This window comes from Pimephales promelas, chromosome 2 (genome assembly GCF_988280905.1).
Source record: "Pimephales promelas chromosome 2, fPimPro1.hap1.1, whole genome shotgun sequence".
NCBI classification, from domain to species: Eukaryota; Metazoa; Chordata; class Actinopteri; order Cypriniformes; family Leuciscidae; genus Pimephales; species Pimephales promelas.
The window spans coordinates 35316767-35388855 of record NC_142770.1 but is presented as its reverse complement, the minus strand read 5'-3'; the positions used below and the strand labels follow the sequence as shown (position 1 = coordinate 35388855).

The 72089-nt window shown below is 41.6% G+C and overlaps 3 protein-coding genes across 3 annotated transcripts; 2 read left to right on the top strand and 1 right to left on the bottom strand.

Annotated features, from left to right (window-relative positions):
* The first annotated feature begins 17086 nt into the window (after positions 1–17086).
* LOC120486123 (protein NLRC3-like) lies at positions 17087–70144 on the top strand. Its single transcript, XM_089122205.1, has 5 exons — positions 17087–17170; positions 17322–19049; positions 33570–33641; positions 64579–64752; positions 69321–70144. The coding sequence occupies exons 1-5, from the start codon at positions 17103–17105 to the stop codon at positions 69337–69339; spliced, it is 2061 nt and encodes a 686-aa protein (XP_088978331.1). The 5' UTR covers positions 17087–17102; the 3' UTR covers positions 69340–70144.
* On the top strand, positions 58791–62837 carry LOC148997264 (uncharacterized). Its single transcript, XM_089122217.1, has 2 exons — positions 58791–59661; positions 62586–62837. Exons 1-2 carry the CDS (start codon positions 58857–58859, stop codon positions 62735–62737), a joined length of 957 nt encoding a protein of 318 aa, XP_088978343.1. The 5' UTR covers positions 58791–58856; the 3' UTR covers positions 62738–62837.
* Positions 66776–68529, bottom strand: LOC148997263 (uncharacterized). Its single transcript, XM_089132960.1, has 2 exons — positions 66909–68529; positions 66776–66807 (listed from the first exon to the last, which is right to left on the bottom strand). Exons 1-2 carry the CDS (start codon positions 68527–68529, stop codon positions 66776–66778), a joined length of 1653 nt encoding a protein of 550 aa, XP_088989086.1.
* Positions 70145–72089: the final 1945 nt, after the last annotated feature.

Sequence of the window (72089 nt, the reverse complement as noted above, 5' to 3'; positions counted from 1 at the left end):
ATTCGCGTTCACTACCGCGAAGATGCTTTGCGTCATCAATGCAATCTTTATCTTTGCAGCAACTGACAGAACACATGTTGGGTCAGTCAGACATGATTATGACCACTTATTACGTTTTGTTTTGTACGAAGCCTTTTTTTAAAACGAATTTCGTTTCGAATAAATTGCATCTTCATTTATTTATTCGTTTTTCATCAAGGAATTGCCTGGATTAATAAATAAAAAGCAAAGATAGTAATCAGGACACGCGCCGACGCGTGACTGGAGCGCGATTCATACATGAACTGAAACTCGGCATATAAGATACATACATGTCTTAATGATCTGAGAAGTGTATATATATAGTAAGCTTGAAATGTCTATACTTTTAAACAAAACAATTACAAGCTAAAAGAAATGGGCTGCTCTCTGCTATATGCTTATTCATATGAAGTGTGCATTAGGCTACTCTTTATTCGTGTTTTCATACCATGAAGATGCCAGTTTGCATCGTCAATGCAATCTTTATCTTTGCAGCAACTGACATAGAAAACACTAGTTTATTAATAAATAATTTTATCTCGGCTCCACTCGGATCGCGGCGCTGAGTGGACAGAGCTCGCAGCGCCGAGTGGACAGAGCTCGTGGCGCGTGATCTCCATAAATGCGCTCCCCTCTCTTGAGGAAATATCACCACTCTGCTCACATTCTCTGGTGTGAGACAATGTGCATCTCCTGTTTTCTAATAGTTGATTGACAGCTTTTAGATGCATTATTGGAACCGACACTCTCTGGTTGAACGTGTCATCATGTGTGATGCCATCTGAGCCTTATCTCGTAATTTTTAATTAGTCACGCGGTAATACCGTATACCGCGGTAAAATAGGGAGGAGGTTTGACGGTGTGAAAATTTGGATACCGCCCATGCCTACTGCGTAACTCCGCCTCACCTCGTGAGTATGTAAGGAGGACGCTGGCCGCAATGCAGACATGTTTTCGCTTTGGAGCCAAGTTTGATCTTTGTTCCACAAGTCTCCATGAATTGTCAGCTTTTTTACAATGAACAGATTCTCAGTGTTGGTGTGACGGCGATCTCCCCGTGAGTGCACACTTCCTGCTTATCTGTGCAGTGGTTCGCTAGTGAGTGTGTTTCTCCCCAGGCGCTTCAGCATCCGAGTTTTCTCTCTCTAAAAGAGCTTGCACGCGGCTCGTCTTTTTAAAGATGCCTCGCCCGTGCACTTCTGGTTGCGAACGACTTATATAAGACTCTGATGGGCACGAGTGCTGTCTAGTGTGTTTGGGCATTGATCACGCTAGAGCAGCGCTCATGGATGACTCATGTTCTCTATGTGGGAACATGACCATCGTGTCATTACGGTCGAGACTCAGAGATCTCGCAAGAGTGAGAGTCCCCTCATCCACACCCCAATCTACTGACTCTAGAAATAGAGCCAGTTCTTCGGCTGGTGGCCAGGGTGACCTGAGGGTGACGGTGAGCCCACCTACCCCTCCCGTGACTAGCATCCGGAGGATCCAGAGGGTTTCTTTTGGCGGTACAGAGGATGATGCAATGTCTGTCGCTGCATCACAAGGTGGGCAGGATTCGTCAGGGGGGACTGCAATACTTTCCCTGGCAGCCGCGAGCATCTGGTTAGAGTGGACTCATCCACCCTGTCCCGAGTGCTCATGGTTGGACGAATGGCTTTTGGGCACGGCCACCGATTCACGTTCGTGGCCAATACCCAATACCGTGCATGATGAAATCTCGAAGTCCTGGAAGACCCTGTAAGAAATTATGGTCTGTTCCAGTCCAACTTCCACTCTGATATATAATTGAAAATTTTCTGCTTATTTATCATAGAGACACTTTATTCCAATCTCAGTAATATGCACAGTCACGTTATCATCTATAGCATGGGAGTGACAGCAGGCTATCAAGAACCATCTTTATTAAAAGGACTTCAAATAAATGTTATCCCCTCAACATTTGACCATTCTATATTGAAGTGAGTTACATTGTGTTTTGTACTTTGGAGTTGTGATGATGATGATGATGATGTCACCTGTTAAGCATGAGAGTTTTGTCAGTCCTGTTCTCTCTATTGTAAGTTAAACTAATCAGTTGGGCTGATTGGATTATCATCAATATGTGAATGAGACCGTTACTGAGGAAATGGACTGACTCCTGCACTTATGCGCGTCATTCACACCCTCAAAGCTCTCCCATCTTTTAAATGAGAGGGCAACATGTATAGCTAGCCAGAATTGTGTATAGGTTTCTTTATGTTTCCTTAGGTTTATGTTGTTATTTATTCTGTTTGCTGATTTGTACTTCTTGGAATTGTATTATTATTGGTATTTTTGAGGTTTGTTTGGTATTTTGTGTTTCTTCAAGCATTACTAAATCCTCTAACTCAAGGAGATCTCACTCAATCTTATCCTGTATTATCCAGCGTATATGTATGACTTGATTTGAGAACATGAATAATAACTTCCAGCAGGATTGATGTGATTTTCAGGGACTGATGCTGTTCTGTGGTTTATTCTCTCTCTCCAGTCAGAGTTGGTCATGTACCGAATCCAGAAAAACCTGTTCGACTACACACTCTTTTCTTAACACAAAGTTCAGTTCAACTGGAAGTGTTTTTCAGGCTGTGTCGTGAAGGAGAAAACATGATATATTAACGGAGAACAAACGTCAAGACAGTAAGTGCTTTCATGAAATAATTCAGTGCACTGGGACACATGGATCATATTTGCTTTCAAGGTGAAGAGAATGAGTGAAATTAAATGATTTTTCTTATTGATTATTACATGATATATTTAGCATAGACTTAACATTATTCTCTGTGAGTGTTTACGATTTGTTAACTTAACATTCTGATCAATGTTGGGATTTTGAGAAGATAAAATATCCGTGTTAAAATGTGAATGCAAAATAATAATGGACATACTAATACAGATAATAAAATCCATTTACACTTGACTTCATCAGTGTAATGCAGTGTATCAAAAATAAAAATAAATTATATGAAGAAACAAACAAAAAGTGCAACAACAAAAATAAACAAACTATCTTGCGGGGTTCTCAAAGTCTTGATCAAACGTTCAACGACATTATCTACTCCATTAAGCCATCATGCAGGAAAGCTCTTAAAAGTGCTTCAGGAAAGTTAACTGGTTTAAAGTTTTAATTTACCCCCCAAAAAACTGTAAGACATTCATTTCGTTTATCTTCGTAAAACAAATAAATATATTTTAATTTAAAGGTATTACTATTGTAACGTTTGGCGCTCTAGCGGTTAACTAACAAACTGCTGTGTCTTGCGGAAGAACATTGTAGTCGGATATACTTCTCTCTGTTTATGTCGAGTCACACATGTACTGTGCTGCTGAACCCACTAAAACCTGTTAGACTGCATTCTCTTTTCTGAACACAAACTTCAGCTAAACTGAAAGTGATTCTCAGGCTCTGCCGTGAAGGAGAAAACATGTAATAGTAATTTCAAAGCAGTTCTTTAAAAAAAAAAAAAGGCCTATATAAATATATCCTTTTTATTCATTTATTTATTTTTTTATTTTTTGGTGGGGGCTGTAGCGGAGATAGCGTGGGTGCATGGGTGCGGCCGCCCCAGGGCCACGTGCCAATTAGGGGCCCCTCAAACGCCGCCGATCTTGCGTCACAGGCGCGTTTTCATTACAGATTTGCGCAAAACTTTTGCGATATTTTCCAAATGTCGATAAAAAACTATTGCGAAATGACGGTGTTTCCATTAACCGTTATGCGACTAAAATGATTTGTTTTTCCTCTCGCGATAAGTCATTCCAAAAATCATGGCAACGGACTTTGGTAGGTTTATTTCACAGCCATGCACCGCACTAGACAGTATTATTATTGATGGAAGGAGACGTGGTGTGTTATCCAAGCATTAATGGCAGGGAAGGACACAGAGTTCGTTTATTCTCCCTTATTTCTGCTTCGATACCTTGGCATTTCTTTGAGATTTAGAGAGGCTATTTCTGTAATTATTGTTTATTTTTTTAATGAATAACTCTATCTCGTATTATGTCCAAACGGTCGTTCCAAAACAAAAAATGAACGGTTGTTGTATTTTTAAAACACAAAGTTGAACACCAACATTTTAGTTTGACCACATGCTGCGCTAACGAATTTTCAGATATTTGTTTATGACTTTTTACCCCCTTTAGACATGTAAAATATTCAAAAAATAATATGGGGAAAAAATGTAGATTTTACTGGTTACCTGGATATTTATTATATTTTCCCCGCAGTGCTGTATAGGTGAGTTATTATAAATGCGTCTGAAAAAATAACGAGCTAAAAACATAATCTCCGGATGCACCTTCAGAGAGAACTGCACCTTTCATACGGATTATATAGGCCTAATCAAGGTATTAGCTTACGATTCGAATTTGTTCTTTTTAAAGTGGACATTTAAAGCTTTAGTCTATAAAGGCTATTGTTTCAGTTCTTGCGCTCCAGTTCACGAAGATCATAAAGCGCGCCTGAATGTTTTATTTTACAAAAGCACAACGTTTTCTTGTTATTGTGACATTACGTAAACAAAAGTAGTTGCGAATAATGTATTATTACTTTCTGTATAACCAGAAATGATAGAGTATTTTAAGTTGTTTCCACTGTTGATGGGAAAATGAAAGTGTTCACGGCGCGCCCGAGCCTGTCTGCCATCCAGTGCGTGCTCCAAACTCCGCACACACTTTTGGATATTGGTCAAAATCGAGTGTTTATTTGTGATAATCTAGCCCTAATATTATTATTGTCCAACCTACTGTGAATGAGATGTGACGAATTGCTTTGTTCCAGCGTCTTCTACATGTAGCCTAATAAATGTTATAATAGGCTAATTATGATAAGTATTATTATTATTTGCGGACACGGACCCAGTGTTGTATAAACTAGAAGTAGAAAGTAGAAATTCTGCCATGTCTTACTTTCAGCCATGAACGGATTGACAGTTGATTAGGGCTGATTTCTGTCTCCAGACTGAAAAACTGCTAATAAGCAAATCCAGGTGATTGGAACAAAATACTGAGGCGGACTTTTACTTTCTGAACCTGGACTTTACTCTTCTGAAGAGAATAAAAAAAGAGACGACACAGATGAAATCACTGTTGTGGCAAAAACAGTTTAACAAACAAACAGCATCATAGTAAGAGACATTAGATTCAAATTGTACTTCAAAAGATGTTTATTCTTTTGAAGGAGGCTTGTTCACAAAAATACCGCGACAGCTACCTCGCGATAGGAACACAGACCTAAATGACATATAGAACAGACAGCTTTTATACACCTTTCCCCCCGCCCCATGGTGTTTTACTGCCCTTACTCCTGTGAGAGCAAAAGTCAATGACCTGCCCCTCGCCCCATGGTGTTTTTACTGCCCTTACTCCTGTGAGATCAAAAGTTGATGAGATCAAAAGGCTTTATAATGCGGTGGTTCCCTTGTCTATAAACAAAAGCCTTTAGCATATCTTTGGCTGTGTGTGTGAGAGAGTTCCTGCTATGTAAATACAGTGTAAAAGGGGAGAAACACGTTTTAACTGAAAGAAAAGACAAAGAAACAAAGAAAAGAATATTAAAAACATTGAAATTTTCTATAACATCACCTGAAGAGAAGACATTAAATCTGAAGATCTCAGCAGAGGAGGATTAAACAACTCCACAAACAGCATTACCAGCTTCACTTATTACTAACCAGACTGACTTTATTTCTGTCAGACGTCTACAGAAGTTCTTATTGAGAATTAACAGAGGTTTAACTCAGTTTCATTTGAAGTCACCATAACAGTGATTAGTGTTTCCATTAGCCAGGCTCTTTACTCTTATAATATATTTAATCTATTCTGTCTGCTGTGACAGTGTGTTTGTCAAACACATTTGCAGTAACAAAAGTTCAACGAAATCAGGTGACGAAGATTACCTGGTGATGGTTTTATAATCATCATGGAAAAGCCTGATTCACTGTGGTATTTGAATATAATAATTATTTTGACAAATTATTTTCAAAAAACAAAACCTGTGACTAGGGCTGGGCGATGTATAGCACAATATTGTTATGCGCGTCTAATCAGTGAAGCCGGTTCCTTGATTAGTAGTAAATCACCTTCACCTGCTTTCAAATGGACGATACGCGTGTTAATTAACACTAAAAACTATTAAAGTTAATGAGATAGTTAAGTGATTAATTTAGTGATGATTGAGCATTATTGAAGACACCTGATGATCACGAGCAGAATCACTGAAGGAGAAAATCACAAATTGTAAGTCACCGTTATGGAGATCAGTGTTTGCTTTAGTTGGGCTCTTGACACTTTTGCTTTCACTTTAAACTTTGTTTGATTGCTGTTATTGATTTATAACAGTCAAATGAACAAAGACAGCTGTGATATGGTAGTGTAGGTTGTTTTGGCATTATCATGCTGTGATCTGTAAAATGAAACTTTTCATATGATTTGGTTTAACTTGATAGCAACATTTTAGTGGTTATAAAGCATATGATTATCAATATTTTTCTAATATTCCAAAATATTTAATATAAATTATTCTGATCAAATCACTTTCAAATGCAATTATTTAGAAACACAGACATCAATAATCAGCCTGTGAATCTCAACCGTGGTGACCACATAATCCTTGCTGCCACCAATCACAACTCATTAATGGCTCCCATCATGCATTGCGGTATAAATAAATTATTATCTGAATTGTCTATGTAAATTACTTTTCCTACTTGAATATTCTGCTCGTCACCATTGTTGAGAAGCATTGACTGAATCTTGAGGTCTGTGCGTGCCTTTACTAAATTTTTTTTTTTTTTTTTTTTACAACTTTTAAGAAATCCTTTACATTATAAATTCTGGATATTTATGCAGAATCTCAGTTATGCTGTAACCAACAAAATAAATCACAAATAATAAATTCAAATGACGATTGTCACAACATAACCAAAACTATTAGTTTGTATGTTTTTTCTTTGTTCATCTGACTGTTTTAACTCAGATACAACAGTCAAACAAAACCTAAAGTTAATGTAAGGCTCAAGAGCCCAACTAAAGACTGATCTCTGATCTCTACACTGATCTCTATAATGGTAACCAATTACGATTTTCTCCTTCAGAGATTCTGATGGTATGGTGACTTCAAATGAAACACAGAGTAAACCTCTGTTAATTCTCAATGAAATCTTCTGTAGAAGTCTGACAGAAATAAAGTCAGTCTGGTTAGTAATAAGTGAAGCTGGTAATGCTGTTTGTGGAGTTGTTTAATCCTCCTCTGCTGAGATCTTCAGGTGATTTCATTTAAGACTGTGTCATCTCCTTTTCAATTCTCTTCAGAAGAGTAAAGTCCAGGTTCAGAAAGTAAAAGTCCGCCTCAGTATTTTGTTCCAATCACCTGGATTTGCTTATTAGCAGTTTTTCAGCCAGGAGACAGAAATCAGCCCTAATCAACTGTCAATCAGTTCATGGCTGGAATAAACACATGGCAGGACTTCTACTTTTTTTCTACTTCTACTTCTACTTTATACAACACTGCCTAAAACACACTCAGTCTTCTAAGTCAGGTGACTGTAAATGCGCAAAATTCGTTTCCATTGCAGTTTTGCGAAAAACCTCCTCATGCGAGCGTAAAACATATGCTCCATTGAGCGTATTTTTATTTCGCAATTTCAATTTGAAGGGTAATGGAAACAGGAAAGGGGCCCAGCCCAGGCAAAGTACACCCAGCAAACACTTACGTTGCGGTAATGTCTGTGGCACGTTGCATTTCTGCTATGACAACGTCGCTGTCTACGTGCTACGAGCACCATCGCTGTCAATGAGATATCGCTGTTTGTGGTGCTGAAACATTTTTACTTGACTGGCAAACTGTTTTCTTTGTTCGTCAATACAAACTTGTAAAAAAAAAATGTGGCTTTTCTTTGTGTTTTATTTAACATATAAGATTACTTGGCTCAACAAGTGACACATTCTTATATGCATTCATCTACTTTTTTTAACGGTTTTAATTTTAAAATGACTTGGTAGCAGAGGGCCCCATGATGAAGCTCCGCCCCCACTGTACTGAGAGTCTAGCTCCGCCCCTGGGTGGGGGGATACCCTTATGAAAGAAAAATATATTTACCAATATATTACTTGAAATGTATTGTAATATATTTTAATATATTATTTTCCTTTCCATTTTCCAATATATTATATATTGGAAATACATGGAGTAATATATTGATGATGCATATATTATACAATATTAAATATATTGTAATATATGGCAAAATATACAAATGATTGCCACTTTCAATATATTTACATATATGGTAAATGAATATATAATATATGTAATTATTTTATATCCGAAAATATGCAATTTCATATTTATTAATATCCACCATAATGTATTACAATTTGTATGGGATAATGTATTGGTTATATATGTAAAGATATCATGTCCCATGTATATTCAATATAATGGTAGAATACATTTCAATATATATATGAAATTATATGGAAATATATAAATAAAATATATGTATAGATAAGTGTTCCATATATTGTGGAATATATTTCAAATATATTTAAAATTGTATGGAAATATATGCATACATATATGTATAGATATGTGTTCAATATATTGTGGAATATATTTTAAATATATTTACATTTTTATGGAAATATGCATACATATATGTATAGATATGTGGTCAATATATTGTGGAATATATTATAAATATATGTACAATTATATGAAAATATATAAATAAAATATAGACCATTTCACAAGATGTAAACAACACTGGTCCAGAAGCACTTCCTGTTTCAGTTTGTAACTGTTTTCTTTATTTCACATGTAAAGAAAACATCTTAAAGATGTTTGTTTAACTTTTTGATTCATAGTTATATGTTTTGTTGGTTGTATTTTATCCCAGCTTTTATGTAGTGTTAAAAAACTGAAACAGGAAGTGCTTCTGGACCAGTGTTTTTTACATCTTGTGAAATGGTCTATATGTATAGATATGTGTTCCATATATTGTGGAATATATTTTAAATATATATAAATATATATTGAGAACATGCACATTCTGTAACGATGCAGGCAGGAATGAAGCAGAGATTGAGTCCAATCGCAAGCACTTCAATAAACAAACAAACAAACAGGTAAACCAGGGTACACGACAGAACACTCAAAACAGGAGCAGGGAACTCAGGACGGGAACAATGAGACAACAAACATTAAGAACTCACAAGGACTGAACTAAAACACAGGGCTTAAACACAAGTGAACACAAGCTAAACAAGATAACAAGGGCTCCCGGACGAAGGCTTGAATGCTGAAAACTGTGGGAGTGTTTTTATAGTGTTGATATGATATGACCAAGCCATAGAAATAAAGGCTTTTCAACTTTTCTAAAGAGCGTGCCTTGGGTGTTCCTGTTGATTTATAAGATAACAAGGGGGTGTGGTTAAACTGAAACACTTGGGAAGACTAATCAACATAATGGGGAACAGCTGAACATGGGACGAGACACATGGCAGGATCACATGACAAACAGGGAATCACATGACAGACAAGAACAAGGAACAAGACAAACCCCACACCATGACACATACAGTGCAATGTATACAGTGATATAGTATTCAGTATAAGTTCATGTAACATCTAAAATATATGAATACTTAATAAATATTCAACCTGCAATATATATGCAAACCTTTATACCACATATTAACACAGACTAATGGGTAATCTATCAAAAGCCACCTTTATTTTTTTAAATCAGACACATATACTAAACCCAATTTGAGCTAAAACCACAAAACTCCTTGCATATGGTCAGACAAAGGAAATGTGATTGACTACATTTATTAACAGTGCAACATTTTTAAAGAGTACCATTGAACAGAAAATATACAAATTACACAATATAAATTAAAGGAATTTCAATGACCAATGGCAATGTCTATTTCAAACTTTCAGCAGTGCTGTTATGAAATATAAATAAAATATCTGTAAACAAAATGCACAAATAATTAGGAATAAATAAACTTTCAAGGACCTTAGGGAACTGTGGAAAAGCATGTTTCAATAAAACATATTAGTGTAATGGAGTTGAAGTAATTATTTGTAAATTATTAAAGATATTTTAATTGAGCTAAATAGCTATGCCATGCATGTCATATCATATATAGCCCATGTATATATATATATATATATATATATATATATATATATATATATATATATATATATATATATACTACCGGTCAAAAGTTTTAGATCGGTAATATTTTTTATGCTTTTAAAAGAAGTCTCTTCTGCTCACCAAGGCTGCAATTATTTGATAAAAAAGACAAAAAAACAAACAAACAAAACTGTAATATTGTGAAATATTATTACAATTTAAAACACCGGTTTTCTATGTGAAGATATAGTGAAGTGTAATTTACAGCATCATTACTCCAGTCTTCAATGTCACATGATCCTACAAAAAATTATTATAATATGATGCTAGAGAAACATTTCTGATTATTATCCATGTTGAAAACAGTTTTTTACATTTTTTATTTCAGGATTCTTTGATGAATAGAAAGTTCAAAAGAACAGAATTGATTTGAAATGGAAAGCTTTTGTAACATTAATCACTACCATTCAAAAGTTTGGGGTCAGTAAGAATTTATTTTTTTCATCAATGATGAGTTAAATTGATCAAAAGTTACAGTAAAGACATTTATAATGTTAGAAAATATTATATTTTAAATAAATGCTGTTCTTTTGAACTTTCTATTCATCATAGAATTTTGGGGGGGGAAATGGTACACGACTGTTTTCAACATTGAAAATAATAATTGATGTTTTTTGAGCATAAAATCAGCATATTAGAATGATTTCTGAAGGATCATGTGACACTGAAAACTGATGTGTAATCAGCAACAGTAGTGTTGTTGAAAATTCAGCTTTCAAATTACATTTTAAAATATATTAAAATAGACATTTTTAATAGTCTTTTCTTCTTTTAAAATAGTCATTTTAAATTGTCATAATATTTCACAATATTACTGTTTGTCATTTTTTTTTCTCCATCAAATAAAGCAGCCTTGGTGAGCAGAAGAGACATCATTTTTTAAAACATAAAAAAAATCTTACTGATCTAAAAATTCTGACCGGTATAGTGTATATACAAATCTCTGAGATTGTCTGCAATATATTGTCTTCTATATTGTATTTATATATTTCCACAATTATACATATATTTAAAATATATTCCACAATGTCATGGAACTGCACATGGAACAGGCAGGGACAGAGGTGATCCAAATGCAGGCTTTATTGAGAGGAAGATCCAGGAACAGGTACGAGAGAACAGGCAGAAGTCAAAACCAGGTTAGCAGTCCAGATCAGCAAACATACCATGCAGGGATAAGGCAAACGGGAAAACCAGATACAGGCAGGGAGTCCAGGAACTGTGAAACTGACACTAAGAAACAAGAAACTAGGAACTAGGAAAACGCTCAGCATACAGTATGACACTTACAAAACTCAGCAAAGGACAAAAGGCCACTCAGGCTTAAGACATGTGCAGTCAACAAGATAATCAAACACCAGAGGCACAAGTGGGCACTCCAGCCGCAGATCGTCACACACAATATATTGAACACATATTATCTATACATATATTTTATTTATATATTTCCATAGGCTACTATTGTAAATATAGGTATACATTCCACAACATATGGAACATATATCTATACATATATTTTATTTATATATTTCCATATAATTATATGTATATTTAAAATATATTCCACAATGTATTGAACACATATCTATACATATATTTTATTCGTATATTTCCATACAATTTTAAATATATTTAAAATATATTCCACAACATATGTGTCATGATGTGGTTTTGTGTGTTTTCGTTATTAGTGATTCCCCGTCGATTATTTGTCCCAGGTGTTTCGTATTTCTCACGCCCCCTTGTTATCTTGTCTAGCTTGTTTGTCCTTGATTATTTAAGCCCTGTGTTTCTGCCCTGTCTTGGTTGGTTGTTGAATTTATGTATGTGAACGTTGGTGTTTTTGTATTCTCGAGTCTTGCTTCTTGTCTTGTTTCCTGTTTCAAGTTTGTGATTAAAGCTACACTGCGTTTGGATCCAGTAGTGATGGCCAAATGAAGCTTTTGTGAAGCACTGAACCACTTGAGCCAATTGGTTCAAAAATGGGTTCATTACTCGAAGCTTCAGTTGCAGCGACCTCTCCTGACGAAAAGCAAGGCTGCAATTAATCAGTCAAATTAATCAGTGAGCAGTATTGGAGAAACTACTTTAGTTCTGAAGCATCTTTGCTAAGATCACCCTTGGATTTTTAACTATATTTCCTTTGAAAACTCTTTGATGCACACGCTAATGCTGAGCATAATGTTCTATTTACAAATTAAAATTGATAAATGTATGTGTTATTTAGGAGAGAGTGCTGGGAAAATATGGCATAGGTTGGGTGTGCTTGTGTAAATGGCAGGGGGTGATTTTTGGGATGGGGAACACTCAAAGATTTTTATTGAGGTACATTATTTTTTCAACAGTTTTTGGACTGAGTCGGTTTCTTTTTTTGCTCACAACCTCTCCAGACTTGGAAAACACTCGCTCACAAGGAACAGATGATGCTGGCGAGACGCGCCGTTCCAGTGAATCACCTGATTGGACCGCAAACCAGTCAAATGATTCATTCAGGCAATGAAGCACTTGCTGCTTCGGACGTCATATGTCACATGATTTTTTTCGCACCAAAGCAAGCTTTGAAGCAGTGGTTCTCTAGGTTTGTAGTTCAGGGTTTCGAAGCACGTATCGAAGCTTCAGCGTCACACTGCCATCACTAGGATCCAGCCTCAGCTCTATTTCTCCGCACAACGTCACAGAACAACAAACCTCAAAATGGGTCCAGCAGTCGTCAGCAACCGGGCTCTGATAGAATACCTGTCGTCATTCTTGCAAAAGGGCCAGTCTGTCCAAAGGTACGCGAAGGATTTCCTGACCATTTGCCATCTGGGAGCGCTAGATTATATCCAGCTCATGGGCCTGTTTCGGAATGGGCTGGATTATGAGATCGCTCGATGGATGCCGCGGGACCTTACCAACTGGACTCTTGACAGGTATATCGCTCAGGCTTGTTCCTTGGAAGACTTCTTCTCTACTGCGCGCTTATTCTACTCGACACCTGCCGAGTGTACTTTACCCGCGAAGCCCTCGTCGTCTTCACCGCTGGTTCACGTCAGCCACGACGAGCCCGCGCTTCACGTGCGCATTAACGAGCCCGCGACTCACGTCAGTCCAGCCGAGCCCGCGACTCATGTCAGCCCAGCCGAGCCCGCGCTTCACGTCAATCCAGCCGAACCCGCGATTCACGTGAGGGTATCTCCTGTTCAAGTGAGTGAATCTTCAGTTCAAGTGAGTGAATCTCCAGTTCAAGTGAGTGCTGAGTCTCCTGTTCAAGTGAGAGCTGAGTCTCCTGTTCAAGTGAGCGCTGAATCTCCTGTTCAAGTGAGCGCTGAATCTCCTGTTCAAGTGAGCGCTGAATCTCCTGTTCAAGTGAGTGCTGAATCTCCAGTTCAAGTGAGCGCTGAATCTCCAGTTCAAGTGAGCGCTGAATCTCCTGTTCAAGTGAGTGCTAAATCTCCTGTTCAAGTGAGCGCTGAATCTCCTGTTCAAGTGAGTGCTGAATCTCCAGTTTAAGTGAGCGCTGAATCTCCAGTTCAAGTGAGCGCTGAATCTCCAGTTCAAGTGAGCGCTGAATCTCCAGTTCAAGTGAGCGCTGCATCTCCAGTTCAAGTGAGCGTTGCATCTCCAGTTCAAGTGAGCGGTGAATCTCCAGTTCAAGTGAGCGAGTTGTCCAGCCCAGCGAGTGTGTCTAGCCCTGTGACGCGCCGCCGCAGGAGGAGGAGCCTTGGTCTCCGGCCCAGTCTAGTATGCCCACGCTCTGCAGCCCAGGCCCGCCTTGGCTACCTCCTGGTCCTGTTCCCCTGCACGGGCCTGGCCCTCCGTCCCTCCCCCAAGACTGTCTCCGCTTCACCGCCCTCCTGAACTTTTTGTTGTTTGTATGGGCGTCGGGAGCCGCCCATAGGGGGTTATGATGTATGAGGGTTACGCTATGTCATGATGTGGTTTTGTGTGTTTTCGTTATTAGTGATTCCCCGTCGATTATTTGTCCCAGGTGTTTCGTATTTCTCACGCCCCCTTGTTATCTTGTCTAGCTTGTTTGTCCTTGATTATTTAAGCCCTGTGTTTCTGCCCTGTCTTGGTTGGTTGTTGAATTTATGTATGTGAACGTTGGTGTTTTTGTATTCTCGAGTCTTGCTTCTTGTCTTGTTTCCTGTTTCAAGTTTGTGATTAAAGCTACACTGCGTTTGGATCCAGCCTCAGCTCTATTTCTCCGCACAACGTCACAATATGGAACACATATCTATACATAAATTTTATTTATATATTTTTTCATATAATTTCATATATATATATATATATATATATATATATGTGTGTGTGTGTGTGTGTGTCTAGCACATATATTGCAGTATATTAAAGCCTATAAAGCCAAACTTTAAAAAGACAAACTATATGTAAAAAATATAGTGACTATTTTGGTCTTGATTGCAATATATGTATCAATATATATAAATATATGGACTATATTGCAATATATTGGACAATATAAATATTAAATCATATATATATATATATATATATATATATATATATATATATATTGCCTAATATATCACATGGTATATTCCAACATACTGCAATATATTTTTGTTCCATAAAGGAAAGTTTGATCAAGGTGTGTTCATGTGTTTGACTTCCTCATATTAATATTAATCTCTGGAGGACATTTTAAGTGATTATTTTATATGAATTTTTAATAAAGGGTTTCTGTCACGTCAATGTTTCTTTTGTGTTTGGGGATGTTCCTGATTTTTCAGGAGTTTAAAGGGTTAGTTCAACCAAAATTGAAAATTCTGTCAGTATTTACTCACCCTCATGTTGTTCAAACCCGTAAGACCTTCGCTCATCTTCGGGACACAAATTAAGATATTTTTGATGAAATCTGAGAGCTGGATCGCTCCTGTATACTAGTCCATAGGCTTCTTGAGGGATTGAAACTTGCTGGCCTTGAAAAGTCATTAAAGACATCGTTAAAATAGTCCAAGTGACTACAGTGGCTCAATCTTAAGTTTATCAAACGACGAGAACACTTTTTGTGCGCAAAAAACAACAAAAATAACGACTTTATTTCAACTATTCATTTACTTCTTTCTCTGCCTCGAGTCAGGTTACTAGTTTAATAGCGTAAGCTTCTGTTATTGTACGTCACACGCATCGCACACATGACCAGCGTCGGCCAATAGTGAGCCTACGTGTGACGTAGCTTTACGCAATCACACTACGTTAACAGACTACAGGCCCATAGAGAAGGAAGTGAATAGTTGAAATAAAGTCGTTATTTTTGTTTGTTTTTGCGTACAAAAAGTATTCTCGTTGCTTGATAAAGTTAAAATTTAGCCACTGTAGTCACTTGGACTATTTTAACGATGTCTTATATAACTTTTCGAGGCCAGCAAGTTTCAATCCCTCAAGAAGCCTATGGACTAGTATACAGGAGTGATCCAGCTCTCAGATTTCATCAAAAATATCTTAATTTGTGTTCCGAAGATGAGCGAAGGTCTTACGGGGGTTGTACAACATGGAGGTGAGTAAATACTGACAGAATTTTCATTTTTGGGTGAACTAACCCTTTAACAGCATATGTGTGAAGTCACATGATCCTACTCACACACTTCAGATATGATCAGATAAATTATGAAGGTTGGTTAATTTAATCATTTAATATTGTGTGTGAATGTTTCTTCATCAGAGTCAGTGGAGGAGATCAAACTCATCAGATTCTCCTGATCTTCATCATGGCTGATTCACAAGCATCCAGAGATGGAGATTTCTCTCCAGGACGCAGGTACTTTCAACTAAAAATAATATGGAAAAAAATAATGAAAGATAAATGTTTAAATATTAATATGGTTCCTCCCATAAAGAATGAACATAGTAATGTAGAGGATTAAACTGAATCTGTTCTCTGTCCCAGTTCAGTCCAGCAGAAGAGCTCAAACCCAGAGTCCAGCTGTGTGTCTGTGAAGAGTGACCGCTCTATGGATCAGCCAATAGAGTTTAAGTGTGGAGACAAATGGCCTAATCTCAGGTATATCACTTCTATGTTGTGCTTATAGTATTTTATATTTGATGAAATTATTATTAATATACAGCGTCCATTATTTTATATTAAAAAGTTAATAATTGTATTTTATTGACAAAATATTTTAGTATATTTTTTTGGATTTGACATGTCTATATGATAGATTAACATTTTAATCTATCATAATCTATCATATATACAAATCTGAGAGATCATGTTACGATGTGCCTCACCTATGGGGCATGTTGTCACGTTCCACTTTCATTCTTTCAGTGAAAATAAAGAAAAAGTATACACTGAATTAATGAAATAAAACCACATAAGTGTACCAGGTGTGTGTAAATTAATGGGAAAAAATAAATACTCTGAACCCCAACTGGATTTGCACAAACCGAAAAAATAAAATAAAATAAAATCTAAAAGTGTTAGTTTGTGCCCGCTCTCCCCTATCATTTCTAAGAAACAAGTTATAATTATTAGCAACATTTATCAGTCCATCAGTCTGTTACATTAAGTAAATGTAAGCTGAGATGTTTTCCACCTTTATATCATATGTAGTAGGTGGAAAATTGAGCAGATTTTTCTAACTGCTGGTTCAGAAAGTGTATTTGTTTGGTTTGTTGAAATCTACAATTGTTTCACATCAAGACAAAACATCTGCAAAACCCCACTGAGATACAGGTGTTAAAGCAAATGTGTTACAACACTCCCTGGTCTTTCCTAAGACCGAAGATTCCAGTAAAAGTGCACAACATTTATAAGTCTGCATGTTTTTTATTTTACTTAGTTTTGAAACCAGTTCAGTCCAGCAGAAGAGCTCAAACCCAGAGTCCAGCTGTGTGTCTATGAAGAGTGACTGGTCTATGGAGAAACCACAAGTGTTTAAGAGTGGAGAAACACAGTCTGATCTCAGGTATATTATTTCTATAACTCAAACACATGATTAATGATAGAAATATTTCAGAAACCTATTGATGTGTCCCATAATACAGATAATCAATTTTGTAATTCATGGTTATTTACTCATCTGACGTGTGTAATAATGTGTTATTGTAATCTTCCAGCCATGACTCTAAAGCTGCTGAAGTCCTCAACACACTGAGATCAAATCTGAGACAGAAGTTTGAGTGTGTGTGTGAGGGAATATCAAAGCAGGGAAAGCCAACACTCCTGAATGAGATCTACACAGAGCTCTACATCACAGAGAGTGGAAGTGGAGAGATCAATAATGAGCATGAGGTGAGACAGATTGAGACACAGTCCAGGAGAGCAGAAACAGAGGACACACCGATCAAATGCAGTGACATCTTTAGACCTTTACCTGGACAAGACAAACCCATCAGAACTGTGCTGACAAAGGGAGTCGCTGGCATTGGAAAAACAGTCTCTGTGCAGAAGCTCATCCTGGACTGGGCTGAAGGGAAAGAGAATCAGGACGTCCAGCTCATATTTCCACTGGCTTTCAGAGAGCTCAACTTGATGAAGGACAAAACACTCAGTCTTTCAGATCTTCTTCATCGCTTCTTCCCTGAAAGCAGAGAAATGGCCATATCCAGTGATGAGTATAAAGTGCTGTTCATCTTTGATGGTCTGGATGAGTGTCGTCTGTCTCTGGATTTTCAGAGCGATGTGAGGTTGTGTGATGTGACTGAATCCGCCTCAGTGGACGAGTTGCTGACGAACCTCATTGTGGGGAATCTGCTTCCCTCGTCTCTCATCTGGATCACCTCCAGACCAGCAGCAGCGGATCTCGTCCCCTCTGAGTGTGTCCATCGAGTGACAGAGGTACGAGGCTTCAGTGACACACAGAAGCAGGAATACTTCAGGAAGAGGATCAGTGATCAGAGTCTGGCCCACAGGATCATCTCACACCTGAAGTCCTCAAGGAGCCTCTTTATTATGTGCCACATCCCAGTGTTCTGCTGGATCTCAGCCACTGTTCTAGAGGAGATGTGCAGTGAAGCAGAGAGACGAGAGATTCCCAAGACTCTCACTCAAATGTACACACACTTCCTGCTCATTCAGACCAACATCAAACATGAGAAGGACTATGAGAAGAAAGTGAAAGATGAAGACATGATCGTCAAACTGGGGGAACTGGCGTATCGGCAGCTTGTGAAAGGCAACCTGATCTTCTATGAGGAAGACCTGAGCGAGTGTGGCATTGATGTGGCAGAAGCATCAGTTTACTCAGGATTGTGCACTCAGATCTTCAGAGAGGAGTTGGGCTTGTGTCTGGGGAAAGTCTTCTGCTTTGTTCATCTGAGCATTCAGGAACATCTAGCAGCTCTATATGTGCATCTCTCCTTTATCAACAACATCAATGTGTTTGACCAGATTACCAAACCAACTAATGGAGGCAAAGTGTCCCTATCTGATCTCCATCAGAGAGCTGTGGATGAGGCTTTACACAGTAGAAATGGGCATCTGGACCTTTTCCTTCGTTTCCTTCTGGGTCTGTCAGTGGAGTCTAATCAGAGTCTCTTACAAGAACTAAAGACACAGACAGCAAACAGCTCTCACAACAATGAGGAAACAGTTGACTATATTAAAGAGAAGATCAGTGAGAATCCCTCTCCAGAGAAATACATCAATCTGTTTCACTGTCTGAATGAACTGGGGGATCTTTCTCTAGTCAACGAAGCTCAACCTCATACAAGGTCATATGGAGGTTTACGTGCTGTGAAACTCTCCTCGTCTCAGTGGTCAGCTTTAGTGTTTGTGTTGTTGTCCTCAGAGGAGACACTGAAGAGGTTTAACCTTAAGAGATTAATTGGAGGCAGTAATGATGGGTAAGTAACACTGAGTGCAATCATTACAGTCTAAAACATTATGAAGAAAGAGAAACTCAGAGATCAGAGGTGTTTAAATCACGGGCTCAGACTGATTTGTGGGATATTGTCCATAATTTGCGGGTGTTTCTCAAACCGTGGCTGTGTCCTAGTAAGGCTGCATATCTCGACTGCCACGTCATCAAGCGCCTCTGAAGGCCGTCTCAGTTTGAAGGATCTTTTGAAGACAGACTTCATTTTGTGTCTTTAATTCAGATCTATTTGTGTTAATGTAAGACACTGGGAGACACAGATGGCTGTCATTCACTGTATTGCAGTAATAAAACAGCAAGTTAATAGAAATATTTTTCCAAAATGAAGTTTTAATAGTGACAGCAAGTGGACGTCTGTGGATCCTCCTGATGATGATAATGACGTCACGCGGACGGCCAAAGTAGACTTGATACAACAGTGAATGTCCTTGATGGCGTTCAGCTCTACTGTCTGCTGGAAGAGTCACTACACACACACACTCACACAAACACACACACACACACACGCACGCACACACACACACACACACACACAAAGAAGAAACACAGGGATGAAACGACGAGACAGTGCAGTGTAAGTGTATGAAATGACCAGGAAATGGATCTGGAAGGGACAGTGGAGTAACGGGTGAATGTCCATTTGCGATCAGCATCTCGTGTGTGTGTGTGTGTGTGTGTGTGTGTGTGTGTGTGTGTGAACAAGACGAAGATGAATGGAGTAGTATGAAGCAGCAGACTCGGAGACCTGCATCTACAGTCCCCCTGCACCCAAAGTCCCGCATTCTCAGACCCCTCGTTTTTCGAACACAGCGCCTCCTTTCAAATTGTATCGGATAACATGTGAAGAACATGTGAAGAACTTAAGCCAAAACGTGAGTAGGCTATCTTCAATTTTATTTAGCGAATCGTAGTAGCCTACTCGTTTGATTTATTTTTTAATAAAACTAATTTAGCTCATCGATACAACATATGAATAGTCCATTTAATATTTGTAAAGATAGTTTGTAACTAGATTTGAGCCATTAATGTATGTTTTTTCGCCGTCTTCCCCCCGAAAATATTTAGACAGCTAACGTTAGCCTTTAACCTTGGACTTTTTGTAGAAATGTCATAAATGCTGCAGTTATTTTCACTGCCCATTCTGTGCCCCCATATATTTCAAACCCACAAAGTTGTCCAAAGTTCAAAAACATCTCAAGGGACACTTCAACAGAGCAGTGCAACATGGTACACTCTAAAAAGAGATGTGTTAAAAAACAACACACATCATGTGTTGATGGTATTTTGACACAAGTTGTGTAGGTTTTAACACACAATGTGTGTTAAAATGTAACTGGACAGAATTTTAATGGGTGGAGGGAAGTTTGTGTTTATGAACCTAATTAGAGGTAGTATATTTTATATGGTATCCCATAACAAGCTCTAAAATAAACGAAACAATACATTACAATAAATAAATAAAATCTTAATTCATAAAAAAACTTCAGATTAATGAGTGTTTTTGGCAGCCAATCACATCATGCCTCGGTTTCAATGTTTTTTCAAATGCTGATTTCACTTGTTATTAATAACTAATTTATTATAACAAACAATTTATTTCTGTCAGACGTCTACAGAAACACTTATTGAGAATTACCAGGTTTTGTGTTGACGATTCATTGAATGTTTGTTTTGAAGTCACCAGAATCGTGATTAGTGGCAGCTTTATTTGGGCTCTTGACCCTTCATTCTTTATCATTCGTTTCTCTGTTTGCTGTTTCTGTGTATTTATATTGCACATCTGAAACAGTTGAAATTATCTTGAGGAAAAAGATCATTAAATGATCAGTTTTCAACATGATGTTTTTTTAACATAGCAAGAGAAGTTTAATGTTTAAGAGATAACTTATATTTGATCACTTATATTTGATTACAGATACTCAGTTTTACATGATATTATGGTGTATGCTACCTTACGCTATAATTCTTTAAAAAAATATGTTTAGAGAACGTTTAAAGCTGCAGCAGAAACTAGTCAAATACAGACATCAAGAATCAGCATATGACTCTCAACAATGGTGGCAAAGCTTCATGTCTCTAGTATGAAGCTCATCCATAAGTCCCAGCATGCATTGCGGCCTGAATTTTTCGTTTGTCACCATTGTTGAGATCCATACGCTGATTCTTGATATCTGTGTTTGACTGGTTTCTGTTGTAGCTTTAAACTTTTTTTGTCATTCTGCACTTTTTGATTGCTGGATGTAGTTTTACAAAACTTTCAGAACTAACAATAAATTAGTGATGGCCGTTTCGTGAACGAATCGTTCTTTTGAACCGGTTCTTTTTAGTGAACCGGTCGAACCAGTACACTAAATCGGACTGAATCGTTCGAAACAGTTCGCGTCTTGCGTCAGCGCTAAACCACAAGTTACTAAAGTTACTCACTTTCAGACATGCCTGACAGTCCCTCCGAATCGAAATAAACCAATATCCATTAGTACATTTTATTCAGTAACTCAAAAAGTTCACTGAACGGAGACATATGTTGGTGCTGAGAGAAGTGATGAGCACGAGCAGCTGATACTGCGCATGCGTGTACTACCGAACATACAGGTACAGCGGTCGGATAACCAGTACAGAACCGAGAACTGTTTCTTTCGGACACGTTCGACATATTGAGAACTGATGAGTTGATGAGCTGAGCATGCGTGCATTTTTTTCTGAGGGACGAAATGTACGTTTCCATGTCTTTAGTTGAACATCAGTAAGTGTAACAAAATAAAACATTTTGGAAACATGTTTATCACATTACTGTATCACTGTATTATTTTAACGATTGGAAATAATGATTGGATTCTAAAACTGTTTAACTACTAAACATTTATTATTATACTAAAATAATATTTTCAGGAACAGCTAATTTAATTTCTAAGTAACAATATAAATCATTGATATAAACTCTTGCCAAGGTTTGGTGCACTAGTAAATGTTTATAATGTGTAAACATAACGAATTAAACATATATGTTTAATTCGTTATGTTAACACATTATAAACATGATGTATATATACTGTATAGGCTACAGAAGGCTATATTGGAGACAGACATGCATCGATTTTTTTAGTTTTGTCGACTGTATATTCAGGTTTCAGCTCAGCACACAGCTATGCTATGGTTCTCGAGTCGAGAACTGGTTGTTGGAGTTCTTGAATCAAGACTAGTACAGAACCGAGAACTGTTTCTTTCGGACACGTTCGATACGGAGAACCGATGAGCTGGAGATACTGCGCATGCGTGATAGCACCGTCTCTGAACAGAACTTTCTTTCGGCCGGCTGATCCTGTGCTGATACATGAGCACGCAGTAGTACGGGTGAACCCAGGACTTAAATGAGAGGGCGAATCGGCGAAATGTAAGTTTATTTAATAACAAATAAAATGATGAAGACCATTTATGCATTTTATATATTTAAAACATGTAAAACATCCGCGTTAGCACATCGCCTAGGCTGCAGCAGGGTTCGTTTTCAAAATGTAAATGTAAGAAACTTATCCAAGATGATTATGACAATGCATACTGTTATTTAACTGAAGTTGTGATTACAAATGCCTTTAATTTTAAGTATTTTTATCCGCCGGGATGATAGAATTGACGTCATTACGTGATGACGTAAAAGAACTGGTGAACCGGTTTTTTGAACCAGTTCATTAAAACGAACTGTCTGAAAGAACCGGTTCGCGGAAAAGAACCGGACTTCCCATCACTACAATAAATCATTAAAATAAAGCACTCCATCCATATACTCAAAAACTTGATCATAACTTGCTGATTATGACATCATCAAGAACCATCTGATCATATTTTCTATCACCATAACAGATGTATTTTATTAAAATACAGTTACAGCAGGCAGAGAAACACTAAAACAAGAGTAAAGGGTCAAGAGCCCAAATAAAGGAGCCATTAATCACGATTATGGTGACTTGAAATAAAACTGAAATGAAACATTAAACCTCTGTTAATTCTCAATAAGAGCTTGTCTATGTAGATTAATGATGTTTAAAAGATCCAAATGTTCAAACAAACTCTATTAAACATCACTGGACTACATAAACACAAGTTACCAATACGTGTCAGTGTTCATCCAAACACTTTTGTAAGCACACGGGAAGTAACTCTGGCAAATACTCTCCGACTACAGTCACATGTGACGCATATCTGACACAAGTTGTGTTACTATAACACATTAGTGTGTAAAAGGTTTCAACAACACACTGCTGCTGTCTAACACATTAGTTGTGTTAAATGTAACACAAAATGTGTAATCCTTATAAACACAGAGATGTGTAAAGAAACGACACAGATTGTGTGTTAAATTTGACACAACATGTGTTGTCCCTGAGCAAACACACTAAATGTGTTAAAATCTACAAAACGTGTTAAAATCTACACAGCATGTGTTAAAATCTACACAAAATGTGTTGTCCCTAAGCACACACACTTTATGTGTTAAAATCTACACTTTTTACAGGTTGTGTTATTTACAAAATCATTTTATAAGAGTGCACCAGTGTAAATAAAACTTATTTACACACAATATTTTGTCAGTTGCTACATTTTAATCTAATTCAAAGTGCAAACTTAGTGAAATCACACTCCGTGTTAAGAACAATAACACACTGGTTGAGTTAAAAGTAACACAAAATGTGTTGTCCTTAACTAAACACACAGATGTGTTAAGATATAACACAGGTTGTGTTGTTTTTAACACATCCATTTTAAGAGTGTAGCTAACATTTGCAAACATCTTTTTTCTTTTTTTTCTTCCTTTTTGAAACACCATAAGACATGTGCTATCGGTCCTACTGTATGTTGTAGGCTATTCCAGGGTACAACATACATCGATGAAGTTGCCCCTGCCGAATCCAGCAACTCATTTTATGATTATGCAAAGCGACTTATAAATGAGTTTTTTTAATGCAATTGAAGACGCAATGTAAAGTCACAAACACAGTTTTTTCTTCCTTTTTTCTTTACAGCAAGATGATGTTTAGGTGATCATTAAATAAAGTACAGAATTGTTTATTATTGGTGTTTTGTCTATTCTGATTTGTTTTGCTTCGCATTAAAAATATCAAAAAACAAGATAGCCTATTGTAAGCATGATATTGTTAGCATGGTAATGTTAATTAGACCATTATAGGTTGAACTGAAAGAAAAATTGGAATTTGAATAAAAAAATATAAAAAAAAAACATTGTAGAAATATAATATCACATAATATTTTTCTGAAGACAGTTCAATCTGTAATTGTATCCCTTCCATCAGTAAGAATTAGTTTTTTTTGGCACATGCATTAAGCAGGGAACGCAAATATTTATTGGATAATTTATTTGGAGACCATAATATTGCAAATGCAATATTGCATTTGGATAATCGTGCGCCGTACTCTATGTGTGGGTGTTATTCGATCTTTTGAACAGCAGGAGGCGCTGTGTTCGAAAAACGAGGGGTCTGAGAATGCGGGACTCTCGGTGGGGGACTGTAGATGCAGGCTCCGAGTCTGCAGCTTCATAATATTGGATGAATGAGGTGTGCGATCAGCATCTCGTGTGCACGCGCTTAGTGGCGGTGAGGGAGGAACGAGACGTGGATGAATGAGGTATGTGTGTGTGTTTGAGTGCGCGCCAGTGCTGCTTCCCCAGGTAATGTGACTATCATTATTACTTCTCATTTCAAAAACAACTTGTTTAACACAAAATACTTCTTGATTCATGAAAATATACGCATTTGACAAGACACAATCTGATATGTCAGAATAGTGTTGTAATGTAAATGTAGACTAATAGACCTTGACAAACGACATTGACAAGAAAAAGAGAAAACAAATCTGTGTTGCTGAATACGAGACTTCTACAGTTATAGTTCCCTTTCGTAGTCACGTTGAGTTACGTCAGAAGTGACGGAGAATGGGGGTTTCGCATAGAAAGCCAATCCTCTTCGAGTATTAAAAAACGAGCCAATGGCAAAGAAATGCCATGGATCTGCGGAATTTGCATAGCGTATCTCCGCCTCACCCCGTGAGTATAAAAGGAGGAAGCGAACGCCACCGCAGTATGTTTTCGCTTCGGAGCCAAGAGCATATCTTCACTACACAAGCCGAAAGATCTGAGTTATAAGTGACTCACCCTCTTCGAGACGAGCGGCTCTCCAGTGTTGGTGTGGGCTCAGTGACACCATCACTGAGCATTCAGGCGGGGCTTTCTACGGAAGTACCGCGTGTTTCTTTTGGGGCTCCAGAGGAGGACGCGATGTCGATCGCGGCATCACAAGGCGAGCCTGAGTCATTGGGAAGTAGTGATGGGAAGTCCGGTTCTTTTCCGCGAACCGGTTCTTTCGGACAGTTCGTTTTCGGATAAAAATACTTCAAATTAAAAAAAAAAAAAAAAATACTTCAAATTAAAGGGCATTTGTAATCACAACTTCAGTTAAATAATAGTATGCATTGTCATAATCATCTTGGATAAGTTTCTTACATTTACATTTTGAAAACGAACCCTGCTGCAGCCTAGGCGATGTGCTAACGCGGATGTTTTACATGTTTTAAATATATAAAATGCATAAATGGTCTTCATCATTTTATTTGTTATTAAATAAACTTACTTTTCGCCGATTCGCCCTCTCATTTAAGTCCTGGGTTCACCCGTACTACTGCGTACTCGTATATCAGCACAGGATCAGCCGGCTAAAAGAAAGTTCTGTTCAGAGACGGTGCTATCACGCATGCGCAGTATCTCCAGCTCATCGGTTCTCTGTATCGAACGTGTCCGAAAGAAACAGTTCTTGGTTCTGTACAAGTGATTCAAGAACTGCAACAACCAGTTCTCGACTCGAGAACCATAGCATAGCTGTGTGCTGACCTGAAACCTGAATATACAGTCGACAAAACTAAAAAATCGATGCATGTCTGTCTCCAATATAGCCTTCTGTAGTCTATACAGTGTATATCATGTTTATAATGTGTTAACATAACGAATTAAACTAATTCGTTATGTTAACACATTATAAACATTTACTAAGCAGTGCACCAAACCTTGGCAAGAGTTTACATCAATGATTTATATTGTTACTTAGAAATTAAATGAGCTAGCTGTTCCTGAAAATGTTATTTAATAATAAATGTTTAGTAGTTTGACAGTTTTAGAATCCAATCATTATTTCCAATCGTTAAAATAATACAGTGATACAGTAATGTGATAAACATGTTTCCAAAATGTTTTATTTTGTTACACTTACTGATGTTCAACTAAAGACATGGAAACGTATATTTCGTCCCTCAGAAAAAAATGCACGCATGCTCAGCTCATCAACTCATCAGTTCTCAGTATGTCGAACGTGTCCGAAAGAAACAGTTCTCGGTTCTGGTTATCCGACCGCTGTACCTGTATGTTCGGTAGTACACGCATGCGCAGTATCAGCTGCTCGTGCTCATCACTTCTCTCAGCACCAATATATGTCTCCGTTCAGTGAAGTTTTTGAGTTACTGAATAAAATGTACTAATGGATATTGGTTTATTTCGATTCGGAGGGACTGTCAGGCATGTCTGAAAGTGAGTAACTTTAGTAACTTGTGGTTTAGCGCTGACACAAGACGCGAACTGTTTCGAACGATTCAGTCCGATTTAGTGTACTGATTCGACCGGTTCACTAAAAAGAACCGGTTCAAAAGAACGATTCGTTCACGAACCGGCCATCACTATTGGGAAGTGATGATGCGGCTGCGTTGCCTCCCTCGGGAGACTCAGCGTTGCCCGTATCGGATCCCGAAATGACTGCTATGCTGTCTCGGGCGGCCGCGAGCATCGGGCTAGAGTGGAACCCTCCGCCCTGTCCCGTTCGCTCGCGGTTGGACGATTGGTTTTTGGGTGCAGCTGCCGCTGCAAAGCCTTAGCCAACCCCAATTCCTTTCTTCCCGGAACTGCATGAGGAGTTGGCGAAGTCATGGAAGGCTCCTTTGACCTCCCGTGAACGTTTGTCGGCTTTCTCCGCCTTTCCCCCCCTCGACGGTGCAGCTGTCCATGGGTACACTGGGGTCCCTGCGGTGGAGCGCTCTGTTGCGATGCAACTGTGTCCGCAGAGCGCGTCCTCTCGTGGTGATCCAAAGCACCCGTCTAAGGCCTGTAGGTTCTCGTCAGCTATGGTGGCGAGATCTTATAGAGTTGCAGGACAGGCAGCTGCAGCCATGCATGCGATGCCCAGCCAACACAGTCATGTGGGGCCCACATTGGTTTGACCTGGGCTATCTAACTGGGACCCAGACCGTTTTGTCCACGGTTTCCATGGTGGCCCCAGATGGGTTTGCCCAGATGAAATGAACACTGCTCAGTGTGCACACTACAGGCTGTTAAATATAACACTGAATCAGTGTGGGAGTTAATGAAATAATTAATTGATTGAATAATTATTGAGCATTATTGATGAGCACCTGATTTTAATAAGCAGAATCACTGAAGACAAGAGAAACACAAGAATTACTTGCAGCCTTAAATGAAATCAACTGAAGATACAGTACATTAAATCTCTTAAGATCTGATTACACAACTCCACAAACAGCATTACCAGCTTCACTTATTACTAACCAGATTTACTTTATTTCTGGTAGACGTCTACAAAAGTTCTTATTGAAAATTAACTGAGGTTAAGATCTTGATTATTTATTGAAAATAATAGTTTGGTTTGATGCCACCATTATAGTGATCAGTGTTTGCTTTAGTTGGGCGCTTGACTTTTTAACATTAGCTTCTCTCTGCTCAGTTGGATCTGATTGTTATGTTGAGAACAGCAAAAGAAAATTCAATCAGATGCTATAAACTGATTGATGAGTAGAATATAATCAAGTAGTGGCTTTCAGATGGACGATATGAGTGTTAAATTAACACTCAAGAGTGGTAAAGTTAATGAGATGATTAAGTGATTAATTGAGTGATGATTGAGCATTATTGAAGACACCTAAAGCAGAATCACTGAAGGAGAAAATCACAAATTGTAAGCCACCGTTATGGTGATCAGTGTTCGCTTTAGTTGGGCTCTTGACACTTATATTATTAACTTTAGATTTTGTTTGGCTGTTTTATCTGAGTTATAACTGCCAGATGAACAAAGAAAACATATGATCTAATGGTTTTGGTTATATTATGACAATCATCATTTTAACTTTATGTTTGTGGTCTCTGCTGTTGGTTACAGTATAACTGTGATTATGCATAAATATCCAGAGTTTGAGATATGATATAATGGATTTCTTAAAAGTTGTTTAAAAAAATCTGTCTTTTAGGCACACACAGACCTCAAGATTCAGTCAATGCTTCTCTACAACGGTGACGAGCAGAATATTCAATTAGGAAAAGTCAACTACATAGGCAATTCAGATCATAATTTATTCATACCGCAATGCATGATGGGAGCCATTAATGAGTTGTGATTGGCAGCAGCCACTGCAACAAGGATTATTATTGCCACCACTGTTGAGATTCACAGGCTGATTATTGATGTCTGTGTTTCTAAATAAATTCTGTTGAAAGTGATTTGATCAGAACAATTTATATTAAACGTTTTGGATTATAAGAAATTATTGATAATCATACTCTCCATTATCCCAGAGCTGTTCCTAACAAATTTAACCAAATCATCTGAATAAGTTTCAGTTTTCAGATCACAGCATGATTATGCCACAACATAACTAACACTATCAGATCATACTTTTCTATGTTCATTTGACTGTTATAAATCAATAACAGCAGACAAACAAAATTTAAAGTGGAAGTATAAGGGTCAAGAGCCCAACTAAAGCAAACACTGATCACTATCACGGTGACTTACAATTTGTGATTTTCTCCTTCAGAGATTCTGCTTGTTATCATCAGATGTCTTCAATAATGCTCAATCATCACTAAATTAATCACTTAATTATCTCATTAACTTTAACACTCTTGAGTGTTAATTTAACACTCATATCTGCATCATATCTTCCATCTGAAAGCAGGTGAAGGTGATTTACTACTAATCAAGGAACCGGCTTTACTGATGAGATGCGCATAACAATATCGTTCAATATATCGCCCAGCCCTACACAAAATGTGTAAACGGTGTTTTAAAAATCATTTGAAAAAAATGTGCTGGTTCTCTTGCTGTTGAATCACAACAATAAAAGAAAATGAATAACATATTTTGAATAACATCCTGGTGAGTTAAGCCACTACTTGATTATATTCTACTCATCAATCAGTTTATAGCATCTGATTGCATTTTCTTTTGCTGTTCTCAACATAACAATCAGATCCAACTGAGCAGAGAGAAGCTAATGTTAAAAAGTCAAGAGCCCAACTAAAGCAAACACTGATCACTATAATGGTGGCATCAAACCAAACTATTATTTTCAATAAATAATCAAGATCTTAACCTCAGTTAATTTTCAATAAGAACTTTTGTAGACATCTACCAGAAATAAAGTAAATCTGGTTAGTAATAAGTGAAGCTGGTAATGCTGTTTGTGGAGTTGTGTAATCAGATCCTATGAGATTTAATGTACTGTATCTTCAGTTGATTTCATTTAAGGCTGAGGCTGCAAGTAATTCTTGTGTTTCTCTTGTCTTCAGTGACTCTGCTTATTAAAATCAGGTGTTCATCAATAATGCTCAATCAGTATTCAATCAATTAATTATTTCATTAACTCCCACACTGATTCAGTGTTACATTTAACAGCCTGTAGTGTGCACACTGAGCAGTGTTCATTTCATCTGGGCAAACCCATCTGGGGCCACCATGGAAACCGTGGACAAAACGGTCTGGGTCCCAGTTAGATAGCCCAGGTCAGACCAATGTGGGCCCCACATGACTGTGTTGGCTGGGTGGGCACCTTGCAGGTCTACCAGGCCCAGCTGCTCAGAGACATGCACGAGGGCGGGACTGACCCAGGGACGTTTGACGAACTGCATGCCGCCACTGACCTCGCTCTCCGGGCGATGAAAGTGGCCGCACGCTCCCTGGGTCAGGTGATGGCCACTAACGTGGTCCAGGAACATCACCTCTGGCTCAACCTGGCCGATATGCGGGACGCTGAGCGGACTCGTCTGCTTGACGCTCCCATATCCCAGGCTGGCCTTTTCGGCGGTGCGGTTGAGGACTTTGCCCAGCAGTTCTCGACCGCTCAGAAGCAGTCTGAGGCGATTAAACATATTCTGCCCCGACGGCCAGCTGCTGCCTCCACCCAGCCGTCGGCACAGAAGCCTCAGCCTGCTCGCCGCCGAGGACACCCTCCTGCGGTCCATGCGGGCTTGGTTAGAGCTCCCCAATCTGTCCCGTTGGGTCGCCCGAACTACCAGGCTCGGCTATGCGATTCAGTTCGCACGGTCTCCTCCCCACTTCAGGGTAGTCCGCTTTACGGTGGTCGGTGGCAATGCCCTGATCATGAGAGCGGAGGTTGCTACCCTGGTGACAAAGGGTGAAATCGAGGCCGTCCCTCCAGCCGAGATGAAGTCAGGGTTTTACAGCCCCTACTTTATTGTCCCCAAGAAAACCGGTGGGTTACGACCGATTCTGGACCTGCGCATCTTGAACCGCACCCTTCACTGGCTGCCGTTCTGGATGCTCACGGCCAAACGCATTTTCGAATGTGTTCGGCCCCAGGATTGGTTTGCAGCGATAGACCTGAAGGACGCCTACTTTCATGTCTCCATTTTACCTCGACACAGACCGTTTCTTCGGTTTGCTTTCGAGGGGCAGGCATATCAGTATGCGGTTCTCCCATTCGGGTTGGCTCTGTCTGCTCGCGTCTTTACGAAGATTGTTGAGGCAGCCCTTGTTCCTCTTCGCGAACAAGGGGTTCGCATCCTGAACTATCTCGACGACTGGCTGATCTTAGCACACTCTCGAGATCAGGTCTGCGAACACAGGTCTGCGAGACCTTGTGCTCCGGCACCTAGCCCGTCTGGGCCTTCAGAGCGTCACGGTACGCTCAGAGTTCCAGTGACTCTGACCTGCCGTCAGACCTTCACCCCGTGGAGGAACCTCAGCTTTCTACGGGCCGGTGTTCCCCTAGAACGAGTTTCCAGGAATGTTGTTGTCTCCACAGATGCCTCTGCCATGGGTTGGGGCGCCATGTGCAATGGGCATGCAGCCGCGGGCGCCTGGACAGGACCCCAGCGCCTCATGCATGTCAATTGCCTCGAGTTGCTGGCAGTACGCCTTGCCCTGCACCGCTTCCGTGAGTTGCTTAAGGGTCAACACCTACTAGTCCGTTTAGACAATACCGCGACAGTAGCGTACATCAACCACCAGGGGGGTCTATGCTCTCGCCGTATGTCGCAACTCGCACGCCACCTCATCTTATGGAGTCAGAAGCACCTGAGGTCCTTTCGTGCTATCCACATTCCAGGAGTTCGGAACTGTGCAGCCGACGAGCTGTCACGGCTCCGTCCAGTCTCTGGCGAATGGCGACTCCATCCCCAGTCGGTCCAGCTGATTTGGGATCAGTTCGGGGACGCACAGATAGATCTGTTTTCCTCCCACGACTCATCCCATTGCACCCTGTATTACTCTCTGACCGAGGGCATGCTCGGCACAGACGCACTGGCACACAGCTGGCCGCGGGGCCCACGCAAATATGCGTTTCCTTCAGTGAGCCTTCTCGCACGTACCCTGTGCAAGCTCAAGGAGGACGAGGAGCAGGTCATTTTGGTCGCCCCATACTGGCCCACCAAGACCTGGTTCTCCGAACTGATACGAACTGAATCCTCCTCGCCCTCCTCTCGTTCCCTCTTGGGACCTCTCAGTGGTTTTTAGCGCCCTGCAGAGGCCTCCCTTTGAGCCTCTGCAATCATTCGAGATTAAGTTCCTGTCGCTTAAGACAGCGCTCCTGGTTGCACTGGCGTCCATTAAGAGGGTAGGGGACCTGCACGCATTCTCCGTTGACGAAGCGTGCCTGGAATTCGGGCCGGGTTACTCTCACGTGATCCTGAGAACCCGGCCTGGATATGTGCCCAAGGTTCCTACCACTCCCTTCCAGGACCACGTAGTGAACCTGCAAGCGCTGCCCCTGGAGGAGGCAGACCCAGCCTTGGCACTGCTCTGTCCAGTACGCGCCCTCCGTGCTTACATAGACAGAACGCAGTGTTTCAGGACCTCAGACCAGCTCTTTGTCTGTTATGGTGGGAGCCAGAAGGGAAGGGCTCTCTCAAAGCAAAGGTTGTCTCACTGGATAGTGGACACCATTGCTTTGGCTTACCAGCAGCAAGGTCGTCCGTGCCCCCTTGGTGTGACAGCCCACTCCACCCGGAGTGTGGCTTCCTCTTGGGCTCTAGCGCATGGCGCCTCGCTAGCAGACATCTGCAGAGCTGCTGGCTGGGCGACACCCAACACATTCGCCAGATTCTATAATCTCAGAGTGGAGCCTGTGTCCTCTCTTGTACTCGCTTACCCGGCCAGTACTGGACCCGCTCAGGTGTCTTCGCTTGCTCGCCATTCCACTCCACCGACTGGATAAGTGTGATTTTTCTCAGTTGAGCCTTCTACGGAAGCCCTGAGTTCCTCCAGCACTGTTGATGCTGACGCCAGTGTCTTGCTTGGATGTCGGTTAGGTGCCTCCATGTGCATGGTTCCTGCTAGTAACCCCCACATGTGTATTTCCACTGTAAGCCTCTCTGAGCATGTGTCTTCCCTTGGCAAGCCATCTGCCACCCCTGAAGTTAAATTTCTGCCACCTGCGGTTGGTGCTCCAGTGATCTCCATATGTAGTCCCTAATACGGCCATATGTGTATTTGTAAGTCCTCCTTCGGTAGGCATCTGGTAGCATGTTCCTCCCGGGATATGTTTCCCAGTGTACCTTGGTATTCCTGTGTCAAAGTAGGATCCCTGGTTATAAGCTATGTTTAGGGGTCCAGACTTTCGCAGGGCACTGGAAGACAGCTATGAAGATGGTGTGATGGCACAGACCCCCATTCTCCGTCACTTCTGACGTAACTCGAAGTGACTACGAAAGGGAACGTCTCGGTTACGGATGTAACCCTCGTTCCCTGAGTAGGGAACAGAGACGTTACGTCTCCCTGCCACTTCCGCTGTACCGCTGGGTAGACGCCTTTGTTCAGTCTCTGCTCCTCAGCGAAGACATACTGCGGTGGTGTCCGCTTCCTCCTTTTATACTAACGGGGTGAGGCGGAGATACCCTATGCAAATTCCGCAGACCCATGGCATTTCTTTTCCATTGGCTCGTTTTTTAATACTCGAAGAGGATTGGCTTTCTATGCGAAACCTCCATTCTCCGTCACTTCTGACGTAACGTCTCCGTTCCCTACTCAGGGAACGAGGGTTACATCCGTAACCGAGACGATACTGAACAACTTTAACACACGTCCTTTATAAAGCAGTGTTTCATTACAAAAGGTAAAATGTATTATTTACTTATGATATGAATTATTATTGTTGGCGTTATTAATTATTTTTTATTTTCGATTAGTGTCCCACAAAACACAGGAGATGAAGTTCTTCAGAAGCTGATGCCTGTGGTTACAGCAACTAGACACGCTGAGTAAGTAACACTGAGAACAAGCATCACTGCTAAAACATTACAACAGTTCTTACTTAAACATTATTGTCAGGGTGCGGTGCAGGCTGAGGAACCGGAGGAGACCAAAGTCACAATAAAGATAGATTTTAATATAATAAACAGGCAGGATGACAGAAACACGGGTGCAACACAGCTCACATTAGACTACGACCGACAAAGACTGAATGAAACTGAGGGAACTAAATACACAGATGAATGAAACATAATGGAGTGAAAACAGGTGAAACAGATGATCAAAACGAGGAACAGGTGGCTGATGAGGGAGTGAGTTCAGGAGAGGAGACAAAAGGATCCTGGGAAGTGTAATGCTGATGACAAGACAGACTGGTGCAGACGAAAGACTGTGACAGAACTCCCCCCTCCCAGGAAGGCGTGACCTCACGCCGTAACATCGACAGGGAGGGGGTGTGGAGGACCGGGTCCGGAGCAGGAAGCCCTCCAGGGCGGAGCAGGATGAGGGCGTGGCCAGGGAGGAGCAGGATGAGCGAGTGGCCAGGGCGGAGCAGTAGGGCGTGGCCAGGGCGGAGCAGGATGAGGGCGTGGACAGGGCGGAGCAGGATGAGGGCGTGGACAGGGCGGAGCAGGATGAGGGCGTGGACAGGGCGGAGCAGGATGAGGGCGTGGCCAGGGCGGAGCAGGATGCGAGGACCCTTCGGGCGGCCACGACGGTGAGGGCCCTACGGGCGGCCACGACGGTGAGGGCCCTTCGGGCGGCCACGACGGTGAGGGCCCTTCGGGCGGCCACGACGGTGAGAGCCCTTCAGGCGAGGGGGGAGCTCAGGGGAGCTCAGGTTCGGGAGGGCTGGACGGGACCAGCGATGAGGGAAGTTCGGGCTTGGCAGGGCTGGACGGGACCAGCGATGAGGGGAGATCCGACTCGGGAGGGCTGGACGGAACCAGCGGGGGAGAGAGTTCAGGCTCGGGAGGGCTGGACGAAACCAGCGGAGAGGGGAAATCTGACTCGGGAGGGCTGGACGGAACCAGCGGGGTGAAAAGTTTGAGTTCGGTGGGGCTGGGCGGAACCAGCGATGAGGGGAGATCAGACTCGGGAGGGCTGGACGGAACCAGCGGGGCGAAAAGTTTGAGTTCGTTGGGGCTGGGCGGAACCAGCAATGAGGGGAGATCTGACTCGGGAGGGCTGGGCGGAGCCAGCGTTGAGGGGAGTACAGGCTCGGGAGGGCTGGACGGAACCAGCGGAGAAGAGGGCTCTGACCGGTAGGTGATGATGGCAGGTGTGGTGATGATGGTGGGTGTGTGTGGTTGAGTGGTGCTGTCATCTTCAGCCTCACCAACGGTGAAGGCTGACCCACTCAACCACAACACATGGTCCAGGTATCCGGCAAAGGTTCCTGGAACCGCTGCTGCTGGGGCTTGCTGGTACAGATGATCGTCCAAACCCAGCCAAAAGACTGACTTTAGAACGTCCTCCGACCAACTTACCCCAGCAGAGAGCTCCAGGAACCTAACGACATACTCCTCACAAGATCGTCCGTCCTGGAACAGGTTGATGGTTGTGAGAGCTGGGGTTAGGAGAAGTCCCATACTGTCACTGTTGCGGTCGGTCGTACTGTCAGGGTGCGGTGCAGGCTGAGGAACCGGAGGAGTCCAAAGTCACAATAAAGATAGATTTTAATATAATAAACAGGCAGGATGACAGAAACACGGGTGCAACACAGCTCACATTAGACTACGACCGACAAAGACTGAATGAAACTGAGGGAACTAAATACACAGATGAATGAAACATAATGGAGTGAAAACAGGTGAAACAGATCAACATCAAAACGAGGAACAGGTGGCTGATGAGGGAGTGAGTTCAGGAGAGGAGACAAAAGGATCCTGGGAAGTGTAGTGCTGATGACAAGACAGACTGGTGCAGACGGAAGACTGTGACAATTATAAATTATATATTATATACAATTATAGAACTGTAAAAGCAGGCTGTTTAGTTCACATGGATAAAATAAATCCTGTTTTCGATGACTGGAATTTTTTAAATGATATTTGTTTATATCATTAAAAAATAATTATTATATATTTCTAATAAAGGGACTGATGAGATGATCTTTAAGTTTATTCAGCTCCGTATGGAGAGGGATAAGGCTTTCACAGGCGTGAGTTCCTGTTTCCGGCGTGACGATCGAGTCTGTCCCAAAAATACCTCTCAATGCACCCTCGCGGACTCGCGCTAAGGGCCCAATAGGTCTGCACTACATGACGTCACCGAAGTGTGGACTCTGAGGAAGTCCACAAGTTCAGAGTGTGCCATTTGGGACAGGGCCAGAGAGTAACCCTGACGGCACTCGTGAGAAAATGAAAATTACCTACATAATGAAAATTAGCTACATAATCAAATTCTCAAATATGACTACATTTAAACATTATTCAAATACATAGACTACTGAGATACTCAGGAGTGCAACTACCCAGTGTCAGAAGTGGACCTCTGTTTCTCTAGGGAGGTTGGGGGGCATGCTCCCCTGTAAGAAAATTTAGTGTTCTTTAAAGGTTAAATTCAGCAGTCTGGTGTGCTTTGAGAGTTCAAAATTAAAAGCTCCAACCCATATTCAGGGTGCAAATTAAACAAAGAAAAATTCAAACCTTAGTGTCTGTCTACAGTACACTACTAGGGCTGGGACAATGCATCTATCTCCAAATTCGATACTTTGGTGCCGATACGTTGCGATTCTACAATATTGCAATTCGATATTGAAATGTATTGTGATTTGTTTTTAACACTAGACTATGAGGAAAAGTTCAATCATACACTTATACAGACTGTACATGATGTGTAAGATGAGTCATAGTTACAAAAACAATTCATCACATCTTTCTGAGTTTTATTTCAGGAGCATCATACAGTTCTACATTCTCTTGAATAAATAATTCAATAACAAATACATTTTTAAGTCACTTGTCGACACCGAGTGGAGAAACAATGTAATGGATAAATGTGTTGTTTTAAGTGCCAAGTTTCTATTAAAAGCTGATTTACTCTATTGTGATCGCTACGGTAGACATCAGTGTTTATATTTGAGCTTTAAACTTTTACGCAAAGCGCATGAATCAACTTTTGATGTGCTCGACCCAAGTTTGAATCCGCCTTTTGCCGAAGTCTCTTCTCCCTTTTCCCAACACATATGAGAAGATGTAAAATGTATAACCTAACATAAAGGTCTTTAGCGTTATGTTTTGCCAATGAACTAATATCGAAACCATGATATGGCTTTTTGCCGTTATAAAACAGCACAAGACGTTAAGAATAGGCATCAGTGCTGGGTGATTTAAAGAAAAGTGTGCACTTTGCTGATGCGATCATCATGGTCATCTGGTGTTTTCTACTAAATACAAGTTCAAGGGTTTATTTTGTGCAAGTGAAGAAATAAGGACAAAACTATTTTAATTTGCCTATATTAGTGTAATTTAGACTAAAATATACGTTGAAATATTCATTTTCCTTTATATAGTACATTTATAGGCTATATGGATTTTACGTCATAGTAATAATTATATAAATCATTATTACATTATTATAATATTGTTTGGCATCCTAAAACACCATTGATAATGTAATGCAGACTGAGACTCAACTAAAAAGATGTTTGAGCCCTCTTAATATGCTATATTAACTCTTTCCCCGCCAAACACGGAATTTTCCGTGTTTAATGAAAAAACGCATCTGCGCCAAACACGGAATTTTCCGGGTATCCGTGTTTTAGGTGGTATACGGTAAGGAAGACCCACGCGCATGTCCTGAATGATTGCGCAACTCTTTGTTTAGAGAAACAGATTGCAATCGTCTCAAACAGTGGAGTAGTGAGAATGTATCAGACAGACAATGCAGAGGTATATGGCTGAAGTACTGGAGGTTAATGGACTCGGAGTCCGATCACTCTTTATTTGATAATTCTGAATCTGATCGGGACGAAGTAGTCAGTGAGAGAGATGCACATGTTCATGCTAGCCATGGACGTGCCGCAGATAGATCGTATAATATTATGACACTATAATATGTATGTGTGTGTGCAGGCATTTATGTGTGGCTGTCTAAATATCAAGGTGTAATTGTCAAATTATTTATCTCTTTGTGCACATTTACCACATTGTAATATGTATTTGTGTGTGTGTGTGTGTGTGTGTGTGTGTGTGTCTAGGCCTGTTTATTGTAATTCCAATTATTCATTATTCACAGGTAGAACACAGAGAGGCAGAGGCAGAAGTTTTATTGCAAAAGTTACATTTCCCTTACATCCTGGGAAATTTGATATATTTTACATTTATTTTATGTTTTTAATTTATTTTGGAAAGTTTTATATATGAAGGAAACAACATCTGAATGTATTCTGCTTTTAAATGCACTTGTTTGATAAAAACACCTTTTTCTCAGTTTTTTGTCCAAAATGTTGTGTTTTTGACAAAACCTACCTCTGTTCAAGAGGCAATAAAAAAAGAACAGATGAAGATAAAATAAAAACGTTTTTTTTGCCTAAAAGCAGAGGCTCAGATCTTTATTTTTATATATATCATCTTCATATATTCATGGAAGAAAATATTCAGCGGGGGCATTCAAATTTAGCGAAAATCGTCAAAAACCCTGGCGGTGGCTGGCAACTTTTTTTAAAAACGCTGGCGGGGAAAGAGTTAAGGGTCGACCCAACATAGTTTTACAAATTCATATAAAGAACAACCATTTATTAACTTTACTCCAGTATAGTACAACTATATATCCAGTATAGTTAATTTTAAGTCAGTAGAACTGTAAATGCCATATTAAAATGTCCTTGGACAAAATATGCATTTGGCCTGCTTAAGAGGCGGCCTACAAGACATTGTGCCCAGGGGCCTCTGAACTCTTAATCCGGCCCTGTTTAAAAGACCTTTTGTGAAGCTGTTTCATGACAACTCTCTCTGGGTCAGCAGCAGCGGCAACACAGATAGATAACGAAAAGTTAATCCTCTGTTGGAGCAAGAGTGGCGAACTTCTGTCAACCTTGTCTGTAAGCAACGACAAAAATAAGTAAGGGTTAATGCCTGATGAGGTGTCCATTGTCAAGTTTTAATGGACGACGGCGAGGCGTGAACCGGCCGATGCGCAGCGGAGGACGGTTGCCTCCGCCGAAGTCCATTAAAACCTGACAATGGACACCTCGGAGGGCATTAACCCGCTTATACCATGGTCAATTGCCAAATAAAACATTTTTGAAACATTAGTTTATATTTTAATTAGGCTAAATCTAGTTCCCTTTCGTAGTCACTTCGAGTTACGTCAGAAGTGACGGAGATTGGGGGTTTCGCATAGAAAGCCAATCCGCTTCGAATATTTAAAAACGAGCCAATGGCATGAAAATGCCTTGGGGCTGCGGAATTTGCATAGCGTATCTCCTCCCCACCCCGTTGGTATAAAAGGAGGAAGTGAACGCAACCGCAGTATGTTTTCGCTTCGGAGCCAAGAGATTTCTTCACTCCTCAAGCCATTCTCACTGATTCAAGACTCTTCGAGACGAGCGTCCTCTTCAGTGTTGGTGTGACGGCGGTACCCAGCGAGACTCTGCATTTGCCTGCGATCTGAGCAGTGGTCTGCCAGACTTTGCGCTTCTCCCTGGTCGCCTCAGCGCTGAAAGAGTGAATTTCCTCCTCTCTAGTGAAAGACCTGCACGCGGCACGTCTTTTTAAAGACGATTCGCCCGTGTTCTTCTGGGTGCGATCGATTCATGTCATTTTCTGATGGTCACGATCGCTGCTCTGTGTGCCTGGGCTTTCAGCATGCAGTAGCAGCGTTCGTGGATGACTCATGTTCCTTCTGGGGGAACATGAGCATCTCTACACGGTGATCTAGACTCAATGATCTGATAAAGTGAGAGTGTCCGTGTCCGTTACTCGTTCTGCTTCTTCTTCTATAAGCTCTTCGACTCGCGGACAGGGTGATATGACGGTGATTGTGTGGCACAACCCCCGACGCTAGTTCCTCGGGCCACACCCACCGCTCCAGTGTTAGAGCCAGTGAGCGCTGTATCGCTTCAGGCGTCTGCCTCTTCGCAGGTACCGTCTGTTTCATTCAGCGCTCCAGAGAATGATGCGATGTCGATCGCAGCATCACAAGGCGGGCTTGACTCCTCGGGAAGTGAGGATGCGGCTGCGTTGCCTCCCTCGGGAGCGTCAACGTCGTCGTATCTGATCCCGCGATGATGGCCATGCTATCTCGGGCCCCTGTGAGCATCGGGTGGGAGTGGAACTCCGCCCTTTCCCGATCTCTCGTGACTAGATAATTGTTTTTTGGGTAACGCTGCCGCTTCACGGCCACAGCCAACCCCAATTTCCTTTTCCCCAAGTTGCATGCGGAACTGACACGCACTTGGGTGTTCCCCGAGAGCGTGCTTCAGTTTCCCCGCCTTCCCTCCCCTCGGCGACGCGGTTGCCTGTGGGTACGCTGGGACTCCCCCGGTGGAGCGCTCTGTTGCGAGGCAGCTGCGTCCGCAGAGCGCATTCTCCCGCGGTGCTCCCAGATGCCCATCCAAAGCCTATTGATTCTCGTCGTCTATGGCGGCGCGATCCTGTAGAGCGGCGGGACAGGCAGCTTCTGCCCGGCATATGATGAGCACCTGCTAGCTGCTCAGGAATGTGCACGAGGAGGGGACGGACCAAGCGAGCTGCGAGCCTGCTGCCGACCTCGATCTCAAACGGGCGACGGAAGCGGTTGCTCGCTCCCTTGGTCAGGTGATGCCCACCACTGTGGTCCAGAAGCATCATCTAAATGTTTCGGCGGTGCGGTCCAGGACTTCGCCCAGCAGTTCTCGGCCGCCTAGGAGCAGATGGAGACGGGTTTACATTCTGCCCCGACGGCCAGCTGCTGCCTCCACCCAGCTGTCGGCTCAGACGCCTCCGCCTACTCGCCGCCGAAGACGCCCCCCCCCCCCCCCCGCGGCTCCCTTCCCTCCCTCGCGGCCCCAGAGTTCCAGTGACTCCAGCGTGCCGCCAAACCTTCTTCCCGTGGTCGAACCTCAGCTTTTTACGGGCCGGTGTCCCTCTCAGCGAGTTTCCAGGCATCTTGTTGTCTCCACGGATGCATCTACCACGGGTTGGGGTGCCATGTGCAATGGGCATGCAGCCGCGGGGTCCTGGACAGGACCCCAGCGCCTCATGCACATCAATTGCCTCGAGCTGCTGGCAGTACTCCTGGCCCTGCACCGCTTCGAGCACTGCTCAGGGGTCAACACGTACTTGTCCGTTCAGACAATACTGCTACAGTAGCGTACATCAACCACCAGGGTGGTCTACGCTCACATCGGTTGTCGCAGCTCGCCCGCCACTCCTGCTATGGAGTCAGAAGCACCTGAGGTCCCTTCGTGCAGTGTACATTCCAGGAGACCGGAACCTGGCGGCCAACGAGCTGTCACGGGTCCGCCCTATCTCCGGCGAATGGCGACTCCATCCCCAGACGGTCCAGCTGATTGGGACCAGTTTAAGGAGGCACAGATAGACCTGTTCGCCTCTCTGGACTCATCCCACTGCGCCCAGTTTTATTCCCTGTCCGAGGGCACGCTCGGCACAGATGCACTGGCGCACTGCTGGCCGCGGGGCCCACGCAAGTATGCGTTTCCCCCAGTGAGCCTTCTTGCATGGGTGTTGTGCAAGATCAAGGAGGACGAGGAGCAGGTCTTGCTGGTAGCCCCCTATTGGCCCACCAAGACGTGGTTCTCCGAACTGATGCTCCTCGTGACAGCACCTCCTTGGCCTATTCCTCTGAGGTCTCACTCAGAGACGGGGCATCCTGTGGCACCCTCGTCCCGGTCTTGGAGGCTACACGTGTTGCTCCTGGACGCGACGAGGCAGGTTGAGTTCGCTGCCACCTGCGGTGGTGGCAACCGTCACTTCCGCTAGAGCGTCGTTCATGAGACACCTATACGCGTCGAAGTGGAACCTCTTCGTCAACTGGTGCTCTTCCCGAAAAATGAGAAGACCCCCGGAGTTGTTCGATCGGTGTCGTGCTTTCCTTCCTGCAAGAGGGGTTGGAGCGTAGGCTGTCGCCCTCCACCCTTAAGGTTTACGTCGCGGCCATTGCCGCGTCTCATGATGCAGTAAAAGGTAAGTCTAAGGGGAAGCATGACCTGGTCATCAGGTTCCTGAGGAGAGCGAGGAGGCTAAATCCGCCTCCCTCCCCTCGTGCCCTCTGGGGTCCTCTCAGTAGATCTAAGTGCTCTGCAGAGGCCTCCCCTGGAGCCTTTGCAGTCGGTAGAGTTTTGGGCTGTCCTATGTAGACAGCACTCCTGGTTGCATTGGCCTCCATCAAGAGGGTAGGGGACCTGCACGCATTCTCCGTTGACGAAGCGTGCCTGGAGTTCGGACCGGCTTACTCTCACGTGATCTTGAGACCCCGGCCTGGATATGTGCCCAAGATTCCCACCACTCCCTTCCGGGACCTGGTGGTGAACCTGCAAGCGCTGCCCCTGGAGGAGGCAGACCCAGCCTTGGCACTGCTCTGTCTGGTACATGCACTCCGCACCTACATAGACAGAACGCGGTGTTTCAGGACCTCAGACCAGCTCTTGTCTGTCATGGGGGGAGCCAGAAGGGAAGGGCTCTCTCAAAGCAACGGCTGTCACCGGATAATGGACGCCATTGCTTTGTCTTACCAGCAGCAAGGTTGACCGTGCCCCCTTGGTGTGACGGCCCACTCCACTCGGAGTGTGGCTTCCTTTTGGGCTCTAGCGCATGGCGCCTCGCTAACAGACAATTGCAGAGCTGCAGGCTGGGCGACACCAAACACCTTCGCGAGATTCTATAATCTGCGAATTGAGCGGTGTCCTCTCACGTACTCGCTTCCGCCAGTACTGGACCCGCTTAGGTGTCTTCGCTTGCTCGCCATTCCACTCTCGGACTGGATAAGTGCGATATTCCTCAGTAGTCTTCGGTTGAAGCCTTGAGTCCTCCAGCACCTACGATGCGGGCACCACTGCTGTTGCTCTGGATGCCGGCTAGGTGCCTCCATGTGCACGGTTCCCTATGGTAACTGTCTCATGTGTATTATCTACTGTAAGCCTCTCTGAGCATGTGTCTTCCCTTGGCAAGCCATCTGCCACCCCTGGAGTTAAGTTTCTAGCCACCTGCGGTTGGTGCTCCAGTGATCTCCATATGTAGTCCCTAATACGGCCATATGTGTATTCTTAAGTCCTCCCTACGGTAGGCATTTTGTTGCATGTCCCTCCCGGGATATGTTCCCAGTGTACCTTGGTATTCCTGTGTCAAAGTAGGATCCCTGGTTATGCTATGTTCAGGGGTCCAGACTTTCGCAGGGCACTGGAAGACAGCTTGAAGTTGGCGTGATGGCACAGGCCCCCAATCTCCGTCACTTCTGATGTAACTCGAAGTGACTACGAAAGGGAACGTCTCGGTTACGGATGTAACCCTCGTTGCCTGAGTAGGGAACAGAGACGTTACGTCTCCCTGCCACTTCGGCTGTACCGCTGGGTAGACGCCTGAGTTCAGTCTTGGCTCCTCAGCGAAGACATACTGCGGTTGCGTTCACTTCCTCCTTTTATACCCACGGGGTGGTGCGGAGATACGCTATGCAAATTCCGCAGCCCCAAGGCATTTTCATGCCATTGGCTCGTTCTTAAATACTCGAAGAGGATTGGCTTTCTATGCGAAACCCCCAATCTCCGTCACTTCTGACGTAACGTCTCCGTTCCCTACTCAGGGAACGAGGGTTACATCCGTAACCGAGACTTTTTTACACATAATAACTTGCCTGACGGTTTATTTAGCAACCGGAGATATTTATAGTCCGCTCAGCTTATAGAACCCTTCAGGTTCAAAAACGCATTTTTTTTTTCATGAAACACAAAGGTAGGCATAGTTATTTTTTTATTACACATAATAATTATATGGCGGTTGATACCGGCTCTCAGGCTCCTTATAGGCTTGAAACGCTGTACTCTCCTCCTGCCTTGGTTGTCTGGACAGCTGCTCAAAACTCCCGCAGGGTCTCATTCAGAGCAGCAGCGGTGTCATTTTCAAAGCTGGAGTCCATTTCTTTTTGAACAATAAAGTTTCTGAGTGTATTTACTGCCCATTTCTTATTTTTTTCGTGTTGATCTCATCTTTTTCGTCTTCTATTTGATTAAATTCTCCCGGTGTTAACTCTTTGTGTCATTTCTCCATTTTATTTAAATTTTTTCTTTCTTCGGCAGCATACCAGTCGTCAAAGTTATCATATTCTCCATAAATGATAAAAAAAATAACGAAGTCACTCATTGTTGTATTAGGCTATAATATCTAACGTTAGATGTTTGTTTTGATAGAGCATGTGACTGCCTGTTGCTATGGTTACTCACAGCTGTTGTAGGCAGCTCATTTATTTATAAATTTCAAATGGTAAACACGCAGTTTCACCAGAACTACTTTACTAGGTGTCCTCTATTACTTTTTAACGGACACCCTGCAGCCAGAATCGAGTATTCACCCAGACCAGATCTTGGTTCAGTGTGGGTGATGGAAGAAGACAAGGGGTCGGCAAATACTGGAGCTTGTGTGCTTTATTTCAATAACTCAGTCCACGGCGCCTCAGCGCTCTTAACATCAAACACAAAATCAATCAAACACTGTAGATCAAACTCTTCCCGCTGCATACAGCTTTCTCCGTCTCAGACATCAAACTCGTCCCGCTGTTCACAGCATCCTCAGACACGGTCACGGACCAATTCGGATTGTTCGTACACAGCTCCGCACGGCCACTCAAGCTCCAGGATCTCTCTCACTGCACTGTCCACCTGGCCCGCTGAAATGTGCTCTACTCCGCCAATCACTGAAATCACAGACAGGTGGTCATCGTTTGAGCTTGACCCACTTACTTCCCGCTCGGCTCCTCACTCGCTCTCCCGCTGCAGACACCGCTGAACCACGCCGCAACACTCACACACACACAGGCACATGCTCACACACATTGTTGGGTTTCCATGTTTTATGGGGATTTTCCATAGAAATAATATTTTTTTAATAGCTATAGTGTGATTATTATAATTCCTTTCTATGTAAAGCTTTTGAATTACTGTTTGAATTTTCCTTGCTTTTATTTTGTGATTATTTCCTCTCTATGTAAAGCACTTTGAACTGCCATAGTGTATGAAATGTGCTATAGAAATAAACTTGCCTTGCCTATGTTATTTATAGTTTAAGTGTTGTGTTTATCTCTGGATATAGGCTTAATGTGTGTCATTGTTCTCTACAGGTTGTATGATTGTGGTGTCACAGATGAAGGTTGTGTTGCTCTAGCTTCAGCTCTGAGATCAAACCCCTCACACCTGAGAGAACTGAATCTGTCTGAGAATAAACTAGGAGACTCAGGAGTGAAGCAGCTTTCTAATCTACTGGCGAATCCTCAATGTAAACTGGAGAGACTGAGGTAAGATCATCTCTACCATTAAGACTCTGAGTGAATAAATGAGGTCACTGAAAATCAGAGAATGTCATTAAGTGCTTTAATACAGCCTTTATTGGACATTAATTACATCAATATTAAGAGTTCTTTAAAATATTAACAAATACATTACACACACACACACACACACTAGGGCTGGGTCAATGCATCTATCTCCAGATTCAATACTTTGGTGCCGATACGCTGCGATTCTACAATATTGTGATTCGATATTGAAATGTATTGTGATTTGTGTTTAACACTAGACTATGGGGAAAAGTTCAATCATACACTTATACAGACTGTAGGGGAGCGCGGGGCACAACCTAACGTGGGGTTAAATGTAACACGGACATTTTACATAGTTCGTCAGGATCAAGCAGGATGTCTTTCTGATCTTTTTCTCTCGCTGCCAGAAGACGGTCTCCCGCGAATTTGCGGAAAGTTTTGATTATATTTCGTGAAGATACTGGACAAAGAGTGTTTTGACACCATGCAAGTACATTTTTTCATCATAGATTTTTTTTCGGTTTCTGTGTTAGGTGTATACGTTTCTGAATCTAACTTTATATTGCCTTAATCACTGTTTTGTTGGCTCAAACATAGCACCGTTTTGAAACATGTCAGCAATTCCTAGCGACGGTTAGATAGAGTTAAATATGTAATACACAGCGGGGTTAGTTCTAACACAGTGTTACAACTAAGCCGCCAAGTGTACAGTGATAATCAAATGAAAACAGGGAGACACACAACTTTTCAGGTTTGAGTATACATTTAACTTTGTTGGACATTCACAAAAAATGTTGGAATTTAAAATGTTTAAAATGTAGTGTACTATGAATGATAACTTGATAAAAATGATAAAAATATGGCCTGTTTTTAATGTAATAAACCCTTTAAATTTTTATTTTAAGCTCATTTGTATTATTATGACTGATATTATTATTATTAATAATAATAATAATTGTACATGCAGCTGCCACACACAAATCCAATTTAATTGCAATTACAATATTTTATAATTTTATTTATTATTATTTTTCCCAAAACTGTGCAGCCCCTTTCTATGTCTCTATCCATGGTATTGATCCATAATAGAAGGATGATTGGATGAGGGATGGATGTGTGGATATCTGTCTATACAGATGCACAAACAATATCAAACTATTCAAATAAAATTGTACTGAATTATGTGTGTTACACACAAGTGTTACAACTAACCCCTCTGTTACAATTAACCCCGCATATGGGCTAAGTTGTAACATTTGTAATTCTAACACTTTCAGTGCAACTGTACGAAAATGGTAGGTCAAAGAAAAAAACTTTAAGTGTTCATTTGTAGCAGAGATGTGTATGTTGCTTGTGTAAAAAAATATTAATCTAACCTAATTATTTTTTAATTAATTGAGCCAAAATCAAAATGCATTAGGTTGTGCCCCGCTCTCCCCTACATGATGTGTAAGATGAGTCATATTTACAAAAACAATTCATCATATCTTTCTGAGTTTTATTTCAGGAGCATCATACAGTTCTACATTCTCTTGAATAAATAATCCAATAACAAATACATTTTTAAGTCGCTTGTCATCACCAGTGATGGGAATAACGGCGTTATAAACGCAGTTACTAACGGCATTACTTTTTCCAGTAACGAGTAATCTAATTGATTACTCTTCTTAACAACGCCGTTACCGTTACTGCCAAAAATGCGTCCCGTTACTATAACAAGTGATGAAGCTGTTTTTTTTTTCATTAGACCAACTAGATCTCTGAGTGTCGAGTGTTTTTCTCATTTAGTTGTGCTTAACCCTCACTTGATAGGGAGGTACCAATCTTGAACATTAAACTGTTTCACTCAATAACCAGGCCTCAATTTGGATCTTTGTCCTTTTCTTTTATTTGTCATCACTTCTTGAAGCCCAGACATTACAGGTGAAAAACCGTCAAAACCAGAAAACACCAACGATTTACTATTTTGCATGTTTGTGGTAAAAACAGACACACAGAGCTCAAAAATGATTAATTATCAAACTCGGCACTAGACACATACTGTATATAAATACAAATACACAAATTTCTCCATGAACTATTTGAGTTTAAATTCATCACAAACATTAAATTACTATTTAAACTACAGGAGGCACAATGAATTGCATGAGTATTTAAATATCAAAACAGTGAATTTAACACATTTTTTACCCATACAAAATATTTTCAGTACATAATCACTCCCTTTAAAAATTGTACAAACTACTATTCCAACATTTAAATATTTATTGATTTTTTTTTTCTTTTTGATTTCCATTTTAGGCAAATGTTATATAAAAATAGGACCATGCACGACTTTAAACCATGTCTTTACAAGCCAACAATTTCCCGTATATCTGAGTACATATCAGAATTAAATCACTAAATTAAGTGATTATGTAAATACCACGTGAATGTTTACAACACACAACTACTACAGCGCACAAACATGAATGCCTTCTTCCACTCGCACCTCAACGCCTCATCAGCGTGCAACAAAGTCTGATTTGAGTGGCGATCTTACCGGCTGTCTGTTCAGTCTTTTGATTTGGCACCAATATCTGCACAGCTTTAGTGAAGTCTGATTAGAAAGCTGCTTTCCTTTCTCGCGCTTTACTGGCGTTGTTGCTGGTACTAGCCGACACACTGAATAGGAAATGTGCGTGTCTTTCCTACTTGATTGCCCACAGGTGAGTGATAATTTGTTCCGCCTGATCGCTGACGAAAAGGGGCGTTTGCCGCGACACCTCCCACTCAACCTTTTTGTTCTTGGATGGAAAGGTTGCAGAACTTTAAGTTAATCACTACAGAGACTGCTCCTCTACAGGCAAAAGTACTACAAGTCGTCTGACATCTCTGTGCAATATCACTCCATTAGACCTCTTAGCCTGGTCACTAGGAACTAAGGACTGGGTCGCTGGCTCTTGATACTGGACTGAGCAACAATTTCCTGGTGTGACAAGAATCTCAACATCTCTCACAATGCCCTTTGAGTCTGGAGCTACAGAAACGACTCTGCCAAGCCTAAACTGACCCCGTAGAGCGTTCTGGTCGCAAAGCCAAACAACATCCCCAACAGCGACATTTCTTTCCGTAGTGTGCCATTTGGTTCTAACGAAAAGACTTGGGCCAGCAAGCTGGCACCACGCTTTCCAAAACTCGTTAACCTGGGCTTGAACTTCACGAAGGCGCTTGTAGGGGTAGTTGTTAAAGTCAAAAGACTTGAAGTCGCCACTGTGAGATGCTCGCCCTAAGAGAAGCGAGTTTGGTGTTACATACTCAATGCGGTCCTCGCGACTCTGGATTCTTGCATCAATTGGCCGCTCATTAGCCAAATTAGCTGCCAAATGGAGGGTTGTCAGGAACTCACTGAAAGTAAGATTTGCCGATTTGCTTAAACTTTGAAGAGCTCTCTTAGCAACCCTAACGCCAGCTTCAGCAGCTCCATTTCTATGTGGTGAATCAGCAGGGACCACTTTCCACGTCCAGCTTGTCCCACTTTTTGCAGCATACTCCTCCAGGCTTACTGTATCTTGGCTTTGCAAAAAAGCATAAAAAAAACCTTCAGAAAAGATCTTGCCCCAATAAAATTAGTCCCAGGGTCTGACCAAACCTTAAGGGGATGGCCCCTGATGGCAACAAATCTTTGGTAGGCCATTAAGAAGCTCTCTGTGGACATACTACTGGCAAGATCTACGTATAGTGCCCGGCTTGCCATGCAGCAGAAGATGATGCCCCAGACCTTCATGGACACTCTTCTTTTGATGTCATCTTTCACCAGATATGGCCCAAACAAGTCAACAGAAGTAAACTGGAATGGCGCAGCGGGTCTTGACCTTTCTACTGGTAGATCACCCATTACTTGGTTGCATACTTGAGCTCTAGCCTTCCGACAGTGAATGCACTGGTTGACAACTTTCTGGGCCAGCCTTCTACCTTGTATGACCCAAGCCTTTTGCCGCATTCTTAACAGAGTCCCAGCAACCCCTTCATGCCCTTCCTGGTGACTTTGGCGTGCTAGTAGAGTACCCAGCCAGGTGTCAAAGGGAATTAGTGGAACAGCCCAGCAGTCTTCTTTGAAATACTGTATTCGGCCTCCGCACAGTAACAACCCACAAGTTCCATCCCTGTACACAACCAGCCGGTCTGTTGTGGTGCTGGGGAAAGTAACTCCTTCTTGCGCTGCTAGACACAAATCTCGGAAGGCGTCCTCCCTTTCGGCCACAGTAACAATGCCAACCAACGGGACTGCCTCCCACTTTAATCTTCCCCTGGCTCTGCCATGAAGAAACTTCTTTGCCGCTCTCCATACCAGCGCTAGTGACTTTATCAGTTGCACTAGGCTACTGAACCGCTTGATATCTAGAAGGCTTGTGGCTGCAACCCCAATGGGTGGCCTAAGCAGATTCATGGAGGGCTCCTTTTTTGCTCCAACCCGGGTAAGAGCAGCAACAAAAGCTTTCTTCTGGATACGTGTGAGGTTCTCTCTTGCTTCAACAGCAACATCCTTAGCGGACTTAACTGGCCACTCACTCTGCGGGAGACTTAAGAACTTAGGACCCAGCTGCCATTCTGTGCCTTCTAGGGGTGGCACGGTACATGAAAAAACACCCGAACCGTTCGGTTCGCTTGTCTCGGTTCGGAGCGTGTGTGCGTCTCACGGTTCGACGCATGCGCAATGTAACCTCGTGCCCGTATGTGACGTGTGTTTTCTTTTCGCGTGACATAAGCTTGTTCGACTTGGACCGGCGCTGCACAGAGCGACCGGTGAATAACATCACACTAGAGCGGGAACGACGGCTCCGTCACTCACTTTCGCGATATTTGATGTCATTACCGATCGCTCTGTGCAGCGCTGGTTCAAGTTAGTAAACAAGCCAGTAAAAGTGGAGTATGGAGCGCTGCAGGTCACGGCACGCGGAGAAATGGCAAGTGGGAGAGATGAGGGAGTTGGAGGATGCGCCAGCGTCCTATAAGTCTATAAGTCCGGTGTGTGGGGACATTTTTGATTTCATGTTATGGTATTTTAATATAACGTTACAGTGGCACTTTATGTTTAGATAAGAGCTTCAGTCAAATGTTTCCAAATCCTGCACTTTAATTTAAACTGAAAAAAGGTACCCTCACTTTTTGGGAATAGAAGCATTGTTGATACTGTTTTTTGTGTTGAGGTTGAACTTTTCACTTTATGTTTATGGCCTTTGCTATTTCTATAGCCTAATTATAGGCAATGAGGTTTCATGTATATTGACTTATTCATAAAAGACAGTGTAGTTCCTCTTTTTTTCTTTTAAAAGATAGAATTTTTGTAAGAGCTACAAAAGTTGTCAGTTCATAAATGCAAGTTAATTTCTTTGTGTAAATAAGATTTGTGTGATAAAAATGCACAAGTTCTTGTAGACATAGTGATACACATTCTCCTTTTTTTTGCCAAATAAACGAAAAGCATGTCAATTTCTTCTCTCTTGCTGTGTCAAAATCTCACCTATAGCTTTCCTCTGAGATAGTCCCAAAATGTGCTTAAAGTCAAAGAGTCAAATTCAGTTTGTGCATGATTGCATGAATATAATTTTTTTATACTGTATCCTAAAGTGTGGATAATTAAGCTATGTATATCACATGCTGAAGTACATTTCTGAAGTGTTAAAGATTAAAAGAAAAAAATAACAAGAACCGTACAGAACCGAAAACCGTGACACTAAAACCGTGATACAAACCGAACCGTCGGTTTCGTGAACCGTGCCACCCCTAGTGCCTTCGTCCAATTCCTTGGGTGTTGCCCCTCTGGAAATAATATCCGCTATGTTGAGTGGTCCAGGAACCCACCACCAGTCTTGGACATTTGTGCTGCCTTGAATTTCCCCAATTCTGTTAGCAAAGAATGTCTGGTAGCCATAGCTTTCACGTTGGACCGCTCCCAGGACTGTCTGGCTGTCAACCAGGTGGTACCACATCTCTACACGAATTCTGCAGTGCTTCTGGAAATGCTTCTTCAGACGGACAGCATAGACAGCTCCACAAACTTCAGCCTTGACAACATCCCCCTTGTGGTCTAAAGGCGTCAATCTGGCCTTTGATTCGACCAGCCGTATGATCACATCATGCAGTAATTTCCACCGTAGATACAATACAGCACCGTATGAGCGTTCACTGCCATCAGAGAATGTGGCTACCGCAGGGCTCGACGGCAGGGTCGGAAGGTGTTAAAGCCCTGGTGAATCTCAACCGACCGAGCTCAGCATAATCTTCAAGGAGGCAGATGGCGTTTTCCCGGAGGTCCTCAGACAAAGGCACGTCCCATGTGTTTTCTGATGGACTATATTTGACCTTCGCTTCTTGAAAAGCTCTCCTCACCAAGATAGCTCCCAATCTCATTTTCTTTTTCTTTTTGGAGAAGTTCACAGCTACCATAAAGCGAAGTTTGTCACTTTCTGGATCATAACCAAGACCCAGAGCTTTATTGTTCTCTTCGGAGAGTTGGTTTGGAAGGACCATCACTGAGGATTCTTTCCTCCCCAGGTCTCTGGGTTCTGGCCTCCCACTTTGGCCAGAGTAAACCCACGGCTTCAAGTAAAAACCGCCGGCTTCCAAGATTTGCACAACATTTGCTGTTATTTGCTTGAGCTTGCCCAGGTCATTGTGCGAGGTCAGGCGTTCGCCGCGACACTGAGCGAGAGGCACACTTTTTTACTGTTCTTCCATTGAGCACGAGACAAGCGCATAAATGCTGACGATTGGCTGAGGTAGAGTAAACTGTCACTGTAAGCCAATCAGAGGTAGAGTTTGGGCGGGTGTTCTAAAGCACACATAGTAGTGATGAGCATTCGGCTCTTTTGACTCAGCTCTGAAAAGAGCCGGCTCTTTTGGCTCACAAACGGCTCTTTAAATGACTTTGACTATAATATTTCACTTTTTATTATATAATTATTTAATTTCTATAGGCTAAATTAGTAAAAATAGAGTCGGCTCTTCAGATATGCGAGCCAGCTCCCGACGTTCAAATAAAAGAGTCGGCTCATTCGCGAATCGCGAACGACCCATCAAAAGCTCATTCGCGAACGAGTCGATCCATCATCACCTACACTCCTCCGCGAACGACCCATCATCACTATCGACTAACGCTCATGAATTGCGAACGACCCATCATAACGCATAGTCGGACAGGAATAACGGACACAAGGAATAACACAAGCCAGTCAGTCAACGAGAGACAGGTATGCCGACGAGCCCAAATAATCCAAAAGTAGCCTTCTCTAAATGGTATTGCTTATGTTAAGTTTTCATTTCCGTCTGTCATGTCCATGCACAATATGTTGCAATCATCCATCCTCTAAAGAACAATCCAGATACTATTTCTCAGTGTTATTTATTTGTTAGTTTTCCTCTCAATGCGCTGGCATAACATCAGTGTGCGAGGGAGCAGCAGCACGACATTCATCTCAAGGAAGGAACACAAGTTGAGTCAAAATAAAAGTCCCCATTTGTTCACACATGCGCACAATGAACTCTTGCACATTTTTAGTAACAGTAAATAGCATAAAGTAAAAACAAAATAACAGTAAGAAACATAAAATAATATAGTTAATGAGAACATATAACTCAACAGCTTAACAAACTTAATTTAATTTTGCCCAGTTGTGGCCTGTTGAGGGGCAATAAATATCAAAAGTTCCAAAACATCTATTGTGTTATTTGGATTGATCCACTATATAAACATAATATCTACATACATGGCATTTGATTGGAGGCTAGTCTCACTTTGTCCCACAGCAACATTTTTTTTAGATGTGTACAATGTTTCATGTTTCTGTTAATGTATTGTATTAAGTGTCCATTTCATTATAAAATTCTGATTTTTCATAAATAATTGAACATGCACATGTGTTTTAAGTTCCGTTAAATAGGGGTAGAGGTGGGGTCACATTTGAGCATTTAAAATTGAATTTTACTTGAAAGTAACGCAATAGTTACTTTCTTAAGTAACTAATTACTTTTTAAAATTTGTTACTGAGTTACTAATTTAGTTACTTTTTGGAAGAAGTAACTAGTAACTGTAGCTAATTACTTTTTAAAAGTAACTTGCCCAACACTGGTCATCACCTAGTGGAGAAACAATGTAATCGATAAATGTGTTGTTTTAAGCGCCGGATGATTGACAGATCATCAAGCGGGGATGATTGACAGATGCGTAAGGCCTATCATTAAAAAGAGACTGAAATCAACAGCAATAAAGAATCCCGCTCGATCCCCTTCAAATCCCGCCGTCTGACTGAGTTCATAAGCGAGGACAGTAACTCTACAGTAGTCACGGTACTTCTGATCACATGGATTATCTTAAAATAACATACCAGAGTTGTGATAATCATTTTTATGTGAAAATATTTTTTTTAATAAATACTGTAATAATAATAATAGTTTAAAGTACAAATAATAGTTTTTAGTCAAATAACACCCCTCCACGAAACTTTTCTCCCTCAAACAGCAAGCTAACGTTACTTCTACAGCCTACACACAGCAATACAAACAATATCACTCTGCATGCTCTCTTCACGTCGTTCTAGTAAAATAATAATAATAATAATAATAATAAGTAGTAAACAAACATCAAAATCACTTCGCTGAGAATAGAACACCACTTACCAGCAGCTGCAAGAGTTGAAGCTATCCTCTGGGAATGCGCGATTGCGCATAGCCGCGCGAAATTACAAAATGCGCGTGCAGCGTGTGGAATCAGGTGAAAGGTCATCATGTGGGTCATTTTATTTACGGCTAAATTATTATTCATTCATTTTACTACTAGTTAGATGGGGCAGGCATCCACAAAAGTGCCTTTAAATACAAAAAAAGGAGAGGAAATTTTGTCTTGACAAAAGGGCACTTTGGGCACCAAGGGGCAAAAGGGCAGGTGCTCCAGCACCCAACGCCCCCCCCCCCCTGCACGTGCCTGCTCAGATAAGAGGAAGAATAATTCAGCCATGCAAATTATAAAACGCTCAAGCAATGCTGAACAATATATCTAGATAAATTTGAAACCGCTACCCTATGGCTTAGTGATTATGAAAGTGCTGTGATTTGTGGATTACTGATAAGCGCGAGTCTGGAGAAACAGAAGTTTATTTATTCATTCTCATTGTTGAGAAACGTAACCTGCATGTGTTGCGTTATTGTGTTAATAATAACTAACACAACAAACACTGATTTTTTTTGTCAGACAATAGAACGAGTAGCAATGATATAGTGAATGACTAAATTTTTTATATGTGTAAATGATCTGAATTAAGAGTTCGGGAACTGGATGAACTAAAGCTCTGTGATAGCGAGTATTACAAGTAATAAGCACTAAATTAAAATAGTCAAACTAAATTCTTTAAATGTAAAACAAAAGAGCAGCAGATAAGTGATGCGTCAGTGAGAAACACTGCTGATTGCCGTCTGTCAGCGGCCGTGCGCTCAACAGAAGAACGAGCCGCTGCTCCTCTCATCATTCACTGAACAGGGGAGACGCAGCGAGAGAGAGAGAGAGACAGAGAGAGACGGCAGGGAGAAAGCAAGAGCTCGTGCTCGCACCACTGACAACATCTGGAGGAGACTGAGCTTTGACCAAAGAGGACCTAGATTTGGCACTAGTCACTTTTTTATGTCACTAAAGGGTCTGAAAAGTCGCTAAAAATAGCAACAAAGGCGCTAAGTTGGCAACACTGATTCAGTCTCACGCCGCTTCCACGGGTCCACTTGAAAGGGATATAGCCAACTTGAACGGCCATAGTGTATGAAATGTGCTACAGAAATAAACTTGCCTTGCCTGTGTTATTTATAGTTTAAGTGTTGTGTTTATCTCTGCATATAGGCTTAATGTGTGTCATTGTTCTCTACAGGTTGTGGGAGTGTGGAGTCACAGATGAAGGTTGTGTTGCTCTGGCTTCAGCTCTGAGATCAAACCCCTCACACCTGAGAGATCTGAATCTGTCTGGGAATAAACTAGGAGACTCAGGAGTGAAGCAGCTTTCTGATCTACTGGCGAATCCTCACTGTACACTGGAGGAACTGTGGTAAGATCATACACGACTCTCACATTAAACTGTCACTGTGAATTCATAAATTATAATCAAATGGAATAAAATTCAGGGAAATAATTATTACATTAATTACAAGCAAAGCTATTGAAACAACCTTATTAAATTCATGAATTCACCTTATTAAATTCCTCCTTATTAAATTCATGAATTCTGTTCATATGATGACCTCTGTTCATATGATGTAAGAGGATTAATATGTATAAAGCGTTTGCTGTGTTTCTCCTGCACTGAGTTCATGTGTTTGATCTGTAAATGCTTGAACACATGAGCTGCTCCTCATTAAGCTGAAACTGCAGGACTGATAGTCACACTGAAAAACACACTCTGACATCATGACATACATTTAACACCCTTTACTTTAAACACACTCAATCTCAGCACAGGCAGGATTAACAGTCCATTCATTTTAATTTCAGGAGGAAACTGGATACTGTGGAGATTTTTCTCCAGGTTTAAAATCTACATCATGTCAAAGTCACAGATTATGACATGGAGAAACACTATAGTCCATCGATGACATGTCAGTGTGTGTGTTATTAATGAGACTGTGTGTTCTTATCCTATGAGAAGACATTCCTCTTGTTCATGACAGCACATGGTGTTTTACTGTGACAGACGCTTAAAACTGTAAAATCCCGCAGTAGTTTAGAGAGGTGTTCATGGGTCGCAAGTGTGTGTGTGTCCATGGTGTAAGAGCTGAGGTGTGTCAGGCTTCCCCCGTGATGTGTCAGGCCGAGACTCGCTGCGGGTGTTTGGTTGGCCAGAAACTACCGACACAATCAAACTGTGTGTGTGTGTAACAAGCGTTTTTCTGAGGAGAGCTACGAGAGTTTCTGTCTTCTCTGTCACTCTCCATCTTTATTGTCAGAGTCCTGAAGAAATGGAGATTTGTGATCTACGCTACTGGTTTTAGGACATTTGTATGAGAAAATATCAAATATATGCATTTATAGCGAATGTATATAAACATTTATACTGTTAAAGGGAAAATACAGATTGTGTTCAATGATTTGATAGAACTGTCAGCTGTAAAATCCTCCAGTTTTCCTCACAGTCACACACACACATTTAAGAGGACTTTTCAGAACGATTGTGAGGAAGACTTGAGCTGAAAGAGGGGTTTTCATGACTCTTTATTGTTCATTACATTCACCTCTTTTACAATTTTTACAATGACTAATAAAGTGTATTGGTTGTGTTGTAGGCACTGAAACAGTCCAGTATATAATCACACTCATGTTTCTGTTGAAATAAAGAGATTTCTGTTTCACACACTCCGCCACTGTTCACACTGTGTGCCAATATATAGTTCATGCAGAGATATTTGTATAGGCCTATATATTATTATATGACAGACCTAATGTGATTAGTTTTTACAAATACATTAACCATTCACACACACACACACACACACACGTTGTGTTTCCATGTTTTATGAGGACTCTCCATAGAAATAATGATTTTTAAACTGTATATTAAATCCCCTAATCCTAACTGATGTAATTTAACAAAGTGAACTGATGAGTATATGTATATATTTCATATTGACATCATCAGGGGCACTGCTAAGGATTTTGGGCCCTATGAAAAGAATCTTAACAGCCCCCCTACCCAACACAGCTGACTTTTTTCGTATTAATTTACATAAAATCATGCCCATCTATTTAAGTCAATCAGACAATTGAACTCCATCCCATGTCCACATTCGTAATTTGTCCTCTGTAATGCAAAGCCGTGCACCCGCTACACCCTGCTCAATTGAAACGTATTGAGATAAGTAGGAATTAATAAAAAAAGTAGAATGGAAAGAGAAATGAGTAGTGTAAATAAGCAATCAATGTTTATAAGAGGAACAGATGGAAATAAATAATTGATATTGTCAGATCATTTAAAAATAAGAAGTCAACTGACTGGAATGACATGGACATGTCTGTGGTAAAACATATTATCGAGTGTGTTGAGAAACCCCTGGTACATGTATGCAATTTGTCTCTTTAAAATGGCATATTTCCTAAAAAAATATGAAAATCGCTAAAGTTATACCCATATATAAAACTGGAGATATACATACCTTTTCAAATTATAAGCTCATTTCTTTGCTTTCACAATTTTCAAAAATATTGGTGAAATTAGTTTACACAAGATTAAATGATTTTCTTATAAAATATGATATACTAAGCAAGCAACAATATGGGTTTAGAAGTATTAGAACAGTCACACATGTGTTAAAAGATTTTGTGGAGAAAATATCTAACGCAACAGAAATAAACAATACACAGTTGGGGTATTTTTAGATCTTAAAAGCATTTGACTTTTTCCAGAGAAAAGGAGATCTAGAGATCTTACTAGAGAAACTGAAAAAAAAATATGAAGCAAGAGGGGTAGCTCACTCTTGGATAAGTAATTATTTAGAGAAAAGGCATCAATATGTCCAAATAGATAATTGCAGGTCACAATTGGTGCAGGTAACATGTGGGGTTCCCCAAAGCTCTGTGCTGGGCCCATTGCTTTTTCTGTTATACATTAATGATATATGTGAGGTTTCCAAAGTACTAAAATGTATATTATTTGCAGATGATACAAACTTATTTTGTCATGGTGACAATCTGAAACAACTTCTGGATACAATGGAAAAAAAATGGTACTGCTAAATATTGGTATGATTTGAATAAACTAACATTAAATTTAAGGAAAACAAAATGTGTTGTATTTGGTAATAGTTTATCGAATAAAATAGGTAAATGAATGATTAATGAAGTTGAAATAGAAAGGGTGTCAGCGATTACATTTCTTGGAGTGATTATAGACAATAATTTAAATTGGAAGGGACACTTAGCATGTTAAAGAAACTATTTAAAAATAATGCAATGAAACTAAATGAAACAATTTAAAGAGCGATAAATGAACAAACTGTTTTTGTTGTATTTGGGATGGTGCAAATGTATTGTTTAGGAAATACATTTTTTTTAGATTTGTTTGTCAAGATTATAATGTAAGACAATAATTATTTTACTTTTCTTTTTTAAATAAGAGATATTTTCAAAAAAAGGATAGGCATCATAAGCAAGAGCTTCAGCCTACACCTGTTTCAGACTGTTGTAAATATACTGCTGTTTGTCAGCTCAACTGTGTTGAGACTAAGTTTTTTATCTGAAACTGTCTATCTACAAAGCGTGCGTACGGCATAGCCGTCAACACTGAACATTGAAAATAAGGAAGATTTCCCGGATTCCACCCCCAAAATAAGGGATTTTTTTTTACACGATTCTTAACCACAAACTTTAAAAATAAAGCAATAATAACTAGCCTAAATGTGTGCGAGAGAGAAAGAGACTGATATCATAGAGAATGTTTAAATACTAATATCAGCTTACGAGGGAAACGGAGGCGAAGTTATTGACTCAGCCTTGTTTATTCTCGGCGCGTCCGCGGCAAGTGACAAGTTTGGTGCACAAGACCGCCAAGAATCTAGCGTACAGCGTTAGTTCAGGCAGGCCGCGTAGTCAAGCTCTGCTATCAGCTGATAACGGTCTATCAGCTGATCCGATGGATACGCCTTCAATTATAGTCTTTCAATCAAGGGCCTTATTTAAAGGCATCTTTTAGTCTGTTGCTCAGTTGCTTCCACTGCATGCTCGCAAACATAGCTCTCGCAATACGATGAGATTACTCATATATTTTGCTGTAACGTTACTCACTCAACTGCTGATCATGTCTACCACCGCACATGATGAAGACCAATGGCAAGTTGAATCCATTGAAGAATCCCAGCAAACACTAAGTCAAGCAGAGGAAGCCTTTCAAGACGAAAGCAACGCTTCTGTTCGTCGGAGCTCTCGTCTTGCGAGTAAATCTTCTAGTCCTCCTAGCATCAATGATTGGCCATTGCCGAAGTTATTGGAAACTTTGTATAGGCACGATATCTCGGCACCGACTGGAGCTTCGCATAAAGAATTATTTGCTTTGCTCTGTGAAAAAATTGACGTCTCGACAGCAGATCTTCCTCCTCCTCCTCCATTCTCCGGCAGAAAACAGCCGCAGAAGAGAAAGAACCTCGACCCGACTTCGTCTGATGTTGCACCAAAGCGGTCAGGTGGTCCTGTTGTCTCAAACCGAGGTGTCCACTCTTCTTCAGTCCAAAGCAATGACCCAGTGTTATCAGCATTGTCCAGCATTCAGTTTTCGCTCTCCGACATGAACTCCAGAATTCAGGCTTTGGAGTCCGGTCCATCTTCTAGGTCCTCGGCAAATCTTCTCTTCTCTGGCCCGTCTCTTGAGAACTCCACTTCAGGCACGGCGCGGCTGCCCGTGTTTACTCCGCAGCTGGATGATGACGTCACAAATACGGCAGCAGCGACTATTCCGCGAAGAACGATGGGAAGTGCAGTTCCCGTGTCTTCAGGCGCTCCATTCTTTCCGCCGGCTGCGGCGATTTCTCATCAGTTGAGAAGCCAAATCGTGGCAGGTAATGATGTCAATCTTATTAAAATATTACTGTGCTCAGAAATGAGTGAGAAGCGTGTTGTCGATTGCGGCGATGTGTCCGTTATGTTGAAAGACAGCGATCCCCGGCTTTCAAAAATGTTAACACTAGCTGAATTTAACGTGGCATTTGGGGTTTACAGAGATGTCATTTGCGAAATCTATCCGTCTCGTAGAGCCGAGCTGGACACTTATTTGGCAATAATTTCTGACTTGGCTCTGACTTATGGAGGAACTCTCTTCTATGACTATCACAAATCATTCTCTGCCAAAGCTGCCATGTTTATTCAACGTTTTAATCAGAGATTGGACTGGTCCGTAGTCGACTTAACCCTCATAAGCAGACATTTCACCGGTCATCAAGCTCTCTCCTACTCGATCTGTGGCTCTCATTCTCACACTCTCAATCTATGCCCAAAATCTGTGTCTCCTTTTACTTCTAAGCCTGGCTTTCAAACTGTTGACTCTAAGGTAACACCATTCGCTACTCCTTTGTGCTTTAATTTTAATGAAAATGTTTGCAAATTCTATAATTGTAAATATGTTCATGCTTGTAGTTACTGCGGGGACGGCCACCCAAAATCTGTGTGCCCAAGACGAACCCGCTTTATGAAAAAGGACAAAAAGAAATAAAGCCAACAACTCCAGTCAATGTTCCTAAGCTGGGACAGGCACTAAAAAATCATCCTAACCGCTGCTTTGTCAATTATTTAATAACTGGACTTATTCAAGGTTTTTTTGCAGGATTGTTATGGTTGCCTAAGTTATCATTTTCCTGTAATAATTTGCTTTCTGCTGTTAAAGAACCTGAAATTGTTGATTTTTTGTTGGAAAAGGAAGTTAAGAAAGGATTCCTGATTGGGCCTTTCGATAAGTCTCCTTTCTCAATTTGTCGGATTAATCCTATAGGGATCGCTACTCGGAAATATTCAGGGAAGAAGCGCTTAATTTTTGATTTGTCTGCCCCTCATAATGATGCCACTCAAAGTATCAATAGTCTTATTCCTTTAACTCCGTTTTCTCTCTTTTACGCAACAGTCGACGATGCAATTAAAATTATCAAAAAAGCAGGTAGGGGTGCCTGGCTCGCAAAGGCAGATATTACAGACGCCTTTAAAATCATGCCTTTACATCCATCACAGTGGCATTTATTTGGCATTAAATGGAGGGAAAAATTTTATTTTTCGGTCAGGCTTACTTTTGGCTGTCGCAGTAGTCCAAAAATATTTGATACACTTTCAGAGGCGCTATGTTGGATTCTTCTTAATAATTGCAAAATACCGCATGTGCTCCATCTTTTAGACGATTTTCTGCTAGTGGATTATAAAAATGCAAAGCCAGAGAGATGCATTTCGGCGTTAAAACACACTTTTGCCGATTTAGGTGTTCCCCTTTCTGAGGAAAAAACCTTAGGTCCTCTCAAAGTTATTGAGTTTTTAGGCATTACTTTAGATTCCAATTTAATGCAAGCCTCGTTGCCCCTTAAAAAATTAAATCGCATTAGAGAAATCATGAGAAATGCTCAGATGTCCACATGTTTTTCAAAAAGAGATTTGCTTTCTCTGCTAGGCCATCTTAATTTTGCGATGCGTATAATTCCCCAAGGCAGGTCTTTCATTGCCAGACTCCTCGATATATCTAAATCAGTTAAAGATCTTAAGGACATAGTTACTCTAGATGCAGGCTGCAGATCAGATCTCAGGTTCTGGTCTTTGCTCCTTAATAATTGGAATGGCATTTCTTTTTTTCATCATGACGATCTGGAGTCTTCTGCAGCCCTTAAATTGTATACAGATGCTGCGCCTTCTGTCGGTTTTGGGGGGGTTTTTAATGGTCAGTGGTTTGCTAGTAAATGGCCAAAGGAGCTGACGTCCATGCCTGATAATAATCTGTCTACCGCTCTGTTGGAACTTTATCCCATTGTGATAGCTTGTATTTTGTGGGGCAAACAATGGTCCAGAAAACAAATTCTGTTCTTTTGTGATAATGAGGCAACTGTTTATATTATTAATAAGGGTCGCTCATCAGTTCCGTTTATCAACCGGTTCGTCAGGCGCCTTACTTGGGCATCGATATTGGATAACTTCATTTTTCGAGCTGCTCACATTCCAGGCTTAAACAATCAAGTTGCTGATTCACTTTCTCGATTTGAATTTCAGAAATTCCACCTCCTGTGTCCAGGTTCAGCATCAACCAGCTTGGTCTGCCCTCCTTTCAGCCAGACCGTAATAGATTAGACATGACCCTTCAATCTTATGTTGATTCAGCAGCTAAGTACATGCGCAGTGGTCTAGCAACATCGACATTAAAAATGTACGACACTGCTTGGTCTCATTTTAGTTCTTTTTGTGCCACCTTCTCTGTAAATGTACTTCCTGTCAATGTTTCATATGTTAGTGCTTTTATAGTTCACTGTTTTGAGTCCCGTAAAATACAGCCATCATCCATTAAAAGTATGGTCGCCGGCATCCAATTCCACCTGCGCTGCTTGGATCCATCTACTTCCAGCTTGCTCGAAAATTCATCAATTCGTCTCCTGCTTAATGGACTTAAAAAAGAGAAACCTAGAGGCAATGATCATCGCCTCCCTCTCACACTAACACTTTTGAGAAAATTAATATCACATCTGAGAGCGGGATGCTTTGGGGTTCACACTGATATGATGTTAGAATCTGTTTTGCTTACTGCTTTCTATGGCTTCCTCAGAGGTGGTGAGTTCTCAACACGCACAGATTCCTTTAACCCGTCACATGACCTCACCATATCTGATGTTTCAGTTTTTTCTCACCACTTCACTATTTTTTTGAAACACTCAAAATCTGATAGGAACAGGGAAGGAGCTTCTGTTTATATTTCTGAAACTAATTCTGCTTTTTGTCCTCTGTCTTCTATGTCGGCATATTTGAGGAGTCGTCCTCAAGCTCGTCCGGAGGACCCATTATTTGCTACGGAGGAGGGGAAGCCTATGTCCAGAGCCTGGTTTGCATCCCGCTTCCGCCTGCTTTGTCTATACTGCGGGCTTCCCCCAGGGCGTTATTCAGCTCATTCATTGCGCATAGGGGCTGCTACAACGGCTGCTTCCTCTACTCCCGTTTCTACCCTTAAAGCTATGGGTAGATGGTCCTCGGCAGCTTATGAACGGTATCTCCGGCCAGATACGCGAGCCATCCTTGACGCTCAGAAAGCTATGAGTGATGCTTATGATCTGTAGTCAATAAATATGCTTCAGTAATTAATTGGCTTTTACAGTTCTTTAGATCGAGCTTCAAAATTTTTTTTTTTTGTTGTAAACATTATTTTTATCTCTCTATTTAGCTATTCTTATAAACTAAATAAGGTAGCTTATTGAACGCTCATTCGATCCTCTCCTGGCTCTTTTGGCTAAAAGAGCCAGGGATGATTGCCTGGTATGGTCTGTTGGGGGGATTGTTTGCTGCTTTCCCAGTTAAATGGGAAATTGTCCCCAGAAGCTGCTGCTGTTACCTGACTAACTTTCATGGAGCTCATGAAAAGGATGGTAATTCAGAACAGAGCCATACCGCCAAATGTAACTTTACCAATCATGCAAATAAATATTTTGGAAAATAATTGCTTTTTGGTATTTTTGACTCAAGTGGTCCTGACTGAAATCTAGCGTACAGCGTTAGTTCAGGCAGGCCGCGTAGTCAAGCTCTGCTATCAGCTGATAACGGTCTATCAGCTGATCCGATGGATACGCCTTCAATTATAGTCTTTCAATCAAGGGCCTTATTTAAAGGCATCTTTTAGTCTGTTGCTCAGTTGCTTCCACTGCATGCTCGCAACCCACCTCCTCCCCTAGCTCCTCCTTCAACTTCGTCTAACTTAATCAGTGTCAATCTGTTTTCACTGATGCATGCTCTGTTCTCAAGGGGGGATTGTTTGCTGCTTTCCCAGTTAAATGGGAAATTGTCCCCAGAAGCTGCTGCTGTTACCTGACTAACTTTCATGGAGCTCATGAAAAGGATGGTAATTCAGAACAGAGCCATACCGCCAAATGTAACTTTACCAATCATGCAAATAAATATTTTGGAAAATAATTGCTTTTTGGTATTTTTGACTCAAGTGGTCCTGACTGAACTTCATTTCACTTAGCCGTGTCTTAGTGTCACAGTCCTTCGTCTGCACCATCCAGTCTGCGTCTCCAGCACTACACTTCCCATGATCCTCTCGTCTGCACACCTGAACTCACTCCCTCATCAGCCTCCCGTTCAGCGTCCTGTTCATCTGTTTCACCTGTCTTCACCTCATTATGTCTGATTCCTGCTTGTATTTAGTTCCCTCTGTTTCATTCTGTCCTTGTCGGTCAATGTTGAATGTTACCTGGTGTAACCCGTCTTCCTGCCTGTATTTTTGTATTAAAATTATCTTCATTGTGACTCTGGAGTCCTGCAGTTCCTTCTGCCTGCTCCACACCCGTGACACTTAGCTGTGTGCACAGCTTTTTTGTAACAGCGCACGGCACCGCATGATTAGCATCCGAGGATGAACGACTTCAAGCCGAATCTGTCCAAGCGTGTACGTCTCACACAATCAGAGTGTAAAAATACGTTGCCTGGATACAATTTGGGTGGACTGAACCATTTTATGATAATTGAGAGGGGGAGAGGGGCCCACTGACATTTGTGTTTCCTAAACAAAATCATTTTTTGACACCAGGAAACAGCAAATAGAGTAATTTAAAGTTAATAATGTTAACAATAAAATATTTTTTTTTTAGAACCACAATTTTATTGGGGCCCCCTCTTAGTCATGGGCCCCCGAGAATCGTCATCGTTTACCCCCCCTTTACGGTGCCCCTGGACAGCATTATGTTATTTATAGTTTAAGTGTTGTGTTTATCTCTGGATATAGGCTTAATGTGTGTCATTGTTCTCTACAGGTTGATGGATTGTGGAGTCACAGATGAAGGTTGTGTTGCTCTGGCTTCAGCTCTGAGATCAAACCCCTCACACCTGAGAGAACTGGATCTGTCAGATAATAAACTAGGAGACTCAGGAGTGAAGCAGCTGGAGGATCTGAGGGATGATCCACATTATAAACTGGAGACACTAGAGTAAGAATAGTTCACGAATTTCAACGAATTTCATCATCATTTTTTATTTAAAGTTCAAATGGCTGATTTACTCACTAGAAATAAAAGTAATGGTTCAGATTCAGTAACACTGTGTGTGTGTGTGTGTGTGTGTGTGTGAGAGAGAGAATATAAATTAGTTTAATTCTGCTCATACTGTTGTGACATTGTGAGAGTAATATTAATGTTATTTTCAGCTTTTCCCCTTTAACTCTCTTTGATAATCTGAGATTTGGGTTGTTATCAACTGATATTAAATCTGTAGTGAGTCTAATGATGATTTCGGCTGGTTCTGGATCAGCTGTCCGTTGTGTGAAAGTGACCTTTCATGTGCTTTTGATTTTGTAAAGTGACTTTGAGCATCAGATAGAAGCTATATTATCATGTTGAAGGAGGAATTAATATAGATTATCTAGTTAGTTTTCTTATGAAAAGATGTGACAGATGTAATATCTCATACTGCATATGTGACTGTGTGTGTGTTTTATTCAGAGGTGGAAGTAACGAATTACAACTACTCAGATTACTGTAATTAAGTAGTTTTTTCGTGTACTTGTACTTTTATGAGTACATTTTTTAGTCTGTAATTTTTCTTGTACTTGAGTACAAATTAAGTTAAGTAATGTACTTCACTACTTTAAAAATGCCATTAATTACAAAGTACTTGTACAATTTGAATTCAACAATTATTCAAATCTTTGACCAGCATTTGGGTATCCAATGGAAATAACTGATCGTAGGCGGGCCAATAAAAACCCTTGTATTTGGAGCGAGAAAAAAGCCCGGTTCCTGGAGAGCTATATTCGTCCTCACACGTCCTTCAGTTTGTATTAAAGTGTTATCAAAGAACTTTGCCGTAATGGACATGGACATTCGAGACACTGAATTCATTGAAAATTCCGAAGAAATACCAGATGACGAATGCCTATGACCCCACATGGAGGAGTTGTTCTTATACAGAGGAAGGAAAGGAGATGTTTTATAGAAACTTTGTTTCTGCAGTGATATGTGATAGTTCAGTTGTTTTTGTTTTTAAAGTTTGGTAGACCTCACGATAATTTGACTAAAAACATCACTTGAAACATGAGCTTCAGCGTTACTCAGGTGACAAGCACATATATCGTAATAAAGATTTAGCATTGTAAACTTAGATTAAAAAGTTATATTGTATGTCATTGTCAACACAATGTTTTATATATATTGAATCCGTGTTTTAAGCTTACAATGAAGAGTTTAATAATGACTCTTTCATAAAAACAGTATCTTGCCGGCCATGACCCACTGGCATAACAGTGTAACTGCACTGATTGTCAGTCTGTCTAGATGGCACATTTGTGTCAGTACTAAATGCTGATAACTTTTGAAACTTTTGAAATATTAGTAGGGTACTTTTGGAAATCTTTATTGTAAAAAAAAAGAAAAGAAAAAAAGAAGTTTATAAATTAAATAACCCAATAAGTGTTACGAGGGTGGCTGATGAACCCACTAGCAGACAGCAACTGATTCTCAAAGGGGTTTATTAAAGGACAAAACAGAAAGAAAAACCCACGATGGGGCAAAACAGGACAGGGTATAACACACTAGACTAAGACTAAGAACTAACAATAGAACCAAACTCCTCTTGACAAGACTCACAACTAGTTACTCACAGCTTGATACAAACACAAAGTATGATAAAGTCAAACACTGAACTCACGGTAGGTTTCACACAATCTTTCACAATGAACCGACACAGGACAGCAAACACAAGGGGATTATAAAGGGAACACTAATGACAAAGACAGGTGAAACTGACTAGACAATAATCACAAGACTAGGATAACAAGGGGGCGGGGTAAGTTAACGAGACAACACAAGCACATGGCCCAAACAGGCCATGCGCTTGCACACAAAACATGATTCTGTCATGATCCTGCCTCACGAGTCACGACTAGAGAAAAATCAAAGACAAGAAGGCAGAATCATGACAGAACCCCCACCTTAAGGAGCGGCTTCCAGACGCTCCTCAAGGGGACATTAAACACGGGACATGACAGACTGTGACAAAGACACAAACCAACAGTACATGGCAAAAACTAACAAAGGCATACAAAAATAAACAATGACAGGATTGGGATGAAACATCAAAAACATCATACAGGGCAGAGGAGGGGGAGGAAACACAATGTCTTTGCGCGACAGTCCAGGGTGGGTGGGCGGGACAGGGGTCCTGGGACCACGTGGAGTAGGCTTAGGACGAGAGGACCGAGCGGGCTTGGGAGGAGTGGTGTGGGACAAGGGAAAAACAGTCCGGGGTTGAGCCATGACAGGGGAAACAAACGGAAGTCCAGGAACAGTGGGGACAGGGACAAATGGGGAAACAGACCGGGAATTAGAGGAGCCAGGGGAGACCGGGAAAACAGACGGGGATGCAGTCTTACTGGCAGCAGCAGACTCCAACATAGAGGACTCCAAGGACACAGAGGATGAGGTAACGGGACTTTTGACGGGGGACAAAGCAGGCAAAGGTGCAGGACACAAGACACGGGGCGAAACAGTCGATTGTGGAGCTTTGGCAGCTGGCCTGGGATCAGCCTCTAAGTCAGCTGGCTTAGGATCTGTGCTCTGTTTAGCAGACTTGGGATCAGCGAAGACTGCAGCTGGCTTGAGATCTGTGCTCTGTGTAGCAGACTTGGGATCAGCGAAGACTGTTTCTGGACTGGGATCGGCGCTCTCTGGAGCATTTGAAACAGGGACTGGGGATGAGACAGGACTGACTGGGAAATCAAGAATTCTGACCAGACAGGATAAATACTCGGACAGGGTTCTGGCAGCGATGATGACTGGCATCTCCTGATGAGCCGAAACGGACTGTACCACAGCCCTTGCAGCGGAATCTGCTGCTGCTCTCTCCTCTGCAGACACGGCAGAAGACTCAGAGACGACCTTCTCAGTACAAGTCTCTGGAATGGATCTCCCCAACGCCGACTGGGAAAAGGCGCTCTCTGCAGCAGGTTGTAGAACGGTGTCTCCTGTTGCAACCACCGGAATCGCGCTTACAGCAGCGGGGCAGGGAACAGCGCTTCCAACTTCAGCGGCGGGTTGGAGAGCCATCACGGGCTCAGGAGGGGGTAGAGACGGCGAACCCGAAGGTCCTCTCCTCCTCTTCTTCCTCCTGGGTCGCGGGGCAGAGTAGGTAGCCAGACTAGTGACCGGAGAGGGAGGTGAAGCAGGAACCGTTACAGGTGAGCTCACTGCAGGCGCGGAGGATTCTGGGCAGGAACACTCTGATGCTGACTCCCACGACGGGTGCCTTCCACGCTTACCATGAAGACTGATGGACGTGGAAGGTGTCTCAGGAGTCGCGGCAAGACTGGGTTGGTCCCCAAGTGTAGCAACAGCTAACAGACGACCCTCAGGGATCACAGGAAGAGTAGCAGAAGATGAAGACCTTGTAGCACCCTGCAGCTCCCTCTGTGACAGACTGTCCACCATCTTGTGGAACGGGCGGCTGACCAGTCTCTCACGTTCAGCTAGAGGAGGACGGACGTTAAGACCCGCGATGAAGTAGCGGTTGACCAGAATCTCCGGCAAGAAAAACCTCCTCTTCTCCACGACCTGGGCGTACTTCCTCAGGGTCAACTCTCCCTGAGGAGGGAAAGGAAGCTTGCCTTCCAGGCTGTCGGTGATGGCCGACTGCCACCATCGTTCGGGGTCTGACGACTGCAGAGTAGGAAAAATAGGCATGCTGTCTGCTGGGTTTCTTGTTGGTCGGTTCATTCTGTTACGAGGGTGGCTGATGAACCCACTAGCAGACAGCAACTGATTCTCAAAGGGGTTTATTAAAGGACAAAACAGAAAGAAAAACCCACGATGGGGCAAAACAGGACAGGGTATAACACACTAGACTAAGACTAAGAACTAACAATAGAACCAAACTCCTCTTGACAAGACTCACAACTAGTTACTCACAGCTTGATACAAACACAAAGTATGATAAAGTCAAACACTGAACTCACGGTAGGTTTCACACAATCTTTCACAATGAACCGACACAGGACAGCAAACACAAGGGGATTATAAAGGGAACACTAATGACAAAGACAGGTGAAACTGACTAGACAATAATCACAAGACTAGGATAACAAGGGGGCGGGGTAAGTTAACGAGACAACACAAGCACATGGCCCAAACAGGCCATGCGCTTGCACACAAAACATGATTCTGTCATGATCCTGCCTCACGAGTCACGACTAGAGAAAAATCAAAGACAAGAAGGCAGAATCATGACAATAAGTTTATTTATTTTGCATTATAATTCATTAATAATAATAATCATATTAGACCGTTTTTATAACTTGGTTTCCATAAAAGTAAATAAATATCACAGGCTAAAAGTAATTAGTAATTAGTACTTGAGTAGTTTTTGAGAGGGGTACTTTATACTTTTACTTAAGTACATTTTTAACACCAGTACTTTTGCTTGTAATCGAGTATTATTTTAGCAACTACTTGTACTTGTACTTGAGTACAAATTTTCAGTACTTTTTCCACCTCTGGTTTTATTTTAGGTATTCGAGGCCAGTCTGATGTTCTGCTGATCATCTGATGGTGAAAAAGGATCCACTACAGAGACTCACAGTCAACAGAATCAACAGAGACTGAAGATACAGTGACTTCACTGTTAGAAATTAAGACTTCATTTAGATTTCAACCATCCTCTGACAGACCTGATGAGGCGGCAGTGAAACACCTTTTATTTCACAGCAAATTACACTTTCTCATTCATAGATTAACCTTTTTATTTTTATAATGCACAGTATATAAAAATGTTGGAGTTTTAGAGTAAATATAGATCCTGAATGTGTGTGTGTTGTACCAGCAGAGGGCAGGCCCGGTTCTAGAACCATATCACTGAGGGTACTTCTGAAAATAGTGAGGGTGCTCAAAATACATAGTTCCCACATGACGTCACAACATGCGGGCATTTGCCGACCCGGCGCCATTGCTGAGGGCAAAACATTTGAAGAAGCAATACGAGTTGAACGAAGTGATATGAGTTTCGTGCTATAAAGTGAAAATGGTCATCTCCTGCTGGGTCAATGGATGATAAAATCGTGCCGGATGTTCAGTTAAATCGGGATTTTACACTATACCCGTCATTAGACTCCATGGATGTGAGAAGACTAAGCTTTTGTCCGAACAACGACAGAGATTATGGCTGGCGAGCATAAACAGGAAAGAAACTCACTCAAAACACGCACGAATTTGTTTGACAAAAGCACAATGTTGTGTTTTATTGCAAGTGTAAACAAATATAAGTTAACACATTGCAGTTTGTATAATGTCCTGTATGAACAAAATGACGAGGTATTAAAAACGTCACATTCCAGCATTGAAATCTCAGATTATGTCCCTAAAGATCCCGCGTATAATGTAGTTCCGCCGCATTAGCTACATTAATTAAATTGCACGCGAGTTATTTATTATTTATATATTCATGCACTGAACCATGACGCCCGCAAGTACATGCATATTACAGAAAGCACCGGTGACTGTTTTAAGGGGAACATAGGAATTAAGTTGTGCAGGCTATGGCTTTTTAATACAGATTAGCATCATGCTACTTCGCTATGATGACTAAGTTACTTTTCAATTGATTGCACTTGAGCAAACGTCACCAAACTAACCCCAACTGTGAAGTCGGCCTAAAAGGGGTCTATAAGGGACATTGAAGCAGCTAATGATTACATTAGAGCAGTTATCTCTGCAGTTTTTGCAAAGAAGTTCACACAGTTAACGTTATTTGTTCTGAGTTTTTATGTCTGTATCTGTTTTTTTCTGTAAATGCCAGAGGTGTTAGAGACCCATTGAAAAGGAAATGTTTATTTTTATTTTTTCAAAATAGTCATTGGGGGAAAAATATATGGTTTTCATTTGGGAGTAACCGGTCAGCAGGGGTCGCTATTTTACAGGGAAACTTTAAGGGCACGTTATTAAACATTTAGCAGATTCAAATGGGAGATGGGTAATACTGGTTGGTGATGCAGATCATTCCCAATTCATTATTATTAACATTTATGCGTGTAACAACAAAAAAGACAACAAGTTATTATTTACAACAGTAGAAGATAAAATTAGCCAGCTGATTACAACTTTTCCTACTGCCAAGATTGTATGGGGAGGTGATTTTAATACAGTTATGGATGGAAATCTGGATAGACGGCCTCAAGAAACAGTTCTTCAGATGAGTTGGAGAATGTATGTCACAGGATGAGTCTTGTAGACATCTGGAGACTGATCCTCAGTGTGTGTCGACACACCTGGCCAGGACAAAATGTCTCTCCTCTTGCCGTACATTTGACAATTCCCAGGTGTGACCCAGGTGTATTTGGTTGATCATTTGCTGATTTGCTTTCAATAACAGACCATCTTCATGACTGATTTCCTCTGGATATGTCCAGTATTTGTGTATTGATCTTGTCATCATAGATCGTTCTTTGGCCCATCCATTCAGCGCTGCCTTGTTGAACATGTGCATCTCTGCATCCTCTGCTGTTGCTTTTCTGAAAGCATCAGTTTCTCTTCTGAAATAGGAAGTTGTGCCGTAATCCAGTTTTCCACTCCTTCTCAATGTGTGTGTGTGTCTACGCTGCCGGTGGTTCAGATCTGTGGAGCCGTAAGCCACTGGCCTTCCTTCTTGCAGAATCACAGCTCCTGTTCCTCCTGAACTGGGTTTGCTCACGTCAGAGATTTCAAAGCAGGACTTTGAGTATCCAAATATTTCAGTTCTTCAAACCTTTGCTGTTGATCATCCTCCCAGTGCCGCTCTGTGTCTTTCTCCAGCAATCTCCTCAACGCTGCACTTCTGTCAGACATATTGGGAATGAACTTTGCCAGATATCGCCCCACTCCAAGAAATCTGTGCCGTTCTTGCTTTCTGGCGGTGTAATTTCAGTCCTTACTTTTCCTCCGTCTGGCTTAACTCTTGAGCACTCAGTATGTGTCCGATGTGTCTGATCTCGTCAGTCTTATTTTGCACTTGTTCCTGTTCAGCTTTCAATAGTTTTTTCTTGCTCATTCCCGCAGCTTTATTAGCCGTTCCTCATGCTCTTGAATGGCATCTCCCCACACCAGCAAGTCATGGATGAGATTTACCACACCTTCCAGTCCTTCTGTCATTTGTGCGATGGATCTCTGAGAGACTTCTGACCCTGATGATATACCGAAAGGTCACCTATGAAAACGCTATCGCCCAATTGGTGTGTTGCTTGTGCAAAGCTTTGACCTTTCATGATCCAGCTTTATCTGCCCAAACCCTTGATTCGCGTCTAGCACAG

Bases quoted from the DNA above. Each gene is read 5' to 3' on its own strand.
- LOC120486123 (XM_089122205.1), top strand. From the start codon at position 17,103: ATGAAGAGTGACTGGTCTATGGAGAAACCACAAGTGTTTAAGAGTGGA. The intron at 17,171-17,321 runs GTATATTATTTC...GTAATCTTCCAG, and splicing joins GAAACACAGTCTGATCTCAG to CCATGACTCTAAAGCTGCTG. The intron at 33,642-64,578 runs GTAAGTAACACT...TGTTCTCTACAG, and splicing joins ACAGCAACTAGACACGCTGA to GTTGATGGATTGTGGAGTCA.
- LOC148997264 (XM_089122217.1), top strand. From the start codon at position 58,857: ATGAGATTACTCATATATTTTGCTGTAACGTTACTCACTCAACTGCTG. The intron at 59,662-62,585 runs GTAATGATGTCA...GGCATATTTGAG, and splicing joins GAGAAGCCAAATCGTGGCAG to GAGTCGTCCTCAAGCTCGTC.
- LOC148997263 (XM_089132960.1), bottom strand. From the start codon at position 68,529: ATGAACCGACCAACAAGAAACCCAGCAGACAGCATGCCTATTTTTCCT. The intron at 66,808-66,908 runs GTATGATGTTTT...TCTTTGTCACAG, and splicing joins TCCTCCCCCTCCTCTGCCCT to TCTGTCATGTCCCGTGTTTA.